Source organism: Phalacrocorax aristotelis, chromosome 4, assembly GCF_949628215.1.
Source record: "Phalacrocorax aristotelis chromosome 4, bGulAri2.1, whole genome shotgun sequence".
In the NCBI taxonomy this organism is placed as follows: Eukaryota; Metazoa; Chordata; class Aves; order Suliformes; family Phalacrocoracidae; genus Phalacrocorax; species Phalacrocorax aristotelis.
Genome location: NC_134279.1, coordinates 75,201,130 through 75,273,218, shown reverse-complemented (window position 1 = coordinate 75,273,218; position 72,089 = coordinate 75,201,130). Strand labels below are relative to the sequence as shown.

At 42.1% G+C, this 72,089-nt stretch overlaps 1 protein-coding gene across 2 annotated transcripts; it reads right to left on the bottom strand.

The window, feature by feature from the left end:
- Positions 1-27,170: 27,170 nt before the first annotated feature.
- LETM1 (leucine zipper and EF-hand containing transmembrane protein 1) lies at positions 27,171-61,198 on the bottom strand. 2 transcript variants are annotated; one of them, XM_075092060.1, is made up of 14 exons: positions 60,958-61,198; positions 56,490-56,547; positions 53,449-53,905; positions 48,493-48,636; positions 47,349-47,486; positions 44,158-44,361; positions 43,659-43,778; positions 42,922-43,053; positions 42,134-42,313; positions 41,347-41,502; positions 35,396-35,530; positions 34,634-34,824; positions 32,506-32,662; positions 27,171-31,115 (listed from the first exon to the last, which is right to left on the bottom strand). In XM_075092060.1, exons 1-14 carry the CDS (start codon positions 61,034-61,036, stop codon positions 30,966-30,968), a joined length of 2,301 nt encoding a protein of 766 aa, XP_074948161.1. In that variant the 5' UTR covers positions 61,037-61,198; the 3' UTR covers positions 27,171-30,965. The 2 variants fall into 2 exon arrangements, with proteins under 2 accessions (XP_074948161.1, XP_074948162.1); XM_075092061.1 differs by having other exon boundaries at positions 32,506-32,644.
- Positions 61,199-72,089: the final 10,891 nt, after the last annotated feature.

The window sequence follows — 72,089 nt, the reverse complement described above, 5'->3', positions numbered from 1 at the left end:
GGGAACCACAGGCAACCAGGTTCAAAAGCACACACTGGAATCCAGACAATTTTGTAGCAGACAATGTTCCTGGACTCCATCAGCAACATCTTCAGATTTGGTCACTTTAAAAAAAAAACAAAACAAAACAAAACAAACAACTAACTCCATGAACACTACTTTCATATACATATGTGCACACACAAAAACACTTCTTAGCTTTACAGGGCGAGTATCAAAATGTAACACTAAATTATCTGACATCTTTATTGCTTAGAATGACAGATTCAAACAAAGCTAACCCTTTAATTATGTTTATATAATGCAATTTGGCATAAGTCATAAAGCACCCCTTTGGCAATGCCAGATTAAATATTTTACATTTGCTTGGGCAGCACATTACAAGATTGAAAGCGGTATTTTTGCCTAATGCGGAAGAGCAGTGACTGCAGTAGTGTGGATGGGAACAAGGCTCAGCACAGAGGCTTTCCCGTGCAGGGATCTCTGCCACGGGAGTCACTCTGGGCTTGCAGGGACCCCAACCTCACACCCCGCTTGCAGAGCTCCATTTCACATCCTCTCACCAGGACATCGGTACCACTGGTGTTTGCCAAGAGCAAAACAAAGGGCCATGCTGATGCCAATGGCACCAGAGGTGCCTCCGTTACCATGAGCAACATTTCCTGGGGCAGTCACCTTTCTGCCCACTGGGGCTTCTCCAATTCCTCCTTTTATGTACAAAAGTGGGGGGTTTCACACTTTATGCCACAAAAATTTTGGCTAATGGGCTTTGAGAAGGTTCATACCTGAGATTTCAGGGAGAGGATGAAGCATCTTGAGCTATTCTGCAACAGGAAAGGGAAAAGAGAACAGTCTCAATGTCCAGATTCTCAGGGCCCATCTTTCCCATTGCACCTAAGCATCTTCCCAAGAAAAGGGAGCTCCCCACACCAGGTGTGGTGTCTGGGTTCCCCTGTAGGAAACTCCAAGGGTCCCACCTCCAAGCTCTGTATCCCCACTCTTCACTGGACTAGAAATGTTAGTGATGCTCCTTGCCTACTTCAAAGGGATGCCAAAGAATAAACATGGCCTTTACTCCCAGAACAGGGTCCATGAAGCCACCCTTCCACTGTTAGCACATCAGGTAAGTAGATGTAGTTGAAGTTAGAACAAAGCCCCTCAAGATCCAGGATAGCCATTTCACTGGCCACCATAGACTTGTTGCCTTTCCCAAGGGTCTGCACTTTCCACAAGTCATCACTACCACCACCCCGGGGACCTCAGCCCTCTGAGATACATCTGCTTAAACTGATGATAACTGCCTGCTCCACCGCTCCCAAGGACCAGGCTTGTCCAGCCTAACCACATGGGTCCTCCAGAGAGGTTTCTCTGGCCAGGTTCTGCTGCCACAATTGCATGGTAGCACAAAATTACATTCATAAGCAAATGCAACACAGTAGGATCTAGCCAGTCCAGGAAGAATGTGGTTGCCCTCGGTAGATGTTGATTTGTATTACAACCTGTTCCATGTTCTCCTACTAACTTTCTTCCATCCTATACAATTCAATAGGTTCTTTACTTAGTACCAGTAGGAGCTTGAGGCCATGTATCTACATGTTAAAACACTGTAAAACTCCAAAATTTAACAGTGTGTTCAAATTTGCATGGAAGACAGACCTTCATATACCAAACATGGATGTTGCCTGGCCTGCACATCATTGCCACACAAGGCCTCTGCCCTGCTGCAAGATGTCAGGCAGCAGGCACCCTGCTTTGCTTAGCCCATGAGCCCACACTTCACCGCCCCATCACTCCAGTGTAGCCCGTTAACCACACCCACGCACCTTAAGTTTCCTTTCATCTCTTACTTTTGTCTTACCAATAGGTTGTGGCTGAGATGGTATTACTTCCCATTTCCCAAGTTTGCCTGTCTGACCCTCGTGTGTCAGCTTTGACCCACACGGTACTGCTTGGCCTCTGTCTTCTACCATACACCTTGCTCCTACGGTCCTGTAGTCAAAATGAAGACTTAGCTTCACATCATTGCCTCTGTAGGTAAAAGCAGAAAGGAGGCAAGACAACAGTCTTACACTTTCTTATAGGAAATCCACCAACCCTTTCAAAACTCCAGAGATGCAAAAAGTTGGGAGGGAAAGATTTTTTCACCCGGCCTCCATCTCAATCTCATATAGTGTTAAAACTTCTTAACGTAAAAGCATAAAGTCACACCTGTAGAAAATGGCCCAGGTGCTTTTGTTTGGGGATTTGGGGCTGGGTTTGGTTGGGGTTTTTTTTTGTTTTAGGGTTTTTTGTTTGTTTGTTTTTAAGCTTTGAGGGTCTTTCCTTGCCTTGCCATCTATGCAGCATGAGATTCTGTCAACCATGGTAAGATCTGCATTTTTCTGAAGCTGCCACCAGTATGTTAAAAAAACCCAGATGCTGGGCTGCTGGGGAAGACGGGGAAAAAACAAAGCCAAAACAAAAATGTGCAGGTGTTCAGCCTGCAAAGGGCTGTCTGCACACAGGGAGAGGGAAAGCCACATTCACAGTCTGCCTGAGCACCCAGCATAAACTTAGTGTAGCCCCACCACTTTGCTTAAATTCAGACTTTACTGTCCAGAGCTGTCAGACTTTCACACACTCACACACACTTTGTCTGGTGTATTCATTGCACAGCACAAAGTAGGCAGCAGTTTGAATTGCTCATTGTGCATGTCAATTTGGATGCTGCAAGCGGTACCTAAGTCCCTCTTCACTGTCACAATAAAGTGATGGCTGTAGAGACATCATGAATGAATGAGGATAGAGCACAGACAACAGGAACTTGAACTTCTTCAGTAACACCTGGAGCCAAATGGTGAGGATTTTGCATCAAAATTTAAAAAAAAGATTCAAGTGGTCCCCAAAACAATGCACAATATACAATTCAGCGCAGAACAGCGACTAATGGAATGAGAAGAGACCTTCAGAGCATCAAGCAGAGCCATGGTTTACAAATTCTGGAATATGCCACATTTGCATCAAAGTGTTTTAATTACAGAATGAATAAATCTACCCAAACAAAATTTCCTTGCGTTCTTCAAAGGCAGACTTGACTGTTTTGTCAAAGCACTTTCCCTTTTTGCCTTCATATAAATTATTACGTGCAAAAAAAAAAGTCAATTAAAAGAGAATATGAGTTATGAAATATTTCCCTGTGCATAGGCATACAGGCTTGCAAATCTCATTGAAATTCTGTTGAGTTGCACTGCCCACACAACTTGCAATCTTAGCAAAAGCCACACAAAAGGTTTTCCTCCCCATTGTTTACATGAGCTTTTTGGAAACGGGGCATATATTGCTATGCAGAAAGGGAAACAGAGACAGGAGTGAAATGTAGTTTGTTGAGCTAATAAAACAGCAAGCCTTCCATTTGTTTCTTTAGTCCTATAGAGCCATTTCTGTTTAAGACTTACGCACTCCACTGTTAGCGGAGCTGGTGACAAGCATTTTTGCTGCAGATTGTTAAAGCATGTGGGCTAGTCTAGTTTTAACTACAAGAACATTTCCCAGCCATTATTAACAGTAGCGGCTTAATTAATGATTTAAAAGGTTGATATATAACAACAAAGGGACAGAAAGCCCTAAAGAGACTGGCTGTACCATCAACTAACTAGCTAAATTCATCTACAGACTAGAGCAACCCTAGAAAAACATGAAATTAATCTGAATTCAGGGGTTTCTGATGTTTGCAATGAGCTTGGCCGAAAGCAATCTAATTATTTTCATATTCCTTTACATAAAGTTACCAGTACTGCCTAATTACATGAGTAATAACAGACAACAAAGCCTCCTTCTCACACATTCAGAACTGTGGAAACACTCTTTCATGCAGCAAGGAACGGTACATATAGAATAATTAAGACGGACATCAATGAAAGCAAGAAGGGGCATGAGCTTAAGGAAATCTGCCAAACCATTGGGGCTTCTGGCAGAACAACCTGAACGTCTGTGATCTACCGTTCAAATATGGGCGTCAAATGTCTTAGCGAAGACACCCCTTGCAGGTCCGCAGTCACACGAGACCACTGGACAGCAGCTGCCTCCTGCTGCCCTTACAGGTTAGTTTGCCCACTTCAGCTCTGAGACAGCAACAGCAGAGAAACTGAAAAGAGATAAGACAAATTCTGGAGCAAATAGCCCTGAAAAAAAAAAAAGCTATCAGAGATGCCCATCCTCATGTCCCAGGAATTGTGGTTGCTCCAGGTCCTCCCTCTCTCCATCTCCAGAGGGGCTCAAAGACCATTTCTGAAGACACAGGCAGATACAGATGGGAAGAAAAGTTCAAGTGTCCAAGAGTTTCCTGTTTTCCCCCTACCCCCAAATATTCAGATGAAATGAATGAGGAGAAAATCCAACTTTGCCTTATATGTACCCTTAGACCATCATGGCTGCAACAGCTTAATGCTGCTCCATACATTTGCAATGCCAATACCAAGCCTTTTCACTACTCTAAAACCTATCGAAGGCAAAGGATCACGTTGTGCTCAGCAAAGAGGGCTGTGGGTCAGCTCCAAAATGCTTCTTTTACCTCTTGGAAACTCCAGTTTATTCCCTCACTACGGAGGGAGAAAGGACGAACTGTTCAACCTAGATCTTCAGTCGATTTCAATAGGATTGTGATCATTTATAATAGAGTATGATGCCACCAACAGGTGAACTAGTGTTTTTCTTCATTTACACTAGACAGGGATGAGATTCCCCATCAGCAGGTGAACCATCAGGGTGTGGAAGAGGCCTCTTCAATAACCACATGACTTTAGTGTGTTTTACTTGTGAACCTCACGTTTACACCAGAGCAACCAGAGGAGGTATGGTCCTCTGCAAAACCTCATCTTTACATGGTCATGTGTGTTGGGGGGGGTTGGGTAAAGCATCCTGGAAGGTTTTCAGCAGAAAAACTGAGCAAAGATCCTTTCTACAAGAAGAAAGATCCTTTCCACAGGAGCACGGCTCTGAGCACAGCCCCAAACAAGTGGAAAGTGCATTAAAGTCTGCAGCTGAGCTAGCGAAGGTCATTGGAGGTAACTGGGCAACATCTTTCTGGCGATGCAATCCCTTTCCTAAGCACTGACACACCACCGCGCTCTTCCAATCCAGCCTCAGCAGAAACACCTCCTGTGGAGCAGTACTCAGAGCTGGGTGTTTGAACCAACTCACTTTTTTTTCCCACCCCCACCCCCCCCCCCTTCTTTTTTGCTCAGTCCTTGACTCGGAGTCAGACCACCCTTCCCATGCTTCCTCCTTGCACATTCGCATGGCGTTCCCAGACGGTTTGGTCCACGGCAATCTCAGGTGGGTGGTCACCCCGCCACTGTGGCAGCGGTTTGCTCCAGCGCCTTCAGCTATGCGAGCCACTCGCCCGCAGCGTGCGCAGCTCTGGCAGCTCAGTGGCTATCAGGGAATCTGCAAACCAGAGCGATTAACTGTACGGACTCTCCAGGGAAAGCGCTTCTGGCACACGCACGCTTACGCAGCTGGAATTAAAATCAGGTTTCGTTTCCCTCTCTGTGTCACACAGAGTAAATCATAATTTGCCTCAGAAGCAAGAAGCCTGGGACAGCAGCTTCCCCAGCAATGAGCCATAGTGACAGAAATACATACCTAGCAGTAGTGAAAGATCTTCTTTCATCTACAGTCTGTTTTAACCTGACCCTTCTTCCCCCACCCCTGCGTGTTTTCTGCTTATAACAATTAATTGCTTCATAGCTGAAGGCAAGGTTTAATCCTGCAAGCATACATTCACATGTACAGTGATGTGATCAGTGAGGTTTGTGGGATTAAGTCCTTGGGTCCACCAAAAGTTTTCACAGGATTATAATTAAAATCAGACATGCAGCTACATGAGTGTTTAGAGGTAAGCCCATGTGCTTGCAATTTGTTGCAGTTTTTAAAATCAGAAAAATTGTTCAGCATCAAATTAATGTGAGCTGCTTGGGCAGACATGCACAGAATAGAGCTGATTAGAAAAATCACTTTTTAGGGATCCACCTGTTGATTCTTTACCTCGTCCCTCCTCAACCCCCAAATCCTTTCTGAAGAAGTGAGTTTGCTCCATCAGGCTTTACCTTACTGTTCCTCCTGGGTTAAGCCCTTCCTGCCACCCGCCACCACCTTCTTTAGCCCTGAACATTAAGTTTCAGCCAAAGATGCTAAACTTTTCATCTCACTGCTTTCTTCCCTTGTAGCCCAAATGGCAAATAAGCATAAACTTGCTTGTTTAACATTTTGTTAATAAAGTTAAGGTTCTGCTTATTATACACTTGTTCACCTGAGCCCCTCCTATTAACCCAGAAATTGGAAAGAGAAGATCTTTACATTATCCCCAAGATGACCTGCCTGGTACAATGTTTGCTATGGCTCTGGAAACAGTTCCTTGCCCTCTACTGAGAACATACGTCTCCCACACTTTTTTCAGCCTTGTCCTGCTCCCTCTACAACTCACTTGAAACCCCAACCTGAAGCTGCTCACGAATAACCGCAAGTCACAGACCAAACAACAAGCAGGCACAGCAGTAGCAAACACACAGGAGGAACCCCCACGAGCAAACTGCAGATTTTCATGCCAAGACCATGAAGGAAACAATTTAGAAAAGATGTGTTGCTCAAGTAGCTCCTTTTGCTAAACTTCTTCAGTCAGACACTTTCCCTTATCGCCCACTGCTGCTGCATCTCCAGCAGCTGCTTCTCATCCACTCCCCAGGTCTGCCACCAAATCCATCTTTCACATCTTAAATTTCCCACATCACCATCACAACTCCTGTACTTACAAGAATCTGGCAGTGCCAACCCACGCTCTCTCTGGCCAGCTGCCTGATGCTGGTGCAAACTCCCACGTGCTTTTGATCCCCATTTTCAGCTGCTTTAGAGCCTTTCTAATTAAGGGCTGCACTGCAGAAGCAAACAGCCCTGACAATACCCCTCAGGGCTCTGGGGTTTGGAGCTGAGCTATCTCCAGGTGTGCCCAGTTGCAATTGCTGGATGAATAAGACATTTCAGCTGGCTAGTCCCCCAGCCTCTCTGCTGCTGAGAGCTGTAGCCCTGTTGAACACTACCTGACACCAGGCTATTGCCCTGGGCTTTCCTCCAGCTCCACAGCAGGAACCAGATCGTTGGGGTTGTACTGCACTGTAACCTTGGCTTTGGACCATCACATGTAAGCCACGGATTATGCAGCCCTTGTCCTGGTTCCATTCACAGTGTCTAAAAAATAACTAGCTGCACCAAATTATGCAAGATCTACACTAATTGATCAGCTACTGCAAGAGGTGACTGCCAGGTGAGACAGACTGAATAAAAGGCACCTCAGCTGCACTGTGATCTTACAGCATCAGTGAAATCTTCTAAAAATACTGGGAATATACCTGCATCCTCCCCTTGCAGGGTCTGTGATGGCCCCTGTCCTCTGACTTCTGGGCTTTGAGCCAGCAGGACAGAAATGCAGCTCTCACGCTCTGTGCAAGATTCTCCACGCCTTTTACACCTATGTAGAAATTAACCTGAGCCTGTGTGCACAGTGTCCTGCTGATGGACTGAAGCTATCATGGGTATAAGGAAAAACCTCACTTCATTGTACAGATTTTGCCCCCTTCTGATGGTACCACTCATCAGCCTGTTTCCTGGGCTACAGCTAAAATCTTTAAATCACAGAAGGAGCAGACTAAGTTTGATTTAACAGCAAGCAGCTTGCTTAATGAAACAGAGTGCCAAACAGGGAAATATTATTAAATCCCTTTATTAGAAGCATAATACTGATTAAAGCAAGGGTAATGAAAAGGAAAAACACTTATTTAATGTTTCTCCATCAGTCTGAAAATCAGACTTATTGTTCTAGACACTTTTAGAAATATTTGCTCCCTTCACATCATGCATGCTGCTTTTTGAATGAAAATGAATTCGGATAATAAGTATTTAAGCCTTTACACAGAAGGTTTCGTTCCAAAACCACAAAATAGCCTCAAATACTACCCCTCCAGTTATGCACAGTTCAAAAATTTTGCTTTCTTAAAACTGGAATTATTAATTTCTGCACTGAGTGGCAGCTGCTCACGTGGCTCTTTCTAAGTGAGAATTTATGCTTGGTCCAGGCAGAGCAAAGGAGCCTGGAATTAACCTCTTGCTCTCTGCTACTGGTAATTACCTTTGCCACAGTATAGAGCACACCAAGCGCAGGACATCCTGGCAAGGCCCTGCCATCAGCGGCAATGGAATAAATCAAGATGTGACAGCTTGAAGGGACAAATAAATCACTGGGGGAGAGAAGACATGAGGAAGGATAAGAGCTATAAGCAATGCAAGCAGATGGGTACATGGCCAACACCAACTGTGCTGGAGCTGTTTTGGTTGGCATCAGTTGAACATCTGGAGTTGAGCTGGGTTTGTGGTACGATCTATGCTTTGGAGACAGGAAAAATGAGACACAGAGATGTTAAGCTTGAGTTTTCCCAAAGCTTCAGGGGAGCAAGGCACCCTCTCCTTGCACAGGGTCCTATCACCCTGTGGTTCCCGTGGAGAGTTAGTACCAGAGCTAGAGACAGCATAAAGGCATCCCAGATCCTCCTCTTCTGACTTTGGCATAGGTTATTTATTTCATCTTTACTATTCAAATATACCAGAGGTACTTCTACAGGAGCAATTTCTTTTTGAATTTCTGTTGTTCTTTTAGAACGGCAAAAAGAAATCTGTGTTAAGATGCATGACAGGTATTAATAATGAGATGTCCTAACAGAAACTTCTTTCTTGGAAAGTAATATGCAAAAGGAGGCTTTCTTCTTAAAACTATACATCAGAGCTGGGAAACCAGAGGAAATTTTTTTAAAGGAAGAGAGAATGAGCAGCAGAGAGGGATTTGGCTGTTGAGGGTATCTCACGACAGTAGGTGGCAAAGATGCCTCAGTGCCCTGTGTGATATTTTGGGGAGATGTGGTCAGAAGGAAAGCAAAATGAATGCAGCATCTTCCCAGAAATCATCTCCCAAGGTTTTATCTTTAATCTCTTTCCCTCTTTTTTCCTATATTGAGGAAACCCTGACATCAGCAAAGCAGCCTGCGCTGATGCCCAAGTGTGTAACCACAGCCTGGCTCAGCTTGGCAGAAGCGATAGCAAACACCTCATTTCCTACAGGAGCCTGAGCAGGCTCCCAGCTTCTGTTACTTCTTCGCTGCTGCTGTGCCACAGACGCTGTGCAAGGAAATATCTGCTGTGGGCTGTGGGTTCCTCTGGCAGGGAGGGTGCAAGTGTAAAGCCACTATATTTTAGCAGGAAAGGGCAACTGCCAGCCAGTTTTGTAGTTTGGGAAGGGAAATCTGTTCTTTGCTGAAAAAAAAAGTGAACATACACAAATAAGCTTGCTCAGCAACTCTCCTCTTATCCCATGAGGGAATTAACTGGCTAACCTTTACCATCAGGATGTTTGTTTCTGGTTTGGTTTCTCATCATGAATTTGAAGACCAGGACACCCTTACATGTGGTGAACAGCAAATACCAAAGATCATTACAAAGGCAGAACCCACATAATGGTGGGGGCAAGGAGGGAAGAGGAAACACAGCAACAACTGAGTGAAGAGAGACCATTAAACACCTGGAGGACAACAGAGCCAGGACCCATCAGGAGGCCAACAGGCAGCCAATGTCATTCAAACTGAAAAAAAAAGGACATACAGAATTTTGTGCAAGATTCTTACTTTGGTTTTGTCCCACAGCACTATTGAGGTCAATGGCTTCTAAAGTCCTACAGAACATCCAGTGTTTTGGTCAGTATTAGGTCTCTGGAAGTTTTTGTTAAAAAGGAATGGGAGGAGATGGTAGGGGAGAAATTATTTCAAATGTATGTAAGGAGATGCTTCCAGCTGATCTGAAAGTGATAAACCCCAACAACACCCATAGCAAACCCCCATAGGCATTTCTCTGGGATTCCTCAACACCAGAAATTACTTCACTGCCCTCTAGACTGGAGGGACAGTAGATCACCAGTAAAAGTCAGACTGTGCTGAAAGGCTGGTGTAAATCTAAACCCACCTTTTGATGAGTGAAAAAAACATTAGAATCATAGGATCACAGAATCATAGAATCATTTAGGTTGCAAAATACCTTTACAATCATCAAGTCCAACCATTAACTTAACACTGCCAAGTCCACCACTAAACCATGTTCCAAAGTGCCATGTCTACACATCTTTTAAATACCTCCAGGGATGGTGACTCAACCACTTCCCTGGGCAGCCTGTTCCAGTGCTTGACAATGCTTTCAGGAAATAAATTGTTCCTAATATCCAATCTAAACCTTCCCTGATGCAACCTGGGGCCAATTCCTCTTGTCCTATCGCCTGTCACTTGGAAGAAGCCACCAACATCCATGTCACTACAAGCTCCCTTCAGGTGGTTGTAGAGAGCGATAAGGTCTCCCCTCAGCCTCCTCTTCTCCAGGCTAAACAACACCAGATCCCTCAGCACCTCCTCAGAAGACTTGTGCTCTAGACCCTTCACCACTTTCATTGCCCTTCTCTGGACACTCTCCAGCACCTCCATGTCTGTCTTGTAGTGAGGGGCCCAAAACTGAACACAGTACTCGAGGTGCTGCCTCACCAGTGCCAAGTACAGGGGCACGATCACCTCCCTGCTCCTGCTGGCCACACTATTCGTGATGCAAGCCAGGATGCTGTTGGCCTTCTTGGCCACCTGGGCACACTGCTGGCTCATGTTCAGCCGGCTGTCAGCCAACCCCCCCAGGGCCTTTTCTACCAGGGCCTTTTCCTCCAGGCAGCTCTCCAGCCACTCCTCCGCAAGCCTGTAGCGTTGCATGGGGTTGTTGTGACCCAAGTGCAGGACCCGGCACTTGGCCTTGTTGAACCATGTACAAATGGCCTTGGCCCATCGATCCAGCCTGTCCAGGTCCCTCTGCAGGGCCTTCCTACCCTCAAGAAGATCAACACTCCTGCCCAAGTTGGTGTCCTTTGTAAACTTACTGAGGGTGCACTCAATCCCCTTGTCCAGATCACTGCTGAAGATATTAAACAGAACTGACCCCAGTGCTGAACCTGGGGAGCACCACTTGTGGCCAGCCGCCAATTGAATTTAACTCCATTCGCCACAACTGTTTGGGCTCAGCCATCCAATCAGTTTTTCCCAGCAAAGAGCACACCCATCCAAGCCATGAGCAGCCAATTAATCCAGGAGAATGCTGTGGGAAATGGTGTCAGAAGCTTTACTAAAGCCTAGGTAGACGTCATCCACAGCCTTTCCCTCATCCACTAAGCGGGTCACCTTGTGGTAGAAGGAGATCAGGTTAGTCAAGTGGGACCTGCCTCTCAATAACCCATGCTGACTGGGCCTGATCACTTGTATCTCCTGTATGTGCCACATGATGGCACTCAGGATGATCTGCTCCATAAAATTCCCCAGCACTGAGGTCAGCCTGACAGGCCTGTAGCTCCCCAGATCCTCCTTCTGACCATTCTTGGAGATGGGTGTCACATTTGCTAACCTCCAGTCAACTGGGACCCACCCCCCTCTGGTTAGCCAGGGCTGCTGATCCAAGACTGAAAGTGGCTTGGTGAGCACTGCTGCCAGCTCCCTCAATACCCTTGCGTGGAGCCCATCTGTCCCCATACACTTGTGTGTGTCTAAGTGCTGTAGCAGGTCACTAACCATTTCCCCTTGGATTATGGGGTGTTCATTCTGCTCCCATCCCTGTCTTCCAGCCCAGGGCGCTGGGTACCCTAAGAACAACTGGCCTGACTATTAAAGACTGAGGCAAAGAAGGCATTAAGTACCTCAGCCTTTTCCTCATCCTTTGTCACTATGTTTCCCCCTGCATCCTATAAAGGATGGAGGTTCCCCTCAGCCCTCCTTTTGTTGATGAAGTCTTCACAGAAACATTTTTTATTGTCTTTTATGGCAGTAGCCAGGTTAAGTTCTAGTTGGGATTTAGCCCTTCTAATTTTCTTCCAGCATAACCTCATGGCACCCTTGCAGTCCTCCTGGGTTGCCTGCCCCTTCTTCCAAAGCTCATAAAGCCTCCTTTTTTGCCTGAGATCCAGCCAAAGCTCTCTGTTCAGCCAGGCTGGTCATCTTCTCCACTGGCTCATCTTTTGGCACATGGGGACAGCCTGCTCCTGCGGCTTTACTATTTCCTTCTTCAGGAATGCCCAGCCTTCCTGGACTCCTTTGCCATTCAGGGCTGCCCACCAAGGGGCTCTGTCAGCCAGGCTGCAGAACAGGCCAAAGCCTGCCCTCTAGAAGTCCAAGGCAGCAGGTCTGTTGACCCCCTTCCTCACTTCTCCAAGAATCAAACTCTATCATTTAATGATCGCTGTGCCCAAGACAGCCTCCAACCATCACACCTCCCACCAGTCCTCCTCTGTTTGCAAACAACAGGTCCATCGGGATGCCTTCCCTAGCTGGCTCACTCACCAGCTGTGGCAGGAAGTTATCTTCCACACACTCCAGGGACCTCCCAGTCTGTTTCCTCCTTGCTGGATTCTATTTCCAGTAGACAATGGTCCTAAGTTGTAGGGGAATAGACAGGGATCGGCGACCGGAAGATCACGGGCTGTGACGGAAAGATAGACTCCTCCCCATAGGAGTGGCAGGAACAGGAAGCGCAAGAGCTGTATAAGCGTGTGACGCAGCCAAATAAACGGACATTTTGTATCCATCATATTGATGTCTGTGCATCACTGTCCCCAGGGTGGGTAGAGCCCTGTGTCCCGGAGATGCGGCCCAAGATAAGTTCTCCCGTAGAAGCGTACAGCAACACTAAGTTGAAGTTCCCCAAGGGAACAAGGGCTAGCGATGGTGAGACTTCTCCCAGCTGCTTACAGAATGTTTCATCTGCCTCTTCATCGTGGTTGGGTGGTCTATAACAGACTCCCACCATGATATCTGCCTTGTTGGCCTTCCCCTTGATTCTTACCATTAAACACTCAAACCTACTGTCACTATCATTAAGCTCTAGGCAATTAAAACCCTCGCTAACACAGAGGGCTACCCACTGCCTCTCCTTCTTTGCCTATCCCTTCTGAAGAGCATATAGCAGCACAGCAGTTGGGCCACTCATCCCACCATGTTTTCATCATTGCAACTATACCATAGTTTTCCAGCTCCGTCTGTTTGTTGCCTGTGCTGCGTGCATTGGTGTAGATGCACTTCAGGCAGGCTATTCATCCCACTGCCCGTTTGGGGGCAGAAGCCCTAATTCCCAAGTGACTGTTCTCAGGTGCTTCCATGATTTCTAGCACATCAATAATCCTTGAGTCTTTGCTGTCACGTGGATCTCCATCCCGTCTCCACTGAGACGGCAGACTGAAGGACCTCGTTAGCACACTATCCCTCAAACACTGGTGTGTCACCCCCAGGCTTATCTCTAGTGAGCCTGGTTTTATCCCTTTCCCCCTTCAAATTGCTTCATCTGAGATCCTCAAAGGTTCAGGTTTTATTACTTCTCTTTTCTTTGGGGGCTGCTGAGGGTTTTTCACATTTAACTGCTTTGAAGAACCCATCCCTGAGGACCAGAATCCCCCTGGAAGCTGATAGCAGCTAAGAACATAAGAGCCAAACTCATGAAATGCTTCAGAAATTTTTATACTTGCCATGAGGGACACAAATACTTGCACTTTGATGAATACACTGGTCATTTATTATGGATAAAAGGGGCATGCGGAGGTAAAGAAAGAAGTCCATGCTGTAGACAGGGAAATCTGCCACACCGACCTGCTACGCTGCTCCAGGAAAACATTTCTTACACTCCCTCCAACTCACATTTGTTTTTGTGGAACCAAAATCCTGCCAGACTCCAGCTTTCTTTGCCCTTCCCCCCAGTTGTTGTTTTTTTTTTTTGATAGAATTACAAAATGATGGGGTTAATAGAGTGCAGAGCAGCTGCAATCCATTTGGATTTCACTGAAGGACTTGATACCGTCTCCTGAAATCTTATGCTCCAAATTAACTCAAGTTGGCTCGGGCAGGAAAACACTGTCATGCCGGTTGAAAGCTGCCTGAGAGGACAGTAAACATGGGGTAATGACACACAGCGATGCTCTCCCTGGGGAACTCAGGGGTAGAGAGCTGCCTGCTGCAGTTTAACCTCATCAGCCACCCAGGGAAAAAAGGAGAATCCAAGGAGCACTGACAAAAAGTCACAGATGCAGTTAAAATAAAAGGGGGTTGCATCCATTTGGGCAGAGGGATAAAATCCACGAGGTTGAGATAGTTAAGAAACGTTGATAAAACAAGTCAGGTTTCCAGTGGGAAGGGAGGGGGAGAAGGGGCAAGGAGCCCTGCATACCTGTTTGGAGATAGATGAGTGCACAACGTTTAATGGAGAAGAAAAATCCAGGAGATGGTGGTGTTTGTAGAGACCTTGCTTGCTTGCTTGCTCAAAGGCAAGCACACTAACAACGTTATTGGATCCATCAGCCTGCAGCCACACAGCTGTCCGTAAAGCCAGGGCTGCGTGTGTTGGGTGCGTTCCCACCCGAGCTGCAGCGGGGATTCAGGGCTGGCCGACACAGGGAACATGACCAGAACAGCTATTGCAGAACAAGCTATTCCACAACCACTGCTCTGGAACAGCTCCCTGCTCAGACCGCTGCCTTCCACAATAAGAGTAATTTTGCAGTGGAATAATTAATGCTCTCTTCCAGAGCAAAATTATTTTGGCATATGGAAAATACTCCAGAATTGCTCTGGAATACACTCCCTCAATAGGGTTCAGATAAGCAACAGCTCCAGAGCAGCTCTTGCAAGATAGATTATTCTGGACGATCTTACCTGGTAGACAAGCCCCCGAATCAAATACTCTTGATCCATAGACAGAAAATCCATATGGTGACCAGGGAAAGGAGTTTGATAGCTGATGCTATCAGGAGTTTGCTGCCCCTGTCGGCATCAAAATCTGCTGAATGCCTGTCCCACCCCTCCTGAAATCTAGGGGAATTTTGCTGCTTTGATAGGAGAGGATTTGATCATGGCCAGCTGCAATGTTTTTAAGGAAAAATTACTTTTATATTAAAATTTTAAAAATTGTTTTAATGTTTACTTGGGGGTTTCTTTTTCCATTTAATTTCAATACAATGAGAGTTTCAGCTTTGGAAGGGAAGGAAATTTGGCCAGAAAGATCACTGAGAACATTTTCAGAAAATTTAGGGGAGGGGACACATTTAAAGAAATATGGCCAGGGAAAGGTACCTTACATTTTCTAAGCATTGTTGATAATTATGTTCTTTGACAGCCCTGCTTCTTCACATGCACAGTTTCAAAATTCTCCAGGCAGAAAATAAAACTACGAGAACTTCCCTAACATCTCCTGCCCAGTGCTCTCCGGCCACATGCAAGGAGCAGTACCTTCGTGGTATTTCAGTTTTATAGCATCCCATGTGAAACTCTTCATCCTCCTCTTCCCTGTCTTCTAAAAGAAAACCACTTCTGCTCTGGAGAAGCTGGTATCTTTTCCCACTCCTGCTTTAAAAGATTCACCCAGTGCAGTGATGGGCATTTCCTGAAGCACCTGGGTGGCTGGGGAAGCAGATTGTTCAAAGTGCTTTAAAAACTGGTCTGGTTGTTCAGCTGCTGGTGTTCTTTCAGTAATTCAGATTTTGCACCCAGAGCCCACAAGAACAAACTGACTCTCAGCTCCATCAGCTCCCCAGAGTGGGCTGCATGTCCTGGGGGGCGTTTGGGCACCTGGTGCAGGAGACTGCTCTCACCAGTACCTCAAAGCCTGGGCTCAAGCTTGATTGAATTCACTGTAGGGGTGATTCCAGTTTCTCCTTCCAAATCCAGAAGCCTCCTTCCCCATTCTGCCTATACCAAGGTTAGGAATTTGGGCGAGGCAGAGCGGGCAATGAAGCGGGTGCAGGGCAGGTAGAGCACCCCTGCATGCAGCAGAGTGGCAATCCTTCACAGGTGAGTCCCCTGTGCTGCACAATGCCCTGACTCATGACTGCTATTCACCGTCGCTCAGGCCTCAATACACGGACATCTCCAGAGTGGAAAAAGCAACCTTAAAAAAAGCCTGGTTGCTAGTGTAATGCAGACTCCATAAACAGCCAGTCACTGGGGTGTGAGATTCAGCCTTCCCTGCCTAATATGAAGCAGATGTCTTCTATTAATGAACTAATTGCTAATTAGTAACCACTTCATTTCTCTTCCATCAGTTTTCTTCTCTAGTTCAGGCACAGAGAGGGCAGGCTGTGTAAATAAGCCAGTCCCCATAGAAATGTATTGCACATAGAGCAACTTAAAGGCAGTGAGGTAGGAGGTGAGCAAGACAGAGCCCCTTACCAGATGGGACACTTTTGGGGATGTGGGACACTTCATTTGCCACCTTGCATGTCTGTTGACTTGCCAAGTTGCTTAACCCTCCTTTATTTTGATAGCAAACCCTTGCTTATGCTTTCTCTGTTCACATCATAAACACTAAATAAGGGGTGCTTCTCCAATTTCAGTGCTTAGCAGAAAGGGGCTGTGATATTTCCTACCATCCTGGGATGTAGGTAACAGGGAAAACGTTATAGCAGTTTCTCCTTGCTTGCTTGCAATGAAGCAGAGCTGAGCACTGTCAAATCACAGCCAAATTCCCATGCCCGACACAAACCCATACAAAGACGATGTGAATGGGCTTTGAAAGGGAATGAAGGCAAAGCCAGACCTTACGCTCTGAGCCACAAGGACTCAGAGCATTTAAGCTCTGATTAAGGTGATGTGGCATACAACATCAGGACTTTTGTTAGCATAATTTTATCACTAAAACCAGAATTGCACCCCTCCTTGGAGCCAGGTTTGCAAAACTTCAAAAGCATAGATCACTGAGGCTTTACTCCATTGTCCCATCACCTATGGGACAGTGCGTAGGGTATCATGACAGTAGCACATGAGTGACTCAGCACAGTGACTGAGCACCATGTGAGTGTCCCAGACACTGAGCAGCATTACTCCTGAAAGCTGGATGGGCTGTGTCCTCTGTCCACACAGATTTCCCACAGGAAACCATATTTGCCCCCAGAGCCAACTGTTTGAGTTGCATCACACTGAGCTGACACAGATACAACCCTGTGACTTTGGATCCAGGTGGCAAATACTCCACTCATGGTCCAGAGATAAAAAATTATTCATGGTAAACCTCCCATTTTCCTGGTGGGGGTTGCAGTAGATCTGGGACAACCTCAAAGCAAGAGGCTGCAGCCCTCTGATCTGCTTTTGGTGCAGCATCCTCATCCCTTTGCTCCTGAGATGCTTGAGCAGGAGAGGAGAGCACCCAGCAGCTGGGACACACCACCCAGGACCCCTGAACTTGGGACCTCTGAGTTCCAGTCCAAAATGTTACATCCCAGTTCAATCGAGAGAGATTATTTCCCTCTGAGCTCTGCATTCAAAAATATGATGATGCTTATGCATTATTTATAGAAAAGGGATGACATTCTAATTCTGCCTGGGTCCCAGCCACCACATTGCATCTTTCTAATGGTTTCCCAATAGAGATAGATTCCTGCTCTGGCTGCCTGACTCTCCTTTCCCCCTGATATAAGGGATCTTAAAAGCTCAGAAAGTTATAGCCATGCTAATTTTGTAATACACTGGAACTCTCCTTTTGCATCGTCCTAAGGGGGACTTACTCTAACTTGGTTCTTGGAAATAATTTCTCCCCTCATAAAACACCCCCAATTGTAAACCTTCCAGTGAACTCCTTACATTAAGGCACTTAAAGCTTTGTTTTAGTAATCATCATAATAAACAACTCCAGTCTTTACAGAGTTTTTCATCCCCAAGGATGCCAGGGTCCTTTCAACCGCTGCGCACCAACTACGGACAGGGATGAATTCATCGCCCTGTGAAAAGGCAGCTGCTCCCAGGGCTGCAGCTGGCTGTGCCAAGCAGGGCTGTGCAGGAGAGGCACTCATACGAGGCGTGAGCAGCATCTTTGCAGCTCAGCTGGTACAGTCGCCCTGCTGCAATGCTCAAACCTGGCCAAAACAGGAATAATGCATGTCCTCCACTTCTGCAGCATCATGAAATTAAAGCCCAGTAGGCAGTTACCAAGAAACATGCTATTAACTGAGGGATTTATTAAGTAATAACTAACATTATTGATTGCACCATGATAGGGGAGAGGCAATGGACACAAGTTGCAACACAGGAAATTATATTTAAACACAGGGGAAAAAAATTCACTCCAAAGGTGGTCAAATATCACAAAGAGGTTGTCCAGAGGGGTTGTGGCACCTCCATCCTGGGACTGAGTCCTTGAATTCAGCTGGATGAAGCCGTGAGCAACCCGATCTGGTTGGGACCTGCTTTGCGCAGGGCAATGGATGAGAGACGTCCTGCAGTTCCATCCCAAATTCGCCTGTGCCTGGTGCAATAACTTAAAGCATGAGCGGTGTTGGTTTAAATTAACACATCAACTGCTGAGTTGCAGCAGCTGTCACAGCTGTTAGTTACAGGCCTAGCAACCTCCAGCCGACACCAGAAACTGCAATGCCTCAAGTTGTGCTAGTGAGAGTCTGCAGAAACCCCACTGTTCTGGTAATTTCACTGAAAATTAAGTTGATTGCTCTCGTCTCGCCCCGCCAGCTGCAGAGAAGAACAGAGCACCGGGCCCTGTGCAGCAAACGTTTCCGAATTTGGGTGTTCCCTGCCTTCAGTCCCGCAGTTTCTAGATTAAAGCCATGCAATGCCATTAACTGTTTCTCACAGCAACCAACCACTCATTATTCTCATTTATCTGGACACTCTCCAGTTCATCAGTATTAGTGGTGAAGAGCAATACCCAAACCTGGCTTCAATATACTGTACTTCAGACCTCATCGACACCCGGTGTAGCCACCTCCCTTATCTCATATACAGCTTTCCTATGAAGCTGGCCCAGAAAGCTCTTACGAGGCAGACAAACGGCGTCACGCTGTCCCACTTGGATTAGAGTCTCCCATAGCTTCCAGATGTTTCTCCGTCGTGCTGCAGCCCCACCAGCTGCTGCCTCCTCCTTAGGAATTTGTGCTCTGGATCACACCTTCTTGCTTACATCTTTGCTGAAATTTGTCTTGCTGACGGCAGGTTTGTGGTTAACTCCTTCTGAAAAGCAATTCCCCCCCCCCCCCCCCCCCAAGGAGTTGTGCATCCTATGCAAGGGACGACAACTAGACCTTGGTTGCAAGACAGCAAGATAAGGAGACTCCACCACTGCCTGGGCATTTATTTCAATAGTTAACTTCCAGCTAACCCCTTTTCAACTCACGTTAGGTTTCTATATGGGCAAGGCTACAGCATGATGTAAAAGACTTGGTAGCTAGACAGCAGCTATAGGCAAAGTCATCGCATAAACCGAATCTTCTGGGGCTGGGAGCCAGAGATTGTGGAAGTCAATATGGAAGATATCATGGTACTTTTTGTTGATATCATTACATTTTATATTCTGTTTCATTACATTCTGAAAATACTTTTTAACCCACTGCTCTCACGGCGATCTGCAGTCACCTGATTGCCTTGTGACGCTGATCCCTAAGGAATCCTCATCTGGATTCAGGCTCTGCCTGGGCTTAGAAATGGATGGTTTGGGGTTTTAATCTGTTTTTTTATAACCCTTAGAAACCATAGGGAAACAAACAACTGAACAGTCCCTACAGCTGTGGAGCACGTTTTAGCAAACAGTAGCTCTGTACTGCCGAGGCAGCATTTTAATCACTGCTGTAAGGGCAGGGAGAACTGGGGCAAAGAGTGCAGATACCTATAGATCGAACAAAAACCCCGTAACCCATTGACTTTGGATAAAGGTCTGGTGTGTTCCAGCTCTGCTGCACAGCAGCTTCTAGACTGCAGCAACCAGCACTGTTAAATAAGTTGAAAAAAAATCTATACTGCTAGAGTTCACATCTAGAAAACACGTAAGGCAGAAAACTTGTAATTCAAAGGTGAATTGAAGAACAACTTTTTGTTTAAAGTTTTACCCCATGTAGTGTAAATAATGAACGGGTCATTTACAACTTGTAAGTCCAGTATGTACAAAAATCACATAAACTTTTCAACTTATAACATTTCATGGTGATAGGAATGCCATTATTCTCATCATCAGAGCAACTGAACGCATACCACTGCTTAACAGAAACAGGGAGGAAAAAAAACTTCCCACCAGATAGTAATGAAAAGAAAGTTAATTATAGGACTTTAAAAAAAAAAAAAAAGTAGTTGGACATCAGCCAGAAAGATTTCTGTTTAGACCTGGTTAGATCTTCATAAGGGAAGCATTATTTTTTTGGATGCAGAGGCTCAAGTCTATTTTTAGAGCGCGTCATAGTCGATGAGTTTAGTACTTTCACATTTGAACCAACAGTCTATTAATATTTTTTTTTCAGACCTTCTATAACACCACATGGTAGTTTGCTCACTTAATAATAATTGCGTAAATTGTCACCAATTCCATGCCTGGCATTGAAACTGGTTTTACCCTGAATAACCTCTTGGATTTGACAAGTGAGCCTCATCTATCCCACATCGTGCATTAACCATGTGACCTCACTGTTTCCATTTCAACCCTCCTTGCTCAGCGGTGTGTTCTGCGTTGCGTTCGTGGTGGTCCTTACGCTGGAGGGGAGGACTGCGTGCGGAGGGGCTCAACAGGCTGCAGGAACCAGCAGAATGTCATGAAGTGGTACAAAGAAAAATGCAAAGCCCTGCTGCTGGGATAAATAACCCCATGCACTGGTACAGGGTGGTCACTGACCAGCTGGACAGCGTCTTTGCAGAAAAGGTCCCGGTGGAGAAGTTGAGCATGAGCCAGCAATGAGCTCTTGCAACAAGGAAGACCAACAGCATCCTGGGCTGCATTAGGAAGGACATTGCCTGCAAGTTGAGGGAGATGGTCCTTTCCCTCTGCTCAGCACTGGTTAGACACACCTTGAATCCTGGGTCCAGGTCTGGGCTCCTCAGCACAAGACAGACATGAACATACAGGAGCGGATCCAGCAGAGGCCACCAGGACAGCCAGGGGCTGGAGCACATAGTGTGTGAGGAGAGTCTGAGCCAGCAGAGCCTGGAGAAGCAAAAGCTGCAGGGGGACCTTATCGGTGTCTGCCACTGCCTAGTGAGAAGGTGCAGAGAAGATGGAGCCAAACTCTTCCCAGGGGTGCACAGCAATAGGGCAAGAGGCAGCAGGCACTAGCTGCAGCATAGGACATACCCACAAGATTTTAGGAAAAAATTATCACCATGAAGGTGGTCAGACACAGGGCCCAGGGATTTGTGTGATCTCCATCTCTAGAGCCAAGCAAAACACAACTGAACAAGGCTGGGAGCAACCTTATCTAAATTTGGCCCTGCTCTGAGCAGAAGGTCGGATGACCCTGGAGGTCCCTTCCAGTCTGTGTTATTCTGATTCTCTGATTCATACCTTTTCACCAACCTACATTTTTTTAAAACATGCCTGAGTCATTTGAAGCATCGCATCCAAAACGCTGAATCACATGTGCGTAACGCTCTCTAAACTGACCTAGCATTTGATCCTAAAAATGTCTCATACCAAAGAAATGAGAGTGAACTTTCGGTTTTTGTTAACTAAGTGTTTATAGCACTGAGTAATACATTCATTAAGCCCTTGAGACAAGAACCGAATCTGCCTTTGTTTGCACAGGAGAGCACACCAGCACCACCGCTTTTATAGGGACGGGAAAATGCTGGGCTCTGTGGGAAGATGCAAACCCAGATTAGCAATTTAAACCATCACAGAAGGACCGTATCTTCACAGGCGTTTGGATGTCGCCTCTAGATGTGGCGTCAAACAGAATGCTCTGCAGCCAAGGACGGCAAAAAACCCACAAGGCACATCTGAACACCTTGACTGCGGTGTCAATGCTGGGGCGTTAATAAGAAAATGCTACACGTGACCAGCCCGGAGGGAAGGGCTCTGGGTAGGGCAGGACACAGGTCACTAATAGAGACAGGCGGGAAAGTTTGGGAGGAGCTGCGCCGCTCCAGAGTTACCCACGTTAATGCGGCCCATAAGCAGCCCCACAAAGAAAACATTGTCAGGGGCTTTTCCACCAAGCCAAGAGAAGTCCAATGAATAGAAACCGGAGTTAGACAAATTCACTAGAGGCAGTTTGGGGTTTCGTTGCTTGATTTTGCAAGGGTGGGGAGTTAATTTATTTTTCTGTTTTTAAAGATTCTTTCTCCTCTCCCTTCCTCCGCAAGAAAAATCCCCCAAACCACAGAGTGATAGCAACGAATAAGTACAAGAGCTCACCAAAGGATTGTGGTGGATGTTTTTTCGCTGTCAAATTTTAAAGCAAGACCGGAGAATTTCCTAGAAATGACACCGTATTTTAAAGAGGGATTCATTCGGGAAGTCCAGCGGCTGGTTATAACAGGCCACCTGACTGGATAGTAAAGGTTTACTCTGGTTTGCTTTGCAAGCATTATCATGTTGACAAGCAGCGAGGCGCTGCCACCCGGGAAGGGGGAGCACGGAGCGCAGAAGCGGCCACACGTCACCTTGCGCTAACGGCACCCTCAGAGGAAGAAAAGGAAGACCGGAGCACCAAGAGGCCGCGGGGCAGCGCCTGCGAGCGCAGGACACGAAGCGGGGCGGAGCGGCGCGCCGGGACACCCGGGCAGCGGCTGGAGGCGGGGGCGTAGGGCGCGCTCCCCGCCGAGGCGCGCGGCGGGCGGCGCACGCCACCTAGCGAGGCGGCACCGCGCGCCGCCGGGGGCGCGCCCGGGCTGGGGCTGGAGGCGCGCGTCAGCGGGGGCAGGTCTCCGTGGGGGGCTGGGGCTTGGTTCTTCGCGTGTGCGCGCCTGTGGGTTGGGGTTTTTTGGTCGCCTTTTTTTTTTTTATTTTATTTTTGGGGGGGGGGGGGGACGGAGGGGCGGGGGGATGTGTGTGCGTGTCTTGTTCTGCAGCCCGGATATCGTTCCTGGCGGGGGAAACCCTCGGGTAATGCTGGTCCCTGTGCTCGAACAGGCAAATTCACTCTCCCTCTAGTCTAAGCACTCTCAGCCACTATGTCGCTACATATTTAAAAAGTTTTAAAAGGCTTTATCTGCTTTCCTTGAAGTCCCCGAGTTTCACCGAGGACTTCAGTAAGAGTATCAAGCCTGCTGGTACAATACATTTCTTTTGGCTGAGGATCTCTTCATACGGACACAATTAAAACAAGTACTGTACGTAGTACCCTGCTCACTCGAGGGCAAGTTACAGGGAAGAAAGCACAACCAAAACGCTAACGCCACCAGATCTCCCCACAGCTATTTGCATTCACCGCTACAGATCCTATATGAGCCTGGGTAGTTGAACTATTTTCCAGGCCAGATTTTTCTTGATCACAAAGGTATTAGGAGGTGCAAATCAGGTTTTTTCTGTTAATGCTTCCTCCCCCGTCATTTATTTGAAGAGGTTTTTTGGGTTGACATCAGCCAATTCTTGAGTTTGCAAGTCCAAAACCTAGATACCCAAAAGGCTCTCATTTCCAGAGTGAGTACAAAGGATTTTCTGGGGAAAAAAATGACCCAGGTTGTTTAGGTACACCTCAAATTAAATCATACTGAGTCACTAAGGGACCCCAGTGTTAGTTTAATCACAGATTGTGGATGGGTTACTCTGATTGCAGAATGTAGGTCTAAAAATAGGGATGTGTGTGCCTCCGCTCAATGTCACTCTTGATTTTGAAGGCTCATCCTAAGAGCATATTTGCCCCTGAAATGCTGTGACTTACAGAAGGGCATACACTGATCCCTCTGCTAAGAGCACACAGGATTCAAAGGGAAGGATAAAAGCCTTCTGCTTTTCTGAGCACTGATTGCAGAGACTGCAGAGGGACCACGGTGGAGCTGCTGTAATTACGATAGAGGAAGAGCGGTGCTTGATGGGGGCCACTAATGACTGAGTTTACAGACCAAGCACTGAAAACCATCTAGTGAGGAGACATTCATTGGAAAGATTGATGGTCGCTATATTTCAACTCTACTTCCACCAGTGCAAAGCAAGGTACTGAGAAACTAAAGTGTAACAAGGACTCCATAAATCTTTCCTACTTAGTCCTGCATATTAAGTAAGGGATAGAGAAAAGCGGAAGGTTGAGGGATAGGAAGGATGGAGAAGAAAAACCTGCTGGTTTGCTTACTACCTTGGGATATATTACCTGATTAAATCTGGGAGGAAAGAATCTTACAAGTCTGGAGTAGAGATCCCTGGGCTTTCTGCATAACAGGTTGTTAATTCCCATCTTAATTTAGTAAGACTCTTAAGACCTTTTTTTTGTTGTTGCTGCTCGTCTCCCAGTTGCCCTTCAGCTCCTTGCAGAAGGTCTCCTTAGGATGGAGTCTGAAGATCTTGCTTAACCAAGGATCTGAAAACGTGGTTAGAAAATAGTAGGAAGGAACTTGGATGGCTCTTGGGCTGGAGCTAAGACAAAAGGAGGGGGAGGGAGAATCCGCAGCCGCTCCCAACACGCACAGGAGACCTGACATCTTGAACTGCTGGCTGCAGCATTCACTGAGACATAAATCAGGCCATTCATGAAGGGTTCTGCTCTGCCAATATACATAAAGAGAAATACTAGACGGAAAGAGGCAAATCTGAATTAGATCCATCTCTTGCATAGCAGAAATCCTTTACGCCAGTTAGATGAGAGAAACTGATGTTTGAAAACCACAGAAGGTTTGGCAAGGGTAAAATGTTACATGCTAATGAGCCCCCAAAGAATTTTGACCTGTGAAGGATATTTAACTACTGAGAAAGATTTATATCCAATAATACACAAAAATGGAAGTGAGCACAGAGTACGGGGAATTAGAAACACACTACAAACATCCTCCTGTTCACATCAGAGTTGAGAAATAATTCAAGAAAATATCAGAAACACTATTCAGTATGTAAGTAGTGAGAAAAGTAAGATTCTTCAGCCAGAGAAACTGTTTGGTATGGTCTGTCACTGTCTGCGTTCAGTATTTATAAGCCTTATCACTACAAAATACTGTACCAGATCCTTGCACGGAGACACTCTGCTCTGGAGAACTTGTCATCTGTCAAGGAGGTTTTATGTTACAGTGGCACAAGAGCCAAGCAATGCATTATTGAAAGAACAGGCATTAACTGAACACAGATTTCCAAAGCTTCAGGTCAATAAAACCACCACAGGCCTACCCCTCCCTCCCCCACCACTATGCGTACACATTCACCCTTTAAATGACAGTTGACCAAAATAGTTTGAAAAAAGCCTTCCTTTTATACTAATAATTTTAAGACCGTGACTTTATGAAGTCAGAGGCTTTCCCAGCCGGCTTTCTGGCACACCTGCATTACCAGCCTGGTGCAACAGAAGATTCCGTCCAGTGAAGTTACAGCCGTATCTCCATTATCTATTATTTCTAATTAGTGAAGCTGCTCACCTTTCCATCTGTGTATATTTGCGGACAATGCACAAATTCACATCTCTAATGATTATCCTCATCTGTCACAAGGGAAGCATAAGAAGAAAACCTCTTCTATTCCTGAGAGTGATCAAACACTGGCACAGATTGCGGAGAGGTCCGTCCAGAGAGGATGCGGAGAGGTGGCAAAGTCTCTGTCCTTGGAGATACTCAAACCCTGATGGGACACGGCCTTGGGAAACCACCTCTGAGCCTCAGCTTTTCGGAGACTTGAATTTGGCTTGTGCCTACCACGTACGCACCGACCAGACTGGCCACATGCTCTGCTCGCTCATGGACACCACTTTGCTTCCTCCCTACATCAAGGGAAGAGAGTCCTCTGTCCAGTCCAAAACCCCATTTCTTCTTCAGATTGTGACAGTAACTAGACATAATTGTTATAAACGTATAACAAAGATTTAGAAAAGAGTATAATTTCATTGATATAAGCAATTTATCTCAGCAAAGACAACACTGGATCCACAAGTCAGTCTTTCTTGGGCATTCAGGACACAGGTAACTATGATCAAGCGCACTTGCCAACGTCCATGTTTAATTTACAAACTCAGAGCCACAATTTCTCTGCTAGTCTGTTTTACCACACTGCTGCACAACAGTCCTATTTGCCCTAAGTCAGTCTGTCATTAAAGGAAATTTTCAAAGCAAAAGCTTAAAAGGAACATCTCCTGCCACTTTTTAAGCCATTTATTTGATATTTGGCTTTAAGCAAAAAAAGGGAAAAGCTCCAACCCAAGCCACCTTATTATTTTAAAAGCTTCTCAAGGCAGGAGGTTGTTTTCAGGCATCTGTTGAAATACTTTCACACTAGAAATGAGATTCAATATTTGCATGTTCCCAAACCCTATTCGAAAGCAGGCAGGAGACTGCTTTTGTCATCGCAGGCCTGTGCAACAGCACCTCCGCACCTTTTGGGTCTAGAACGTCTTTGCTGTGCATTTCTGCAAGCACCGACCACAGCTGGCCCCAGACGGGCGCTGGAGCTCCCGGAACAGCAGCAATACAAATTACGTTTGGGGTATATCAGTTATTTCCAAGGGACCAGACGTGCACGGGACACCTTGCTGGCTCAGGCTCCCTCTGCCTTCCCACCCAGGCTGCCAAGACAGAGGGAGGAGACAAGACAGCTTTTAATTAATTTAAAATATTTAAAAATTTTTTAAAAAAGCATATTGTTGGATATGCCCAAGACTTAAAAGTCTGTACGCTGAGATGAACTCTGTGACAAATATTAGCATTACAGAGGAATACATATAATTTTGCAAAATCAGGAGCGAGAGGCACAGCATGGTATAAAATAATCAATCTCTGGAACCATTTCAGGTGTGCTTTCGCCCCCAACTTAGACAAAGACCAAACACTGATCCTTCCTAAAGAGACTTATTTCTATTTGGAATAGATCTCAGCCTTTCCATTAGTTCCTTACAGTAAGGAGTGTGCTGCTCCCCACTTTCACACCTAAAATAAAATAGTTCGGAAGAGTGGTTCAGCACAATTCACTATACCGGGGACGCAGTCCACATTTGTCAAGAGAATTTCTGCAAGAATTCACACACCCCCACATTCCACCACCCCCCAGTTTGAAGATTTGTCCTTCACTTGCCTTCTTCTACCTCAAACGTTTCAATTCTAATACTCAGCTCATCACTGTCCAGCTCTGCGACTGGCATCTCATCTGAACAGCAAGTAAATTAACACCAAATAAGCAAAAGCAACCCAAAAACTAATGGAGAGACTGGGTTTCAAAATGATACATTTATTATAACTAAACAAAGGACACAAGCTCAAATTAACTTAAAAATTTTATACTGCATTATGGCAAACACAGGACCAGTACGCTCAGAGCACAGACAAATGATTTCAACTTAAATTTATCACACAGGCTGAAATTCTTCAACCGAAAAGCAAAACCTGGATTACACACAAAGAACAAAATATGGAATTATTCTTTTAATTAAATACACCAAATAACTGATATAAACAATTTAAAAGTATTTAAATACATGCTGAAGTAGCTAAAGTTTAAATGATTAGCAAGGTATGGAGATAGAAAGTTACAAGAAGTATTTTGGAGCTGTATAAAAGATCATCTTCCCCCAGTGAAGCGTAAGGTACTACCCTGTGAAGAGAATACTCTCTACCTGCATGCAGTCCCGCTGACAAACTACCTTTTAAATTAGCTTTCTGGTACTTAACTTGCAGGCAGATCTCCTCTCACGGCACGCAGCCAGTGACGAAAATCTCAGCAAAAACCGTCTTTTGAGCTAACATGAAATGGAAAGAACTTTTTCAATAAAATAGGCCCTACAAACCTGCTTTTTTGAAGGGGAAAAAGAAATGACATCCTACTTCACTTCTCGTCACTGTTGCTAAATTGATTTTTTAAAAGCTTTTAATATGTTTGACATTATTTCCCCTGAATAGTTTATAATCAAAATCTGATCTTACTTGAATCTGAAACAATCCCAACAACGGTCTTACTAATTACCTAACTCTGAGCTTAGAGGCTTTGCCTGTGTAAGTCACAAGGTCACCAAAATCTCACACATCCTTTAATTATTTAAACAAATATTTACATCTCCTGATTAAATATTCATTCAGGAATAAGTTCTGACCAGCTACTGTACACCCCGAACTCAACCTTTCTCTGAAAGTACAGCGGCTTCTGCCTCTTTTGGTCAACACGAAAGACAACAGAGCACGTTGTCTGCAGCTAGTCCTCAAGCCACGGGTTTGCTGGCGTCGCCTGCATCGCCTGGACAGAGCTGCTCAGGAAGGTTCAAGACCGGGTAAATGGGACTCACCGAGGGCTTCCTAACCTTTTTAAGCTTGCAGAACACGTGTTGTCCCATGGGTTTGCTTACTTTCAATATCAGAAGGAAAATATTCCCCGTGAAAATACGTCACTATGGTTGATGCATATGTCCTTTAAACGCTTTAGGGAAAACTGACGTTTGTGATTGACATTTAAATGTATTTTATGTAACCTGTTAAAATTTCACCATACGCCAAATTTCAAACAAGTCCAAAAGTTAAAAATGTTCAATAAATGTATCACAATTATTTTAATCAGGAAATTCTTCATTTAAAAAAAAAAATCAACTATTTTTGGCTCCTTTCTTATATAATCCACAGAAAATTTAAGTGAACAGTAAACACCAAAAAAGAACAGCAGCAGTGTCTTAAACTCCAAATAGTAAAATGAGATAATTTACTGTAATGACAGTTAAAGCTCTGTAAAACTTTAATCAATAAATCTTTGAAAACAGCTTTTTCTGCTACTTCCCCGTTTTAAACTTTCATGCATTCAAATGCATAAAATTCTTAGGTTTTCAATATTTCATGAAAAGTAGCAGGTAATTTTGGAGTATCTTTATCATGTTTCAGGAATGTCAAGTAAGATTGTTACATATTGTTTTTGAATTGAAGATACGCAACTGCAAAATTTAGCATACTTCAAAGCCCATTAATTCCAATTGTAAAAGATGCAATGTAAAATTAGTCTTTAAACTATTTTTGTGGAATTAGGTTTACTTTTGCATTTTCATCTAATATAAGTTTTGGCCTAAAAAAGCACCTAGTGAAGTCCAATCTTCAAAATCTTCGAACTGACTTTCATGCTGAAATCTCCAAGTTAATCTCGATTTACAAGGAGGAGAACAGTCCCCTTGTTCAGGGGCACATTAACTACTAAGGTCCTACTGATCTGAAATTTCAGCTTTGTCACAGCAATTTTACACTTCAGATACAATTACAGTAATTCTCAGGAGGCTCTTACTGACTGTAAGCAGCTTTCTTTGCAAACTGTACAGAATATGAACTCAATACTTGAACTAAACACCGACCCTTTTTCTAGAATTAGTTGTACTGTACACCTTGCTTTGGAAGCAACCGAATACAATGGTCCATCATGCAAGCCATGAGACTGTCAAAACTCTTTTTTTGTTCCACTAACTTCAAATAAGTTTTTACAAATAATTTAGCCAATCTAGATAAACACTGCACATGGAATTATGCTGAAATACACCTGGGAGTCAACATTTTCTATGAAAATATGCAACTATGGCTAAAAGCATTAAGTACTAACTGCCCACCTCAATATCACTGTGCACAGTGCCATTGTAAGATGTGCTCTCTATAGTGTACATGAAAATCAAGAATGTTAATGTATTTTATAATAGTGGGTGCAAAATTAAAATAAAATTTGAAAAACAAAACAAAACAAAAACAAAACAAAACACAACCCTGATGGTTCAAGTCACACTATGTGTGTTTCATAACAGATCTTAAAGAGTGGAAAATTTAGGCTACCAGGAATTATGGAACATCCTAGAGTTGGTATTTTAAACTTAAAAATTTACTACTAAGGAAAGAAATTAATGAATAAACCTTGACCTACTGTCAGTATGTAATCACACAGTTAAAGACAGTAACTATAAGCAATTAATTAGAAAGCCAATGATGTAATCCAAGCACTGGCAATACCAGATGTGACTTGTTGATTGCACAGTAAGCAAGGCCATGAGATGAAAGTATTTATGTACTTTGACTATACCTGGTTAGTGACTTTATACCTGAGATGAAAATTGAGAGGTAAGGGAACTACTTACGTTGTAAATAATTATCAGATGCAAAACAACTAACGTGCAAAGATAACTGCATTTTAAGAAAATATGCGAAAGAGATCACAACTGGCATTTTCCCCTTATGATTATTTTCGTTTTGCTATTTAGACAAACACTTTAGCTCACTTTACTGTGTGACAGATTGTATTCTGAAACTATTTTAAAGGCTCCTGTGATTCCAATGCTTTAGTAATTCATGGAATTTTGAGTAGAAGCGACATCCTCTACTGCCTAGACTTAAGAAATTTAAGGCACCCATAAGAAGCAAACTTCATGGGAAGTTTCCATTCTAGGGAAAAATAAATCTCATTTTCCCTTCACCAGAAAAAAAAAATAAATCATGAATTCATAAAAGTGATTAGAATACCACATTCTCTGTCAGTGAGGCAACAGCTTAGTGACATTTAGCTTAAATAAAACTCAATTGAAAGAGCTACTACGGAAGCTACAGAATCTTCACTTACAGGTTACAAAATACATAATACTGTGACAGAAGGGAGAGTTTGTATTAAATTCTGAAAAAGCTAAAAGGTAGAAGCAGAGCAAGGTTGGGCCCCATGTAATGATGAAAGAAAATAAATGAGAAACATTTTTCCATAAATACACTTAATTTTTGCAGGAAACTTGCAAGTTTAATGGATCACTGTACCACAACGAGTGCAAATACATGATTTTGTGGGCAGGAGCACTGCTAGAGAAGCATACTTTGTTTTCGTCTGTATGGAATGGCAGTAAATCACTTTGATGAACAGAAATTTCATTCCATATGTCAGAAAACATATCTACAATTTTCTACTAGAATCAGCTCAAAACACTTCCCATTATCACAAAGCCAAGTAATATGTAGCCATTAGACACAAAGATATACAAGATTTTGGTTACAACTGGGAGTAGCTTCAGATTCTGAAACTTAATTCTTCGCTTCTGCAGCTTCTTTATCATGTTTTTCCTTTGCTTTCTCTTTTTCTTCCAGTTTTTCTTCTTTCTGAAGCAGTGCCATGATCTCAGCAACCTGACTGGTGCCAATATCAATATCTTCCTTGTCAATCAATTCTACTACCTACATGAACATAAAATGAAATTGAGACAGCACGGAGTTTTTACATTATCGAGGCGTTTTCATATCTTAAGTTTTGTTAAGAAAAAAGAAGTAATCCGTTCTCTCATGCTCACAAAAAACAAGAGTTTTTCTTACACAAAACACAAATTCAAACCACAACCAGGGCCTCAAACATGTCCAGAGTATTAAAAAAAGCTAAAACGTAAAGCAAATGACCTAGAACTTTTGATCTCAACACACAAAGACTCACATTTTGAAGCATTATTAAAACAGACGCATTTATTATATCTGTTCCAATGAAAAGCTCAGGTTCATTACCTGCTGAAATAGTATTTAAGACAATACTTATTTTATAGGCTTAATTTCATCAAAAAGACCTACTGTACTAAATAGGCACAAATCTACAAAAACTTAGAAGTAGAGGGGGGTAGGCATTTCAGAAAGCAAAATGAAAAAACAATTTAGCAGGTGATTCCAAATTCCTTCATGTAGCTTTTTGGACAAATGTATTCTTGGCATAGCTCCTCAAGTTCCTAGAATTATTCTGCATTATATGCAGAATTCAGAAGTACATTTTGCTTGTGCTGCTAAATGTACAACGGCTGTTTAGAGCAACAGGGAAGATAATCACCACTGGGACAGCTTCACTAGAGAGGAAAAATGTGTTTCAAAAGGCTGATACTGTATTTTCCAGTTGACCATAGTTTAAGCACTATTTCTGTATTGAGAAGGAAAATTACTTGCAAAGAAGTAAGCTTCGGGACATCTCTAAATTTACCAAGTAAAAAGGAAACATGAAAATGAAGGAGAAATGCAGGGAGAACCTAAGATATTCTGCAAAATGAGAAAACAGGACAAATCGGGCAAAGAACACGGGTCATTTACAAGGGGCCTAAAGGACAACTGATGGTCTGGTGTCTTTCAAGCACAGGAAATACAGATCTCAATGAAACATCTAAGGTATAACAAGTAGGCAAGAGAAGCTATTATCTTCTGTTAACATAAAGTATTATCCATTTGTATAATGTCAAGAATTTGGCTAATAGTGGTATTCCTAAAGTTATTCTAATGCTCCTTCCCATCTTCCCCCCCATTTATAAGTGGCACAACAAAACGACCATATTTTATAGAACCTGACACAGGAAAACCTACAGCTTTAAAGGTAATGTGGGTAACAGACACTGGATAAAGATTCTGGGTTTTTTTCTCAAAAAATAGCTATATAAATTCTGAAGATGCTAATATGTATGGTAAGATCTATTTAAAATACATTACTTGATGCCTGTGAGAGTTTTGGTAAAGACTCTTGCAAAAGACTGCAATAGTCAAAACAAGTCCAACGTTTGAAAGATGGCTAGCCTTATTTTCTTCAAGGGGCCCACAGACTTACCTTAACAACATTATCTATATCAATTTTGCCATCCTTGTTTTCATCTAGTGCCTCTGCAATCCTCGTTAGCTTCTCCTCTGGAATCTTCTGGATTTGTTTCATCGCATTAATTAGCTCAGCAATACTGATGAGATTCTCCCTGAAGACGAAGCACAATCTGTACATGGCAAGCAGTTACTCCAAAGGAGTAAAGTTGACAAAAGGCAGTACTGAAAGTCACTACACTACTGGTAATTTGTAAAAACATTAACTATTTATTTATAATCCTGATCAGAAAAAAAGGCAAAGATGAGTTACTGATCAGCAAGCAGATTTCAAATTAATCTTTTTCTTACCATCGAATCTCATGCTTTTGGTTTCCACATGCTTTACTACACAAATACAGGTATTCAGTAGCATCTGAAGTAAAGTTTAGCACAGTTTCTGTGCTTCCCACACTGTGTATCTAATTGCCCTTTGCCCACCTCATCCCATTTACTGAAGAGGCAGTGCTCTTCACCTGTCATCCGTTCAGATTTAGAGAGGCTGGCCTACACAAAATTAATGAAAGTCACAGGAAAACAAAAGCTGAGAACTAATCACTTTAGCAATTTAGCTGTTTCATTAAAATAGGCTTCATTTGCTCATATCAAGAAACAGACTTTGTAGAAGACTAAACTTGACATCGTGAATAGCAGGTTTCAAACGTGTCCACTGCCTGCTCACTGATCTCATGAAGCTAAAGCTGTTTGTCCTTTGCAACCTAAAGCCTCTGCTTGCCTATGTAGTTCTGTTAGTTTGAAGAACCATCTTCCAGCACAGGTCAAGCTGAAATGCAAGAGACAGTGAACCCAAGAAATATTAAACAGAAGGGCTTTATCACTATAGTCCCAGCTCCATACCTGGCCCTAATCTCTGGGCACAGACTGACTTCTATTCAAGAAGCATTTCTCAAGCTGCCACTAAACGTTCTGGACTTGTAGCATTTCTATGACTCTTGATGGCTTGGTAATGACTGCACCAACTTGAAGGTTAAAAAACAAGCCTTGGACAACTAGGCAATATTTAATCTAATAATTTTCAGTCATCCACAATCACCTGTAAAATTATCCACAAACCACCCATTACATTCAGTACAAGCAGATTCTATGTTGTATTTTTAACTTACAAATTTAGGTGGTTTTGATCAACAACAACAACTCTATAGTGCCATTCATGTGGCCGCCTTGATCTTATTACACAAAATTTGAAACAAATGACTGTTTGCCCTGGGGACTGGGCAACAAAAGCAGTATCCTTTTTTGTGTTTAGGTTATGCTCTACGGGAGCTGGGAAGCTCTCTTAATGAATCACACAAAATGGTGCGAGCATAAACTATATTAACACTGCATTCATAATCACAAACTGCGGGAATTACAGTCACAGGTTTTGGGTATTTCAGTGCCTGTAATATGCAACATGTGACCGTTCAACATAAGATTGCCTGAATGACTCTCCAGTAACATTAAGGCCTGGATAAGTGTTGATAAATGAATTTTGTAATGAAACTATCAGGCAAGACCCTTCTTTGAAAATCTGCAAGTGTGTTAAAGTTGAAGTGAAGCAAATTTTCAGAAAGGGACCACATAAAATTATCTCCTTACTTCCATTAGACCAGTCCCCCATTTCTGTCCAGAGACAGAATACACTTTATTGCAATTTTTTTCCCCACTGACACCTTCACTACTGAAGGACAAACAAACATGAATATGCTTACCATGCTGTTGCACACCTTTTCTATCAATGACACAGGGCAAACCTACTGCATGAGGAGCATGGCTAAAGGCATGATTTCACCTGTATCATCATTAGCGTTACAGGTGTGAACAAGATGCTAAGAAACTAACTGACACTTTGACTTTCAGAACCCCCTCAGGACTAACATCTGGGAAATTATATCCGCTTTTTTCCTTCCTCATTTCAATCATATTTAACATACCTTAGAAGACAGAAGATCTGCAGCACAATTTTATTAATTTTATTTTTAAATTAAATTATCTTAATGTTCTGAACAACTTCTTTGCTAATTCTTTTCTAGTCACACATCAAAACAAAAGCAAGACTGAAGACGAGGAGTCAGCGACACATTCAGTACCCTCAAATCACTTACCCAGCAGGAGGTCTATCACCAACATCAAGCTTTACATCCACTGTCTTTTGACTTGTCTCTAATTCATTAATAATTTTGTCTATCTGACCAATCATTCGGTTCACCCTCTTGGTCAATCTCTTGCTTGCCTTTGACTCTTCCACTACCTCTTCCTGGCCAGTTTTAGAGAGCTCTTTTATCTCTTGCAAATCCTAAAAGAAACGATTGTGAGAGAAAAGCTATTGTCGGTGTGAATTCTCAACAACAGACACTACTGACTTTGACTAGCATTTCAAGACAGGAGCCATTTGTGAATGGAATGCAGATGTATAGACATAAAAATCCAAACTGGAATTATGACAAATTCTAACATTGCTGCCTTTTTTATTCACCCCTTAAATGTTATTTTCCACATCTTTCGTAAGATTGGATAAGATTAATTTTACTTAACTTGAAGTATCTGTAATACTGTCATCTATGCTTGATAAGAACGAACTGTAGCATACAGCAGTTAGTCAGCACCTGTTAGTCTAGACACCCTGGGAATAAGAGCAGGGACAGGATTCTCATCTGGTGGGAACATTACTCCAATGATTTTAACTGGGCTTTAAACACGTTATACAAATGAGGCTCTGTATTGTGCCATACAAAGTTCACTCAGCTACCAACTACAGGCTAATAGATATCCAAGCATGATAATCTTAAAATGTGTGGATAATTTATGCTAAAACTAAATGTGAACAGAAATAAAAAACCAAAGAACTTTCATGCCCAATTCTTCACCTCACTGTACTCCTGGATATCGCCCTTCAATTCCTCGAGCTCCTCCTTTTCCTTCGTTAGAGATTTCTTCTGTTCCTGCAGCTTGGTGCAAGCATCACTCAGCATGTCAATCTCCTCCTTAGTGATTTCCTCACCCTGTAACAGAAAATATATATAAATTAGCTAAAGACACATTTGTGATTATCCTCAAAGTTTTTGGGTCTTCTACCAGAAAAGACAGACTCAAGATTCTTTTTCCATATTCGGAGTCAATATTATCACAGCCATTTGAGGCCAACAGAAAGATCTGTATTTTGAGGCTAAAGCAAAGATCTTAAATACTAAGGCAATTAGTTTTCTATGGTATGTATTTTTTAAGTGCACCAGTAGTATGTTCAGCTAATATGATTCATTATGTGGGTTTTGGCTATTTAAAACTCTGTACCTAATTGTCTCATTTAAGGATGTTTTCCTTCCTTCTTTGCTGGGTGAAAAATCCAAACAACTGAGAAATGATTCACTATGTAAAGGAAAGATATAAAATAAAATAAAACAAAAATATCAATCTGCAAAGTTCGGGAAGTTGACCTGCAGCAAAGTTATTTTCAGCTACCTTTGTGAGAATGAGGATGAACATCCATAGTTTGTGAAGTATACCTGTCTCTTGAAAAGCTGAGACTAAGAATCTAACCCCCAAATGAACACTTAAAAAATAAGACTTCAAGATGATTCATTAAAAATGCTAACACCCCATAATACCAGCTACAGTTAGCAAATGAGTCTTACCCAGACACCAGCTTTTATTCTGAATGGCTAAACTCTGAACAGCCACGTAAGGAGAGTACAGAAAGATACATGCAAAAAGGATGCCAGAAACACAGAGCAGAAGGATGATACACATCCAAAAAACAACTACAGAACAGTTCACAAACTAAGCATCCAGCCCTTTCATCAACTCAGAAAAGGTTTCAGTGTACTGTTAGTATCTAGGCATCAACCTCGCTTCTGATTTTAATATCTATAGTTCACCTTAGAAAAAAAAAGAGCAAGCAACTTTCAGTTTGAAAACCAATTCCCCTGCCTCAAATAAAATCAGTAATCTTCAAGAAGCTGTCAGTCTTACATCCTCCAAGAGGCACGAATGTATTCCACAGTGTTCAAAATATTTGGAAGTATCTTTAGAGGCAGGCCACACTGTAACCTTGGCTAAGAAATGCCATGCTAACTTTACTTCTTGTTTTCTCTTATCATTTAGGGCTGTTGACAAAGTCCTACTTGTGGCCCAGTATCATACATTCTCACGTCACTGGTGGCGTGGCAGGCAGCAATGAAAATGCTATGCCAGATACGGCAGCATAAGCTAAGCAGCAACATCACACATCCTTGCCACTTCCAAACAAGATCACCCCAGCCCTACTTGCCTCCCTCCCACGGCATTCCTCATGGCTGCACTATCATGCACCCAGCTACGCAGTCAGAGTCAGCTAACTCATCACACAACAATGTACGCTTTCATTGTGGATTACTTCCTTTTTTAAATTACTGTTAAGACCTTCCTGGCAGCATTCTAAAGTAAACAATGTCATAATAACAGCAGTTAGGTAATGATGCTGTCCAGGAATACGGAAAATATTTTTCTACTTAAAACATTCATTTTAACTTAACATTGTTATTCTGCAAAGTAACACTGGGACTGAGAAAAATCCTGCATCAAACTTCACAGACAAAAATAAAATGCTCAGCTACAAATAAAACTCAAGGTACAACTGAAATGTGGAAAGGAAGCATACAAAAGGTGCAAGCAGGGACAGGTGACCCAGGAAGAATAAAGAGACACTGTACCAGCATGCATGGATGAGTTCAGGAAAGCCAAAGCCTACCTGGAGTTAAATCTGATAAAGGATGTGAAGGGCAACAAGATGGTCTTCTATAGAACCATAGAATCATTTAGGTTGGAAAATACCTTTAGGATCATCAAGTCCAACCATTAGCCTAGCACTGCCAAGTCCACCACTAAACCATGTTCTGAAGCATCATGTCTACATGTCTTGCAAATACCTCCTGGGATGGTGACTCAAACACACCACTGGGCAGCCTGTTCCAATGACTGACAACACTTTCATGAAAGAAATTGTTCCTAATATCCAATCTAAACCTTCCCTGATGCAACCTGGGGCTGTTTCCTGTCATCATATCACTTGTTACTTGGGAGAAGAGAGACCAACACCCACCTATGGTGGTTGTAGAAGACTCTTCTCAGGTGGTTGTATAGAGCGATAAGGTCTCCCCTCAGCCTCCTCTTCTCCAGGCTAAACAACACCAGATCCCTCAGCACCTCCTCAGAAGACTTGTGCTCTAGACCCTTCACCACTTTCATTGCCCTTCTCTGGACACGCTCCAGCACCTCCATGTCTGTCTTGTAGTGAGGGGCCCAAAACTGAACACAGTACTCGAGGTGCTGCCTCACCAGTGCCAAGTACAGGGGCACGATCACCTCCCTGCTCCTGCTGGCCACACTATTCGTGATGCAAGCCAGGATGCTGTTGGCCTTCTTGGCCACCTGGGCACACCGCTGGCTCATGTTCAGCCGGCTGTCAGCCAACCCCCCCAGGGCCTTTTCTACCAGGGCCTTTTCCTCCAGGCAGCTCTCCAGCCACTCCTCCGCAAGCCTGTAGCGTTGCGTGGGGTTGTTGTGACCCAAGTGCAGGACCCGGCACTTGGCCTTGTTGAACCATATACAAATGGCCTTGGCCCATTGATCCAGCCTGTCCAGGTCCCTCTGCAGAGCCTTCCTACCCTCAAGTAGATCAACACTCCTGCCCAAGTTGGTGTCCTCTGTAAACTTACTGAGGGCGCACTCAATCCCCTTGTCCAGATCACTGCTGAAGATACTAAACAAGACTGGCCCCAACACTGAGCCCCGGTGAACACCACTCATGACTGGCTGCCAACCTGATTTAATTCCATTCACCACAACTATCTGGGCCCAGCCATCCTGCCAGTTTTTTCCTGCAACCACCCCCATCCTCCCTGGTTAGCCAGGGCTGCTGATCCAAGACTGAAAGTGGCTTGGTGAGCACTGCTGCCAGCTCCCTCAATACCCTTGCGTGGAGCCCATCTGGCCCCATACACTTGTGTGTGTCTAAGTGCTGTAGCAGGTCACTAACCATTTCCCCTTGGATTATGGGGTGTTCATTCTGCTCCCATCCCTGTCTTCCAGCCCAGGGCGCTGGGTACCCTAAGAACAACTGGCCTGACTATTAAAGACTGAGGCAAAGAAGGCATTAAGTACCTCAGCCTTTTCCTCATCCTTTGTCACTATGTTTCCCCCTGCATCCTATAAAGGATGGAGGTTCCCCTCAGCCCTCCTTTTGTTCATGAAGTCTTCACAGAAACATTTTTTATTGTCTTTTATGGCAGTAGCCAGGTTAAGTTCTAGTTGGGATTTAGCCCTTCTAATTTTCTTCCAGCATAACCTCATGGCACCCTTGCAGTCCTCCTGGGTTGCCTGCCCCTTCTTCCAAAGCTCATAAAGCCTCCTTTTTTGCCTGAGATCCAGCCCAAAGCTCTCTGTTCAGCCAGGCTGGTCATCTTCTCCACTGGCTCATCTTTTGGCACATGGGGACAGCCTGCTCCTGCGGCTTTACTATTTCCTTCTTCAGGAATGCCCAGCCTTCCTGGACTCCTTTGCCATTCAGGGCTGCCCACCAAGGGGCTCTGTCAGCCAGGCTGCAGAACAGGCCAAAGCCTGCCCTCTAGAAGTCCAAGGCAGCAGGTCTGTTGACCCCCTTCCTCACTTCTCCAAGAATCAAACTCTATCATTTAATGATCGCTGTGCCCAAGACAGCCTCCAACCATCACACCTCCCACCAGTCCTCCTCTGTTTGCAAACAACAGGTCCATCGGGATGCCTTCCCTAGCTGGCTCACTCACCAGCTGTGGCAGGAAGTTATCTTCCACACACTGGACTGCATTTCCAGTAGATGTCTGGTAAGGTGAGGAAAAGGGCTAGCAATTGTGAGACTTCTCCCAGCTGCTTACAGAATGTTTCATCTGCCTCTTCATCCTGGATGGGTGGTCTATAACAGCCTTCCACCATGGTGGACGAAAAGCTGGACACGAGCCAACAATGTGCACTTGCAGCCCAGAAAGCCAACCCTATCCTGGGCAGCATCAAAAGCGCGTGGCCAGCAGGTCAAGGGAGGTGATTCTGCCCCTCTACTCCTCTCTGGTGAGACCCCACATGCTGCGCTGTGTCCAGCTCTGGAGCCCTCAGCACAGGAAGGACATGGACCTGTTGGAGCAGGTCCAGAGGAGGGCACAGAAATGATCTGAGGGATGGAGCACCTGTCCTAGGAGGACAGGCTGAGAGAGTTGGGGTTGTTCAGCCTGGAGAAGAGAAGCCTGCGGGGAGATCTTATTGCGGCCTTTCAGAACTTAAAGGGGGACTATAGGAAGGATGGGAGCACCCTGTTTAGCAAGGCCTGTTGTGACATGACAAGGAGTATGGTTTTCAACTAAAGAAGCATAGATTTAGACTGGATACAACAAAAAAAATTTTTTACAATGAGGGTGGTGAAACACTGGAAGAGGTTGCACAGAGAGGTTGGGGGGGCCCATCCACAGAAACATTCAAGTTCAGGCTGGACAGGACTCTGAGTAAACTGATCCAGTTGAAGATGTCCCTGCTCACTGCAGGGGGGTTGGGCTATGGCCTTTGACCTCTATGACCTCTAAAGGTCCCTTCCAACCTAAACCATTCTATGATTCTATGATATCTTCCTTGTTGGCCTTTCCCCCATTCCTACCCATAAACACTCAACCCTATTATACTTATTATTAAGCTCTAGACAGTCCAAACACTCCCTAACATACAGGGCTACAAGTACATTGGGAGCAAAAAGATGACAAGAAAATGTGGGCCTGCTGCTGAATGGGACAAGGAACCTGGTGCAAAAGAGCATGGAAAAGGCAGAGTTAGTCAATGTCCTCCTTAGTCTTTACTAATAAGACTGGCCTTCAGGAATCCCAGATCTCTTGAGACCAATTGGGAAGTCTGGAGCAAGGAAGATCTATCATCAGTGGTGGAGGATCAGGTTAGAGAACATTTAAACAAACTGAACACACAAGTCCATGAGGTTTAATAGGATACGACCGCAAGTGCTGACGGAGTTGTTTAATGTCATTAAGAGGCCACTCTTCATTATCTTTGAAAGGACATGGTCATCAGGGAAGATTCCCAAGGACTGGAAAGAAAGCAGATGTCACTCCTACCTTCAATAAGGGCAAGGATGAGAATCTGGGGACCTACAGGCCAGTGAGGTCTGTAGCATCAGCAAATGATTAAAAACAGCATGCTCTAACTGTGACAAGCATATTCTGGTGACAAAGCAGCACACTAGTACTAGAATGTAACCTGTTACTTTAATGGGACTATAAATTATGTTCAACATCATACTAAAGAAATAGTGAAAGGGTACACTAAGAAGTTTTTATAGCATACACACACTGCCCGTATCAATTTAGAAGAGGAAGTCGATACAAATCTAGTACAGTGTGGTCCAGTCCTAGTTCCTTCCTTAATCCTTTGGTTTTAGCCACACCCTTCAGAAGAAGGTAACACTCACCGTTACCTACTCTTGCCCTCTCCGTCCTTGTATGTTAACTACACACAGGTTAAACAGGCACAGATCCATTACATCTACAGCCAGTGCAAATGCCCCGCAAAATAGGTGTATTAGTTTCAATAACAGAGATAGATAAAGGAGATCGCTCAGAGATGTTTTGTGCTGACCTGAATTTCTGCATTGGTGGTTAAGAATTTGCAATCTACTACTTAGCTGTTTTTAACTGAAAGAATGCAGTGAGAGGGTTAAAACTGACGGACAGCCAGGCAACTTATCATGGCTCTTACATGGATGTTTTGAATCTTTACATTAAGACGTATTAAAACATACAGTTATCTGGATTACCTTAAGGCCTTCCAATACTGGTGCTGTATCTTTCAGTGTCTCCGAGTGCATTGCCATATCTGCCCTTGCCATTTCTTGTTCAGTATCCACAGCCATCTGACTTTTTTTAACTTGCAGAGCAATGGCTTCAAGATCTACTGCTGATTCTGCCTCTTTCTAAATTCAAAAGACCCATGAAGTTTTAATTAAACAAAAGATAACATTATCTGTATTAGCATCAGTAAAGAATGACTTCTCAAAATAGACAGAGTTGCCAAAGTGGACACAGACATTTTTATGAGAAGACAATGTTAAAAAACTGCAACATAGTGAGTGGTTTCACCCTAAAATACCCACTTGCACTTAATGAACTATGCCTGTGAGCTCCTAAGGCTTAATTCACTACTAAAGCAGGCCAACAGCTTTTATAGTCAAGTATTATACAATGACATTATCAGGTTAATGATGAACAGAAAGAGCCAAAAGATAAGAACATTTAAAGTACGGGGTGGGGGAAATCAAAAAACAAACAAAACCACCATCTTTGTTAGGGAAATAAAAGGCTTCTCCTGTTACTCTCATTAAGGGGGAAGAGAAGTCAAAGATACATAATACTGAGACAATCTCTTTTGTTTCACAGTGAACCCTTCTGTGTTGCAGTCTGTTTTAATATTCTCCCACATCTTCCATACTTGGATTTAAAGGCCTATTTCTTGCAGGCAACACCCAGAGCAGAGGCAATAACTCATAACATGCTAGTTTTTATAGCACTGACGTTTATTTCTCAATAGCTGAGAGCAGAACTTACCATGGCTGCAACTTGAAGGGTTTCTTTGGCTTTCTCTGAAGCTTCAGACAATCTTTCCATCTCTTTTTCTTCATTCTCTTTTCTGATGGCTTCCTCTTCCTGAAGTGTTGCTTCCAGCCGTGCTTTGTTATCTACTTTTTCACCTTCAACTTCTGCCACTTTGACTTGAGCCTCTTTGGCCTAAAAATAATGTAAGAAGTCTGCTAAAGTCTGTATGTGTGCATATATATATATGGATGTCTACATAATGTGAGAAATTTATATACCCTTATTGTGATAGGTAGTACAGGTATGCTAATTAATATAGTTAAAACCCCCAAGAGTTCTGAGAAATGCAAAAATAGGGTAAAAGAATGATTCTGTTTCAAGAGTGAGAACTTTCTACCCTGACATCGTACACATTCTTCATTCTCTTTCTCTCAAGACTACCAACAATCTACTCAGATAATTTTTCTCTCTACACCACATCAACATTTTCATGTATTAATGTCTTTATATTGTCCAGAGCGTAGATTGTTTTTTATATAAGTAAAAAGTGTATTCTAAGTCTTCTTATGCTATTACTGTCTACCATCATGCAATGAAATATTGCTTTTTATTTGCTTTGTTCTCAAACCCCTCTACACGTAAGCCAGTTTCTTCCGTGTTTGAAGGTCACTCAAATAAACCTATCCATGGTTTAGCTTTTCAAGGAAAAGAAAGGAACCAAGAAGAACATCTACTTCTCTGAATAGATTTTCAGTGATGACACTGGAAGCTGATTACAGACTATGTACATCAATACTTACAACACTCTCTGGTAGTGTCTGAAGTGTTGTTTTGAGCTGATCAGCTGGAGAAAGGGTATCTGGAAGATACATGGCTCTGGATAAAATAAGCAACGAAGTAGGGATTTCCTGGTTCAGGTGCAGATCTAGCCACTATAAATGCAATACATAGAAAACAGATCTTCAACTTTTGGATATTTTTTTTTTCCACAGATGAAGTCAAGCATACACAAAAAAGTAAATACTGATTTTTTTTTTTACCACTACTTATCAGTCAATATCCTAGCACAGGAACTACAGGCTATAAGCAGCTAAGAATTATAGCAATTGCATTGAAATATACGAAGAAGTATTTCAAGAAGTATGAAATTAATACGGAAGTGTTTTGTTTCACATGCGTATTCCTCTAAACTAGGCAACACCAAAAGAGAAAGAACTGATCTACTTGGAGGAAAGTTTTTCACAGAGTAATACAAATAATTAAGAAGACAAACTGCCAAAATTGCAAAAATACTTTGGATATGTTTAAGTCTAAGTATCTGTTTGCATCACCAAAACATCACAGCCCATTCAAAAGCTAGAAACCCACTGCTACTACATACTTACACAGTACACATGACAAAAGCTTATTAAGGAGAAAGTCTGTTTCAGCCAAGCCTTCAATGAGAACAGAAGCAAAATGACTTCTCAGAATCACAACAAAAATCAGAGCTAGCGACTGAAGGTAGGTCTGTGTATTCAGTCTTGCAAAAACCTACCTGTTTAAGCTGTTCCTTGAGACGCTCCTCTGTCACACCAAGAGCTCTCATACCTCGGGCACGACAAGCTGCCTGCAGTTCTTTAACAGTCAGGCTATCAACTCCTTCTTCAGCAATCAGCTGCACAAAGTGGAAAATAAACTTTCTTCAGTTTTGAGCTGTTACGCATTAATCACCAGCAATGCACACCTGGAAGTCCATATTTTCACAATGGCCACTAGAGGCTGCTGTGATAACACAAAATAGCCTCCACTTTTTGAACAGTACTGTAGTCTTAACAGCTCTATTATAGTAGTGTCAATCTCCCTCTAAGTTAATATTTCTATCAGCTCCCTTACAAACTATAGTTTCAAAGAAATTATTTTCTTTGTAACACAATTACTTTCATTACAACTAATGGTAGAAAGGCCAATGCCTAGAAATACACACATATATCCACCCACACTTATTAATCTTGTATGTAAAAATCAGTAGCCAGTGCCTATTTAGAATGACTCACTTTGTCATCTGCTTTTATGCTTCTCAACCTCATAGTCAGCTGGAAGCGGAGAAAGTTATTTGTCCCAATTGACTGAAGTTCCAACAATTTACAAAGTGCCACCAATTGAGGCCTGGTTAGATTGTCTAGAGTCAGCTCATCTTCAAACAATTTAGAGAACCTTAAGATCTCCTCATTACTGGGCCTTTCACCGGTTTCCCTGATCTGTAAGAAAAACCAAACACATACAAAACTTTTCAGAGCAAATGTTATTGTTAGGTATTATTTTGAACAATAAAACAATTCTCCTTATTTGTCAAGTATTTTGCATCAATTTTGGGATAGGAAATAGGACACAAGGAAGCCATGAAAGAAATGTAAAAAACCCAAATTTCTTTACTACAAAAGGCAAAAAAGTTGGCGGTGTTGACAGTTTCCAACAACATGGAAGATAAAACTAACAAAAACCAAGAATTAGGTGCACCTGTATACTAATAAGCAGGTCTATCTGAGCTGGCACTGCCCTAAGATACCTCAAAAAAAAAAAAAATCTGAGTGAATAAGTAGTTGCTACAGAAGTCACACTGGCAAGTATTCTTTCTGGTACCACACTTACTAAACATAAAAGCACATTAAAAGCATCACCCTGTAAAGATAAAGTGAGAAGTACATCCAACAGCAAACATTTTGCAACATTTGTGTCCCTATGAAACACAGGTTTGGACACAGAGCTACCTACATTCTCTCCACAACCACGTTTGTTACAACACTGTTTTGCTTCCAGTTCCTAGCTGTTTTGCAGCACCTCAGTGCAAATGCACTTGAGGTTATTCCAAAGTATAAACCACTATGTGGGAAAGGACTCTGCATCCTTCTTCATGGCAGGTTCTATGTAACTGCTTCTACAAAGGCAAAGTTAAGCTTTTAAGTTATTTGTTGCCAAATGGCACTTCACAGTAATTAAATCCAAATACTGAAAGCAGAAATAACAGTTCAAAGAAGTAGAAAGAAAAATCATTCCCATGTCTCATCAGGTGATAGTAAAACATCATCACCTGTATAAATGATGATTTTTCTATTTTAAGTATACCATCAAGTGCTTATTACTGATATTACCGAATCCAAAATCTACAGAACAATTAAGTACTCCCAGTCAATTAACACCTTCAGTGTAAAAAGTATGCAGATATCCAAAAACCACTCTTCCCAATCCCTCTACCTTTTTTTAAGCCCTGTAAAGAAAACGTACACTAAGGGACATCAAGTATAGCCTGAAAAACTAACATTACTTATACAGCCTGACTTATTATGCCTGTTTTACATGCCAACTCAAATCTTTTAGTGAACAGCTAGTGAGTAAAGGAAAAGATTAAAATTTGGAAGACAAGATAGTCTTAAGTCCATTAACCTCCAGGATACTTGTGCAGCAGAGAAACCAACACAGAAAAAGAAAGGTCAAAGGCCTTGTTGTTCCACTTCACCAGCTCCTTCACTCAAGCGGCCAAAAATGGAACTTCAAAAATCTAGAAGGTATTTTCATCCTTGTTTAAAGCCAAGTTTTGGCAGAGCCAAGCACATGTTTCTTGAGAGTACAAACTGAAACTTTCCAGTACATCACAGCTACAAAGAAACACAGATAAATTCTGGAATTCTGCAGCAAAACATGTTAAGTCTGTAATCAATGGTTCTTGCAGCATCAAATACTTCACTGCAGAAGAAGCCATAAAAGAACAGCAAAAAGATGGGAAATATTTAAGCTGCTTCTTGCTCCGACATTTATTATCTAGTACAGTGAAATGAGATCAATAAAGTTTGTCTCCATGGCACAAGTGAGAAATATATAGCTGTAAAAAGCACACCCACACGTAAGAAATGCAGGGTTTGAAACTTCTTTTTAGTCATCAGAGGAACTTGGGACTTCCTCCAGCAAATGTGGAGTGATACATCATTTATTTCCACAGAAAGTAACCGCCAAATGTAAATTCGTTCTTTCAGAAGAAAATGAAATGTTCCAAACATGAAGCAGGGCAGCAGCATGTTCCCAGAGTCTGCAGCATCACTGCTTCAGCTACTGACTGCTATAACTAACAATTTAAAATTTTCTGCAGATGAAAAAGAACAGAAACACATGATTGCACAGAAGCTTCAAAGTACATGGACTTGGCAAAACTTGCCAATATCATTATCTGAAGTAACCTACGCGGCACTATGAACATGATCTTATTACCCCACCCTTTAAAACTTTATTCTCAGCACTGACAAGCAGGAAAAGCTCGAGCTAGCTGGCAGGACTTGTACAGTTCAGGTGTGAAATCCCCAGTCTTATGTGCCTTTTTCTGTGCAAATACATAATGTCCCCGAAGTTGGGGACTACACTGTCACTTTCAACAAAGCACCTGGTGATGGTTGTTGGCTCAATTTCTTACTCAGCAGCCCCACAATTAACAGAAATCAGAAGTGTCAGCAGACAGAGATAAATCATATACTGAGAAGACACAAGAAGGTATTTTCCATCTCTCCAGGGAATACCTTACCCTTACCTACATCTTGGTGAAAGGAAACACTGTCAAACCTAAAGGCCATCAACGCAGGAGGCAGATATCCGACATTTAGCCTCTGCGTCAGCAACTGCTTGTGAATACAAAAATTTTGTACCAAACACAGCACTCACAACCTAGCAAAACCCCCAGATCATACCACATTCTAGTCAGTACCTGAAAGGATTTCAGCGGTATAGCAGCCACACATCTAAAAACTGTTTTTATACGCAGATTTGACAAAACAGAAAATTTTACTTTCCACCCCACTAAGTTTTAATCAGCTAATTAGGAAAGAACTTCTTTCTCCCACTTTTTTACACCCAATGTTCAAAAAAAGGTCAAAAACTACACGAGTAGTCACGGAGTGCATAATCTTTTTGATGTTAGAATTAACTTATTAACAAAATAAGAGAACGAGAAGCAAATGAGCAGAAATATACTTCTTCTAGAATTGGAGAGTAAAAGTACCAGCTAGAATACCAAAGCTAAGAACAGTAAAACTTCAGCACACTGAAATATTATTTGTAAGAAAAATCTATCCTAAAAAACCATTACATCCTGCTCCTTCAAATCCAGCAGAATAAAGATATCTGATGATTACCATAGACCAAACAAAACACCAAGCTATTTTTCTGGTAGGAAGAGAAAATACTTTTTTTTTTTTATTTTTACCTTTTGAAAGAATGTTGAAAAATCTTTTGTAACATTTCCTTTGGCTGCTTTATTTTTTAAGGCCATCTCCTCAATCGTGTCTTGAAGGAATTTAGCCAATTCAAGCTTTACTCTCAATTCTTTCTTCAATCTTTCCTCCTGTTAAAAAAATATTTGGTTTTATAAGTTCTTTCCAGAAATAAGCGCACTAAATACCGCTTCTTCTGCCCTCAGACAAGTTATGCGGAGTACTTCTGAACTTCTGCTGTAACACACACATCACAAGAGAAGATTCACTCTTACCAAAGATCCCCAAAGCACACTGAAAAATAGGTTCATTAGTTCAAAGCTCCATGAAGCATGAGATGCAATGCCAACAGACTGAAGTGCAGCATGAGTGGCCTCACCTGCTAAAACTAACATGCACCCTCTGAATTAGTAACAAAAAAATACAAAATAACCAATTTTGTTTGGGTAGTTCCCAACTCTCATATCCAGCACATAAATCCTACACTACATCTCACCCAAAGAGGAATTTATCAAAGAACTAGAAATTAATGTGGTTACTTACATCTAAGATTGATTATATCTGTGACTGACTGGGAGCTTGCTATGTACAAACCTCATGTACGTATCTTGTGCTCTGAAAGTGAACACTTTTTAGGGCTTTTTGGTTTGTTTTTACAAATCTCTGAACAATTGCCAGAAAACTTAACTTAAAACAAAAAAAGTTTGAACAAAACAATGTACCAGAAGCTTTTTAAATATTTAGTGTACCTACAAAAAAGCTTGCATCAAGAATAAGGACTACAAATGTTAAAACAAAGTCTGCCCATTCCAATACAAACTAGAATAAGAGAATTTCAGAGCTTTCATTTCTGCTTTGTAAGGGTCAGAAAATGGAGATAAGGATAGCGAAAATGACAAGAGAAGTTTACACCCCTTATAGCTAGAGCACCTGCACATATAAAAAGGTAAATCAGGGTGGCACTGTTTCATTATTAGATGTTGACAGCAAGATTATCAAAACAATATAAAGACAAAAGCATTCCCCATATAGCAAAGAAAAATTCTGATTTTTAGAATTTTCCTTATTTATTTCTTTACCAAAGAAAGTTCTAAATTTTTTTAAACGTTACTGGATTATAAATTCAGACCTGCTTACCTTTTTAGACTTTGTCTCAAATGTAGAGGGAAGCATATTAGGGAACAACTTCAGAGCTACTGGAAGCAAAAATTCCATAAATGGGACAACAAGAAAAACTAGGAAAGGGACCAAGCGGAAGAGATCGGCGCATATTCGAAGAAACTAGAAGGGGGAAAAAGAAAAAAGAAAATTATTGACAAGTAAAATTTTATATATTTAAAAAATACTTGATATGATCATCCACATAATCACTTAAGCACACATATATATATTTGCTACAAAGGAAATTTAAAGTAACACAGAAAAAGGATATGACAAAGTCAGTTTTGAGTATCTTTTTCTTCAAGTTGCTATATACTACAGAGTGCTAGAGTTTCACCAGTTTTCAACACTATAGAAAGTATTTCAAAAGCCTCACTGTGTCTCAATAGGATTATTGAACAAGTATCTCATTTAAACCTCTTAAAAGCACCTGAAAACAGGAGGTGGTCATTTGTTGTCGTTAAAGCTGCTTAACTTCTTTTATTCATCTTTATTTGTGCTCCACCACTTCTTACATGCATGAGCTACTATGGACTAAGTAATCAAGAATAAAATGAAAGATCCCACCCCCTCTGCCTTATAACAATTGTAATGTACATTTAAATCCAGGGTAATGAGCCCAGCTTGGTGGATTCCTTTTTTTTAAATCACTGCTTTTCTAGAGCAGTAATCCTCTGAAGCAGGCTGATACATTAGTTACTGAATTTTGAACTGCATAAAATAAATGTCCAATTTCTGTCCACCCACAAATGTATATATTAGGCTGTACAGTCTGCAATCAAATCTTTCAGTACTCATTGGAAGCTTAATAACTTGGTTTATATTGGGGAGTGCAGATCTTTCTTCACTCTACCTCATTTTACAAAGCAAATAACTGTTAATGGCAGTAATGTCAGTTCCTAAATCAGAGACTGAAGGTCAGACGTACACTACAGTACACTACTCCCACAGCACTGTCATTCAACATCATGATTTGATAAACACAGCTATGGCTGGCAAACACTGGCAACATAAATGCTATTACACAAGTAAGTGCATGCTTCCCCTCCCATCTCCTCCCCGGAGCTCATGCCAATCCAGGGGAACAGCAGCAACAGCCAGTACAGATTGCATCTTGCTAGGACTCCTTTGCTCGAATACAGAACCAGTAGAACTTTAACCATAATCTTCTTAGCATAAAACCAGCCAAAATATTAAATATAGTTTGAGGAATGCAAAACCTCCACAGATCCAAATTCTGCTTTTTTTTTTTTTTTTTTTGTATATAAAACCCTCTCAGTTTCTAGGAAGGGATGCTTTGGTCCATTGTTTAAAGGCTCAAAGATGTTTTCATTCATTACAACAATAGAAGATAAATGACTACCAGAGAATTCAAAAAGATGTAAGAAAGTTTGGAAGGAAATTTTAAGTCAGAAAAACAAGTATATTTTCCCTAAAAAACACTCAAAAATTTCTATGGAGTGCAATACAGAGTTCTTATTTCTACCTGCTATCTATTTTTAGACAGCGCATGCACGTATTCATACAAGACAAAATCTATATCTAAGGAAGCAGTTTTACAGCCTGGTTAAGCTAACCTAATGCTAACCTGAGATAACGTATAGAGTCACGAATCCCATTGTGACTGCTAGTGTGCAAGGTACGCCATTGATCCAGCTAAAACTAACCCATAAATACATACACAGAGAAGCAAAAAAGGATGAGTACAAACCAAAAGTGCGGGGGGACGGTGTTGGAAAACCTGATTTGAGCACTGAGCAGGACTGGCTTTTTTCACAGAAGCACTGTCCTGGATCAGCTTACAAAAATCATGAAACTGCACCCTCTGCTAACTCAAGGAGAACAACTTTGCACGGGAGCTTAATACAATGGTGCATGATTAGACACACATTACTTGGCAGCAGAGCATGAAAAACTTGTGACTACTCTCTCTGCTGCTACAGTTCATGTATTCCGCTTTTCGCTCCTCTGCAGCACTTTAGGGTCTGTAAAGCTGATACACTTGCCACAAACTCCACAGTGTTTGCCATCTCACTTCCATGTCCTGAACAGTCCTGCTGTAGGAAGAAGCACTAGAGCAATCAGTTTCTAACAGCCAGTATCATATTTAGCATGTTTTACTTCCTCCTGCCTTCTCTCCTAAGTGTAGACATGCGATCCTGTTAAATCCAAGCCCTAGCAGCAATTGTGCGAGCAGAATTTTGGAACCGACTTCTGGTTTACATAAGCAATAGCTGCCTTGCATTAGCTGTGCTGCAATTGCTTGTTAATGTGGTTAGATTACTCGGATATCTTTCCATTATTGCCGCCAAAGAGGAAGGAAAGGGCAGGCAGAAATAACTCATTTGTCAGTCTGCGTGAAGATAAGATTTCTCTAGGACTGTCAGTTCATATGCCATTTAATACATTTAAAGCAGTATGTACTTAAAAGAAAATTTTTTTTTAAAGTTCAGGAGCAACTTCTGCAAAGAAGTTGTAGCTAATCTGGCATCAAAGTTTTAAGACTTCTTTAAATTAGTCAGTACACTACAATTTCAGGCTGAACTGATTAAAAAAATTAACTGTGTCAAAACAAACTTAAATAAGATTTTAAAAAGCACATGTGAAGAGTTTTGTTCAGCTGTAGGCTGGTTTGCTTTTCACTGACCCTAGGTTCTAAGCCTACAGTGACTCCGTTCAAGAGACAGGACGTCCTCTAACTCCCTATAAAGAAAACACAAAACCTAGACCGAGAAAATAACATTACTGTAGTTCTTAAAACTACATCCTCCATGCTGGATTGCATACATACAGACACACACACCCCCAATTAGGTAAGAGACAGGCTACATCAATGGAAACACTAATTTATACCTGCACAATAAATTTCTCTTTTGTTTAAAATAAGGTAATTGGTACTGAAATTGCATATCTGCACAAAAAAAAAAAAGCATTCAGGACGGTCAAATGCCAGACCACTACATAAGTATGAGAAAGACAGCTCTATCATCACTAGATGACGAAACTAAAGGGTAATCAAATAAATAAACCCATCTGTTGATGGAATAATGCATGAGTGTCCAAAGATAACCCATTACTTCCTAAAGATTCATGCCTTCTACAATACAGTCCTGATCTTTCAGCAGAAATATTTCCATGATCTCCATACTGTTGTTTGTATAATTTCTCAGAATGTGAAACAGGCAGGAAAACCAATGATTCCAGTCTTACCCTCTGGAGGATTTCTGATTCTGTTTTAAAGCATGAATTAATTTGTCTCACTTGGTTTTCCCAGTTTTTCAAAGCTCTCAGTAAGCCAGCACAAGCCAGAACCACTACTTCAAGCAGGCCTGCAGTCCTCATTCCCCCCCTATCCTCAGTTACTCTTTCCTGGCACTACATAATCCCCTCTCTTATGTCAGCACAGACTGTTATATTTATTGCTGAGCAATGTTTCGGCTGCATCAGCTGCCAAACATACTCTCGCACCAGCATAAAGAAGTGGGCAAAAATAAGTAGCATGGAGATGCTAAGACCACACACCATCACCCAGTGCTGCTGTAGAAAGAGTCCAAATGTAAGCACAGATGAAACCTGCTACATGTGCACTTAATTTTTGCTATTTGTCTAACCTTGCACATTTAGGAAAAGAACTTTTGCATGCTGCATTAAGATATGATGGGTTTTAATTACACATTAAAATGTTCATTTCTGTACGAAATTTTATTGGAAATTAAAACCATGAGGAAATATTAATATTTTTGATCATGTAACCAAATTTTTGAAGGCAGAGATGTGAACCTAACACATTGTGTGTACAGTGTGCAAACTGCAAAGAACCAGACATGATTGCAAGCAGCACTTTTCACTGCTGCTGCCAGAGTACATACAACTTGTCACTCTCCAACATTTCTTCCAGCACATTTTTTCCTTAGCAGCAGCTGAAATGCCTCTTTTTTTCCCCTTCCAGAGACGGGAATACGGACCTGAATATTTTATCTGTATAAACTACTTAAACACCTTGTCTTTAAAAAGAGTAAAATGAAAACTATTAAATCAGCATGTTTGATATTTTGCTAATGCACTGTTAAAGTTGAATACTAATGCATTCTTAAAAAAAACAAAAACATTTTTAATCTATACCAGTTTTAAAACAGCTTATTATTATGCAGTCTTTCCATATATGAACTCACATCAGATGTTTTTAAATATTCATATCTTTTAGTTCTAGTTGAATAAGCATATTTACTTCATAGACAAACTGAAATTACTATTTAAACGTATGTATATTACCATAATTTGAAAGCACCCTCATTTTGCACTCCAGATTTCATCTTTATCCCCTCTTCCCTTTTCTTTAAAATTATCAGTTGCATTTTTACATGCCATAAAGAGAAACAAAAGTATAAAACAAAAACTTTCCTCAGATTATCTTCTTTTGATTAAAGTTATCTCACAAATATATTTATAACTGAGAGAGTAGTAATATCTGGTTATCAATCATACATTTCAGCCTGCAGATTTTCTTCCGTTTAAAAAAAAAATTTTAAAAAAAACACAACAGAATTAGCACAAACCCAACCTTTACTGGAAGTGTCTTCCCTCTGTTTTCCCAGCTGGAGTGAAAAAGCAGAGAAAGTGACCATGTACACACACGCAGCACATGGATGGGAACTTGAGAACAAACCACAACTTTTGTCCACAAGACAAAATAGAAGAAACCTCTGCTGTTCCAGCTAGAAAATACCAAAATTATCGTTAATAATGGGGAACAAAACTAAAATGTTTTGGAGTCAAATCCAAAATTTTTAGTGTCCACATTGGGAGGAGGAGGGAAAGACACCCAGCTATTTTAATTCTAGGAACAGAAGAAACCAGAAAGAACCAATTCAGTTCAAATAAAATGGAGCAATCCCTGAGAATACTCAAATGGAATTGGTATTTACTCGGTACCTGTCTCCGTTCACGACGAGACAAAGTGTTTCCATGAAGTACTCGCCAGAGCATCCTTGCAGCTATTTTTGTGTCAATCCACAGTAATCGAAAACCATGGTAATAGTGCTTCAGTTCGTCCACAATCCTCTGTCCAAGAGATTTTTTTACAACTTCTACTTCTGTTGGACTATACACAGGACCGCCTTCTTCCAACTTCTTGTTTTTGTCCTTTAAGGACTTCAGTGACTTTTCAACTATGGAGTCATCTTGCAGGGGACATGAAGAATGCCACCATCTCACTGGAAGGTACTGGGGACCTAAAACACCCATGGTTGCTAGTGGCGTCCATGAGCCAGAAGAGCTCGCAAGAGTAAAGTGTATTTGTTCAGATCCTTTAGTCCAACAACAGTAGCGATCTTTTGTGGAGTATGCGTAAACAGGAGGGACACTAGTGCAATATTTAAAGTGGACAGTCCTTCAGAAGAAAAAGGCATTCAAGAATTAGCAATAGATCATAAGCTATGTAATATATTTATATATATATTTGTATAGCTATATAAATTTATGTGTTTATAAAATGCATCATTTGAGAAATATGTGCTGCATAGTTAAGAAAAAAACCCAAACCTGTGACTCTCAAGATCACGATGTCTATACCTGAAAAGAACCTTTCACTGTACTTCGTGACAAAAAATAACCTGCAGGGAATTTTCCATTGAACAACTCTGAAAAGGTAGCTTATTTTACTCCAGTTACATAAAGAGTAGCAACCAGAAGGGCCTTCCATTTAGAAACCTACATTTGAAAAACACCCATGTAAATCCACAATTAACATAAAGCCCATCTATTACTTCTCCTGTCTGAACAAAATACTTGAGAAAACAATACAAGTTGTAGACTTGGGATAGGTCCTGAGTTAGAAGAAGATAATTAGTACAAAGAGAAAGCCAATTTCATTAAAGTTCATCTTTTACTGTCTCCATGCATCTAGTTTTCCTTTTTCAGCAGGAACTTTACGCACAAGCTTCCATCAAGTGAGCTGGGGCACACAGAACCAACACTCTTCTACCTTATTCAGAATTTTGTTCTTTTTCTTCAATTAAATGTAAATTGAAGTTAGAAGGGCAGCATTGCTGAAACATCCCAAACACTCATTATACACAGAGAAGAACTACTCGTTATAATAGGATCGTACATATTTTTATAAAAGTATAAGACAAACTTAAGATAGTAGATAAAATATTTTATATAAATTGGTTCCATTAGGCCCTTGTACTACCAGAACAAAATCAGAACATGTATTTGTCTTCAGTCAATGAACAGAAAATAGGTGCAAGTGGCTCTACAGTTCTGAGTAACACTTTAAGGAGGAGAAAAAGAAAAGTTTATTGAACACTTGTAAGTATTAGCCTCACTCAATTTTAAGTCAGATGTACTTTATAAACTTAATTACCACATACATCCAATGAATTTTAAATTACTTTAACGGTTTTATCCCTTTGATGTTATTCAAATACAGCTTTGTACAAAAAAAAAGACGAAATTATTAGTTTTTAAAGACACATGATTATGTTCTAGCTTAAACTAAAATTTTAAACATCTGACCTTTTACTGGTCAAATGACTGCTGAAACATACACAGCTGCACAAAACATTTTCTTGATTATCTAGAAAACTACACACTTGCACAGATATTAACTCATGAGAATTATGGTTCCTTTAAGAAAATAAAGTACTTATTCAAAACCAGATTAAAATACTTGCATAAATCAACCTATCCTGACTCTATTTCCCAAAAGCAGAGCTCCAGGCCTACAGACCAAGTTCCACCTACATACATCTACATTCCTTTGCATGCAGAGAGGAAGGAAACTCTGCCAGCAGAGCTGGTTCTGAATCTGCAGGGAAAAAAAATTCACAAGAAATGTGCCCCTTTGAACCAGCAGGATGTCAGACATAGAATTCCTATCCAAAGCTGTCTTCAGTACTTGTATCATTAGAGTGCCTTGCTTTTGGATCTGAGTCACATGGGGTGCGAGCACTAGTCTGTTTTATTTTAAACGGCAACGTTATATTAACAGCAGGTTATGGTAAAAAAAAACCCAAACAAACAACTACTCAAAAGGATAACAAGAATTTCTGTCCCAATACTCTGCTGCTCATTTAACAGACTTAAAACTGTAAGTTTCCATTTTTCCAAGAGGAAGGCCCCATATAACAAACTACTGAAAGCCAAACACAGATTTTAAAATGGTTTATGTATTAAATAAATATTTATGTATTAAAAAACCTCTTATAACTAGTTATACAGTAAGTGATATAGATCTAACATGACTAAAAAAGAAAGGAATTACTTTGTTCCATATCAGCTGGTTGTGTCTAGAGACACATCCTTATGTTAAAATGGAAACTTAGGAAATTGAAGAGCAGTCACTGTTTCCTGTGCAGTTAAACTGTAAATAAACTAAAGAGTACATATTTTAACATATTTAAGGAAAGGCATCAGAAAATTCATATCCACAAGTATGCCTTGTGAGCCAAGTCAGGAACACAGAATGGATTCTGCCAACATCCAACTCCTTAAGTTCTATCACAGCAGACAGCGGCTGGATTCGTTTTCAGAAGATGACACCATCTCCTAGGAGAGCCTCACCCAAGGCTGTAACATAGAGTAAACCACTTTGGTTTAATAACAACTGTCAATTATGTTTTTCAAACCAGCTTTGACTGAACGTTTACTCTATGGAACTCCACGAAGTATGCAAGAAGCTCATGATATCCCATGATGTCACCTGGAATCACTCAAGTACAGGATTAATATTCTATTGCTTTCACATCGTAAGTGAAACAAAAAGGGAGGAAGTGGGTGAAAAAAGGAAGATCTCACTTTCCTTCTCCCACACACAGCCAAGCAGGTTCCTCTGATGTGTCAATAACACAAGCTGAAGCTAATATTTTCACACTTTGTCTAGAAGATTTAAACCTACATTCTATGATAGTATACTAACTGATGGCTTTGTACAGTTCTGAGTTTAGGAAAAAAAGTTCATATTTACTCACATTTTGTTTGCCAGCCTCAGGGATGTACAGCTAAGACACGCCCGATCTCCCAAATTACCTAGAAAAATATGAATAATTAGCATTAATTCTGAAATTCAGTAAGGCATTTATCCATACAGCGAATCGTACACAAATAGGTGATTTAAAAGACCAACCTTAACTTAGGAACGGCTACTACTGAAAGCACAAAAAAGATGCTTAATAACAACTGGACTTCCTTGTGATGTGCTGTTTGTAAGCACATTCACACTTTGGATGACTGTGCCTCACAAACACCCATGACTGAAATTTTTTTTTGCTTTGACAATAACCATGTGAAGTACTGAAGCCCGAATACCTCATCCTATTCTAACACAAGTCAAGGCACATGCCTTGTTCTTATTTCTCTCACTCTATAATCCCATTTTACAGGATAAAAGGCTGACAACTCTGTAAGCGTTCAAGCAAACTGTCCATGCATAGAGTCGAACTCTGTGGACACGTGAGGTACTGCTTGCACTTGTTCAATTGCTTGAATACATGTTTCCAAGGCCCCCAGACAAGCAACTACATTGCAGGAAAACTTCACTCCATGACAACAAAATATTAGAAGAGCCAAATGGAGCACTTGGCAAGTGTGTAGGATCAAAATCACGGGGGGGTGGGTTTTTTAGGTTGCGGGTTTTTTAGGTTGTGGGTTTTTTTGGTTTGGGTTGGGTTTTTTTGTGGGTTTTTGTTTTTTTCTTAGACAGGACAACAAACGAAGTGTGAGTGTGAACCTAAACACACTCCACTAGGGAGGTGGAACCACAACACTGTTTCAAGACATTGCTGTCCATTTTGATTAGCACCATATAAAAATAGCTCTACCCCTGGACCTCACTGCAAAGGATACAAATCGTCCTGAAGGCCAAGAGACTGATCCAAGATGTAGGAAAGGTTAGCTTTCCAGCCCACAGCGTGTTCTCCAAAATGAATTTTATTTGAAACATTAATTCAGAATCAGTCCTAATAATAACTAATAAAGTCCACAAGGGGGACTGACACCTATACAGTCATCCTCTATCCAGGTACAGAGACAAGCACCATCAAATGATAAGTTAAACTCAGTTCACATGCTTCAGAAAAGGGCCATGCTTGAAAGCCTTCCAACCACCCAATACTATGGGAGCACCATCAACTACATAAAATGCTACCTAGTGGCTGTACACAGTCTACAATCACTGAAAATCATCCCCAAGCCCACTCAAAAAGAATCAATCTCCCTAAAAAAGAGTGAAAAAAGTTTGTATTGATACCTAACTGTAACCACCAAACTGCTAGCTAATACCAACTGCAGAAAGACTCCTGGACAGAAGAAAGGAAGAGCACACGAGCAAGTCTGCAAATGCCTCTACTGGTTTTGGCCAACCTTTTCAGAATTTACTGTAACCAAAATAAAAATTAAAGACTGAAGTAGTTATGCTATGGTTTGTTTCACCCATCTGGAACCTACTATTTCTGGTCAATCCTAAGAGACAGCTGGGTATAAAGGTCATTTTAGAGGTTAGTGATCAACTTTTCCATCATCAAAGCTAAGATGTAACCTAAGCTAAGATATAGCCTATGACAGAACCTGAAAGAGACAGTTGTACCTGAGAAAACACAGCACTCAAAGCTGATCACCAAAAGTCTTCTCCAAAAACCTGAATTATTAGAGGAAAAGAGATACCTCCAAAATCATGGGGGGCAATCAGAAGGTATGGAAAGGGGGAGGAAGGGAAAAAAAGATAAGTTAACTTATCAAAGAAAAATCTCAGTAATCAAGTCATGTCCCATGCTAAATGGGCTTTGATGTCATTACAGCAAAAGCTATGGCACTGTGAAGTCAAAGGAAAAGCATTTGCCCGTCTCAAGCTATATCAAACTCTTATCAAACACTCGCTGCCACAGCAAGTAGAGCCAGGGGCAAAACTCTCCTTCTGGATAAAAAAAAAAATCAAAGCCCTGAGAATCTGTGAAGGCATTCTCACACTCTCCAATATTTACAGAAAAATCAGTAGCTGAATTTCTTGACCCAAGAGTCAAGCCACCTTAGAAGGATAGCCCTGACTTTAAGGAAAAGCTGAGCAAAGCAGAGAAGTACTTAGTGTCTTGTGGGGTAGGTCACAGCATGGTAATCTGTTCTTCTCACCTGAGTGCCAGGAAGCACACAAACCCTGTGTGCCAAAAATGAGAGTCCTACCAGTAGAAGACATTACCTGCTACGGACAGGTGCCCCTAGGACAAAGAAGGATGATCTGGGGATCAAAACTGGCTTGGAGTTTCTTAGCTAAAACTCCATAACAGCAGGACACTTTCACTTTGCTTATCTTTATTATTTTTCCAGCCAGACTCATTAATGCTAAGGAAGGGGCCAAAGAACAAAATTCCAAGGTTATCATAAGAAAACATGCTGACTCAAACACTTCTTGTCATCCAGCCATTCAGGCTGTGAATGGGCACACAGAAACATCATTTCACCAAAAGATTCTGTAAATAACTGTTAACTTCAACTGTTGTCTGAATTTACAATAGACACTCTTTATGTTTTGCAGTGTCTGTTTTAACGATGTATCCAAGAGCAAGCCACCCCTGAAATAAAATACTTTCTTTGGAAAGGAGCAAACTCCATATTCCTTGATTCTAGGATAATACAGACATCCAGAAGTGTCTGAACAAGGTGAATGTAGCTTACCATACTCAGCACTGTTCATTTAAGAAACCTCCTTTAGGATTACCTGGTTTGGAAGTAAGAAAGGTGGTAGTGCCAGAAAAGCTATATATTAACATATTCCTCATGGAAAAGAGGTAATGAGAAGCTTTATTTTTAAATTTAATGAAACTTCAAAACCAAAATTTTAAATGTAGACTAGCTGTGTACTGTTAATATGTTTAGATTTCTTTAAAAAGAAAAGGCTAACATGAAGTAAGTCCCTACAGAAGTATAAGCTTGCAGTACTTAACAGCTTGATCTTTACGGGAAGAACATTTAGGATTCTTAGAAGCACTTAGCTTTAAATTAATCTTAGACTACTTACACGTAAAGTAAAGAAGATGAGCTAAGTAAAGCAAAACACTGTACAAAAAATTACACCATAGAATAATGTGTTAATAATAGATTAACACTGCAATTAAAAGCATTAATTATATCATAAGCATCACAGCACACAAGTTATTTGATTCCATCACAGTATTTCAGCAAATGATAATTTTCATGTGGGGTGGGATTATAACATGCAAAACTGTAGCAATAATTAGCATTTCTTCTTATGCTGTGCCACAAGAAGAATCAAAGCTCCCATCTAATTCGAAGGTGTGTTTCTTCCCTGTTTTATATAAACTGGATGGCTAAGACACCCCAGATTTTTGTTCAGGTCACTGAACTCAACCTAAATAAGTACCTTTACAACAGTAGCTAAAAAAACATCAGCTAGAACAAGCTGCCACAATTGAGTTAATACTGGCAACCAAGAAGACAGCTTGTTTATCAAAATGAACAAGCATCCATATGGTTGATCAGGTTTGCCAGAACCTGAATGTGCAGATACCCTGCTCTCACTGACAGCACTTCAGTGACAAATCAGGGCTCAATGTCAGTGACAAACCGCTGCCTGTGAAGCTTTCACTCACTCCTCGCTGCCATTCCAACTCACGGATGTAAAAAGCAACCACAGGACTCATGTACGTCACAAGTTATCAGCTGTCTCATGTCATTAAACCCCGCCGCCCAAAGATATTTAAACCGCCAAGTTATCTTGATTATTAATGGAAACAGTTTCACACACTGCATTTCCTTTTTATTTTCTCAAGCTTCCAAAGCCACCTGGAAAGAAGCAAATTCACATTTCCTTCCTAATATTGCCTAGGAAAATAACCTCATGTACTTTCTCAAAGGGTACTGAGAAGCATATAACTAGTGACAATGCTTCACGGCCAAGCTATTCTGAGAACAAGGCAGGCAGGACTGAAACGTGCTAACTTACTCCTGTACTTTAATAAAAAGCACCGGTTTTTTCTTCCTAAACCAGCTGGCATTTAAGAGACGCGTGTGCCCTGACTGCCTTTAGCGGAAGCCGCCCCCTCAGGGAAGCAGAGGCGAGGAGACGAGCCGCCCCCCGGCCGCAGCAGCCGGGAGGAGCAGCGGGAGGCGGCCGAGGGGAAGCGCCGTGCCCACCCCGGCGTTGCTGACGCCGGCTCCGGAGGACGCAACGGCGGGGACTCAGCCGGGGCCCCGCCGCGGCTCTTCCCTCCCACAACGACCTCTCCGCCCACACCGGGAGCCCCCAGACGGCGCCGCCGCCGCCCTCCCTCCCTTCCCCCTCCCCGCTGGGCCTCCGGCGCCGCCGGCAGCACAGGCCTCACGGGCCGGGCGGCGGCGCAGCCGCACCGCACCCCAGGGCCGGGCTGGGCCAGGCCGTCCTTCCCTCCCCGCCGCCGGAGCCGCCTGACGGCCCGCGGGGAGCCTCACCCGGCCGGGGCTGGCGGCGCAGCGCTCGGGGCAGGCGGCAGGCCCGCCGGCCGCAGGTCTGTAGCAGCATGGACGCCATCTTGGCGCTCTCGCGCGGCTGGGCGGCGGCAGCGGGCTAGCGGTGAGGGGCTGATGGCCTGCTCATGTCCCGCCGCCCGGGCCCCGCGCCGCGATCCCCACACGCCCAGGAGCGCCGAGCCACGACCGCCGGCTGCCTTTGCATAGCACCGCCCCGCGCAGCGGGGCACGCCGGGAAGTGTAGTCCTCGGGGGGCGCACGGTAAGCCGCCCGCGGGAGCGGGGCGCGCAGCATGCCGGGACCTGTAGTCCGAGATGGAGCATAGTGACGAGATGGAGGGGCTGGGGAGGCGTGGTGCATGCTGGGAGATGTAGTCCTTCCTCGGGCACGCCGACCGCACAAGCGTTTCCCTTCTACGGCAGCCGGAGGAGGAGGGTGGCGGGTGGGCAGGTTCCCAGGGTCCAGAGGCAGCGTGGGGCTTGTTTACCCAAGGGGACCGTGGAAAGGGCGCGCGGCGGGGCCGTGGCGAATCCCCGCGCTACCGGGAAGGTCACGCAGGCCTTGTGCGCTGAGGGAGCGCTGCCCAGGGGGAGGGCGCTGGGACCGCACGAAGCCGTCCTGGCGTTTGAGGCCAGTGCGGCCAACGAGCACGTAACCGCAGCCCTAGGCACAGTACACCGGCCCCAAACCGAGTGTGCAACGACGTCCTCTCGCGTTTGGGGCCAAAATCCGGCATTTGTGCTGGTGCTAAGTACTGCTGAGCAGCGGTTGTTTTGCTGCATGTGCCGGTATTGCTAGTGGATCTCGGGATGTGACAGAAAAAATATCTTTCTTGTGGAGCTAAGATATTTTTGATAATAGTAGGTAAAGTAGTGCATTGACAAATGTGCTTCGATAGTGCTGGTTAATAGTTCGGCTGCAGGTAGCACATTATTCTTCAAATATCAGTCTACTCCTGAGCAGCGTTAGGATCTTTAATCAAATATTTCTGTACTCGGTTAATACAGTATTAAATAGTGTCATTAATTTGGCTTAGTTTTTAATTGTATAGACAGCTGCAGGGAATAACCAGGATCAAACTGCGGAAATTATAATTTACTCTGAGAACAGGGAAATTTTAAAAAACTACGGATATGAGGTTTGGGTGTTAATGCCTTCCTTTTTGTTCTAAAAAGTGGGGGAAAGCTGCTGGAACTGCCTTTCAACAAGATGGCTGACACCCTCTGACAACAAGATGGCTGCCTCAAGGACAGGGCTCAAAAGTGGCAAGGATACCGTGGTTTCATACCTCCTGTATTTCACAGGTTATTTATAATGCCAGGCATTTGTTCACCTATACACCCACCTAAGCCCCCAAAATAATAGGTGCTATTTAACTTTATATGTAAAGGGTAGCAGAAGCTTCAGGTTTGACCCAAAACGTGACTGAAACAGTGTCTCATAGCAGGAAAAAGCAAATGTGGCTGCAGTCATCCTTCCATGCTTGAGACTTGGCAAATGCCGGAAATTAATTAGTAACATTTTAAAGTTCTTTTATGTATTTAAAGAAATCCTCAAGGCTTCTCCAAAGCATGAAAAATTCAGATTAAATTTATACTACTTATAATTTTAATTCAAAAGCATAGAGGAAGATGGACTATTCAATTGACCAGATCTTAAAAAAAAATCAAGTCACGCTTTTCTCACATCTTTCAACTGTGTTGGCTACAGAAACACTAGTGTTGTTTAAATATAGTGATTATTTAAAATTAATTTGTATTATTCTTTAGGTACTTATTATTAGAGCTACTTTTAAAATGTTAGGCTTCCAAATGCATTGCAAGATTTTTAGCCAGCTGTGTTTGCTTTATGAGTATTTAAATATGTCGTGCATTTAAACAGTTAAAATTATTTTAAAGTTGCAACTTAACAATAGCGCTTTATGTTAATATGGCAGTCTTAAAAAGAGCAAACAACAACAACAAAAAACATCTTCCCAGTCTCCACATTTCTCTCACTAGACTGGGTTTGTAGCCTTCTCTTGTTATTCTTTTTTCTTTCTGGTTGGCTGATAACAAAACCAAATTAAATGGGGCAACTAATGGCAGTTCCTCTAACAAAGGTGCTTAATTATGTAGAAACATTATATGAAGCCTATACAAGAAGAATAATATACTCTGAAGTCATTAAACTATTGACAAGAGATTTCAGACAGCAAACAGATGATTACAGAGGTCTCAATACGTTAATGCAGACAAGTAACCAGTCTTCCAATAGTTTCATTAAATTCATTAGTATTCAGGGTGGCAGACAATGTAGATGCATGAGCCTTTTCAGAGCTGAATCCGTTATGTTTTTGTACAGTCTTTTGTTCCAGATTTGTTTATACCTGGAAGTTTCATGGTGTTCTACCATATATGAAAAGGAATGATAATACACTCTGTGAATATTTCCTAAATGGAAACAGTTTCCAAATACTAATTGATTTCGTGCATTTACCAAGCACTGTGAAATAGTGCTTGAGAAAAGATGAAGCATTAATAATTTTCAAGTAGTTGTACAAATTGCTCCGACGTGAAAAGGCCTAGTGACTGTAGGTGATACGCGGACCTTCCACAGAAAGTCAGTCTTTGTTTTAAAGAAAAACATCCAGACCAACAGCCTATGAGTTCACAAAGAAAACACTTATCCCCAGGATAAAACATTATATACATAGTTACTAGGGGTTTATTTGTAAAAAAACTTAAAGCTGCAACGGCCATTTTAGACCTGGTTCTTAAAGCGACCATGTTGTTTGGAAAAATTGTCAGCCATCTTGTTGAAAAAATGTGTTTTCTGGCAGCAATAGGTTGAGAGACTAAAAGAAGAAATACAAACCCTTCTTTCTAGATGGATTTAATAAGGATCTGATAATTATTAAATGTAATATTTAAACAAAATAGAGATTATTATTTAGTATTAGACATCACATTTTTTCCTGACTGTTAATTAGAAGCAAAAGCAAGGTGAGAGTTGTCTAAACAATTCCAAAACAAGTTCCAAATACGAGGAAATTGTGATGCCTGTTACAGGCGGTGGGAATGTATTTTACTGATACATGAGCACAGGCCAGTGATATGAAAAAAGCAAGAATGTTTTACTTGTATAAAAGAGGAATGTACATAAGACCTATAAAAGCGCAGAATATGCCTATGTCTGTGCATTACTTGCATAGACATGAAAAAGGAGCAGATGAACCTATGATTCGTGTTGAGGAAGTTGAGAGAGCTGCCTAGAAATTGGGGGGCAGATGTCAATGTGATCAGGGAGCAAAGCTGTATATGCAGAATTCTCTTTCAGAAAATCTCTACTTCACAGCACAACATATTTCCCATGGTAAATAGTTATATGAAATTCTCATCTGCTCTTGTCCCTTTCTCCTTCCCTCTTCACCATCGAACGAGCTCTGGTGATTGGTAGGCAGATGCATACAGGGGACAGGATTCCTTTGTGGCTTGCCAAAAATACCTGCATGGTGGGAGGGGGCACCCCTCCATGTTCACCATGGTTGTCACCCCTTCCCTGAGGACATGTCCCAGGAAGCACTTCCTAGATCCTCTTGATTTTTTTGGAGGATGGATAACAGGACCCCCACTCCAACTTCAGACACGTGGTTCAGTTGCCCTATAGCTTGTGACAGGGCCTGTGTAGCAATACCAAATCTGTGACACTCCAGCCAGAATAGGCATGGCCTCAGTTCCTCGGTACACCCAGATGAGAAGCCGAGCTGGCAGCAGAGGCAGCAAGGGACTGGGGAGATAAGACTCGGTGGGTGGAGGGGAAGGAGGAGCAGTGCTTAGTGCTCTGGGCTGTAAGCGGGAGGAGGTGGGAGCAAAATTAGCATTTGATGAGATGGGAGACAGGTTTGCCATTTCTCTGCTGCAACATCACGTTTGTGTACACAGTGTGATTCTGTAAGCTAACGTAGTGGTACAGGTCCATCTACAGTATTTAAAAGTAGGATTACGCTTTTAGTCTGTGGAATCTGTTTCCATGGCAATCCCCAGGTTGTCTCCTTGAATAGATTTAACAATATGGGATTAACCTCATCTTTATTCACCACTGTTCAGTGTAAATCTGAAGAGAGAAAAAAAAAAAGACATTACTGTGTAGCAAGTTGCATTAAGTTTCCAGTCGAGGGAGAAAACCTACAGATCATTAGTAGTTCTTTAAAAAAATACTCCAGTTCATCATCACAGATTTTTAGGAGAGGCTCCCAGGATACTGAAGCCTGTTGCTCTGTAAATGTTAGACCTGAAGGTAAAAGTTCAAGTGGTTGCTGGATTACAGACTTGCTCTGTATCTACGTGCAGGTCACAAGTTCACTCCTGTCTGTAAGGTGCCAAAACCAAGTGTGGCTACACATTAGCAACAGCACAGAGGCAATGGGCCTTGGGTGCCTTTGAATGCATTGAAAGGCTACGCAGAGATTTCTGTGCTGTAAACAGTCATTCCAGATCCAAGGATAATTACCTGCTCTAATTCTAGTAAAAATCTGGTATTTTGAGAGATTGTATAGGCTCAACCCAAATTAGCAATACAGAATAACATATTAGGTTGTCATTAATTAAATTTGACATGCAGGCAGTCAAGGAGAACACAGCTGTGAGTGTACCAACAGATAATTTTGAAAATCTTTTCAAATTGAGGAAAAAGTAGCAGTTTTTGCAGTTCATAGTGAAAATCACACAGGTTCTAGTTTTAACCAGCAGATGGAGCTTATGTGAAACAAACAAGCGGAAAAGATGCATAATCATTGCACAAAGCAGTGTTTTGGGGCGCTGCTGTCTACAGGACTGGAGCAGGACACAGGGAAAAAGCTAGAAGGTTCTGGCCAAGGAGGAGCAAGCAGAGGAGGGAGGGCAGGCAGTGTTCAGTCTATAGGCATAGCAAAAAGGGGAAAATGAGTAAACTGATTCAGACCTTGATAAATACGGTGGAAAAAGAGGAACGAAAGGAGTCTCTGGTGTTAAAAATGCACCTGTTAATTCCAGCTGATATGAGAAGGCCTGAGATTTTGCTGCAAAATTACCTATGCCTCCAAATGCATCCATTTGTTTTGATGAATGATGGGCTTTAAAAATATATATTTAGAGTTATTTTTTGCCTCCAAGTTTTTTCCAGTCTGTAAGGTTTGCAAGTTCCTGTCTGCAGTTAGAAACACAGAAAGCCGACAATCTACGCGTCTCAGAGTTAGGTCTTTAAGAAAACACCAAATGTTGTGTTATTGTCAATAAAAGCCCTAAATCTGCTACCTCTGCTTTCATAAAGCCATCAAGAAGCAAGACAAGCAGCACATGCCGCAAGGGAAGCCCTCCCCCCAGCCCATCCCGGATTTTGTAGACCTGATCCTGCACTCTTTATATATCTCCAAATTCCTGGTGAAGTCAACCAGTATTACACAAGTGCTGGAAAAATAGGAGGTCCCTGCAAACCACAGATACCTTTCAGCTTGTGTCCATTAAAGAAACAGCAGGTCAGCATACCGTTTTAGAAGAATCTTTACCTTTGTAATCTAAAAAGGAGAAAAATGGGCTACTTCCAAGGGCCATTCTAGTGGCAATAACATAACTTTCTTTAGCAATTTGGCAAGGCTGAGGCTGCTTGTGACAGGCACTGGTTTAGAAGAGAGAGGATTACAGCCAGCACATGCACACAGCTGTATAACTTGGTAGCAGGCAAAATGCTACATACTCCCATTGTCCCTCAGGCGTATTTGGGTTTTGTCTGCCTCTAAGGAGGGAAGAAGAACTAAGCATTTCTGTTAAAAGAACAAATAAGAAAGATATTGAAGATGGATAGGTTGATTTGCTGAAGCCTGATGCTTAAAATTCTTGTGCAGAATTTAGCCCTCTTGGGCCTCGGCTGTTGTTACCTTGTCCTTGCTGATGATCTTATCACTCCTGGCCCATATTTTTCCCTAACAATTGGCCTGAATGACCCTACCAGAATATGTCTTTCCAGCCTTTGAATCGATGCCTCTTGTTTACCTTTCAGATTTAAACTTTCTACCTTACATAATCCAGACCAAGCCTGTAACACAGATCTCACACTTTTTTATCCTGTTCTCCTTGACCTGACTAACACTCCCATCTTCCGCGCTGCTGTACAATGACCTCCCCATTCCAGCATGCAAGCCCATGGCCCCTCCTTTATTCAAGTCAAAGAGCTGCTTTTCTCAAGAGGCCTCCCCACGGAGATAATGAAAAGCAGATTAAGAGATTTAAAAAAGGAGTTGGTTCCTTTGGAATGGTCAGTGTGCTTTCCCTTTCTACAACCGTCCTCTATACTGTAAATTTTCTAAATCAGTGTTTGTCTGGATGTCTGTGCCTTGACCTCAGCAGGACCTAAGCTGTTGGGCCCCAATCCTACACATGCATATGCATGCCATGTCCCTTTGCTATCAGTAACATTCACAAACACAGAGTGGTAAAGGAACCAGCAGTTATGTATTTGCAAAATCAAATCCTGATGCTTGCCAGATAATATCACAAAAGTGTGGGAAGGGGCTAAAATGTAAGACTTTTATCTTTGTTCTTGTGACACAGAAAGAATGGCAACCTCCAAGGCAAGTGAAGCGGCAGCTCTGTTGTCAGCACTTGGTTTGGACTGATTTGCAGGTGTATGAGAGTCCTGAGGGGAAATACCTGGTAAAATGTGATGTGAAGCTATAGAAAAATAACAAAGAGCCATCATCACAAGTACATCCCAGTGGTGCTTTGCCAGTATCCTGCCTTTTTCTTATGCGGCTGAATTTCAGGCATCAGAAACAGAAGACGCTTTGTCTGGGCTTTCCCATGTAATCAGCAACCTCTCTCCTGCCTGTCTTAGGCCTCTATTCACTTTATTACTATTATAGTATCCCCTAGAGACAGACTTAGGAGGCATTCACCCCCAAACGTCCTGTTACCTTAAAGCAATTAGTTATTTTCTCAGTAATGCATTACATGCTTTAATCCTCGTTATGTGAATGTATAACGTGTGGCTAGCAAGTTGTATGTGTATATAAGAAAATACAAAGATGACATAAAAGAGCTTTAATCTTGGATTTGATCAGTATCCAGTGGAATTAAAGTCCTCCAAAGGAGGCACTCTCATCTGAAAACAACTTCAGGAGGGAACTTTGTGTACGAACTGAAGCGTTAGCTGTGGGTTGCAAATATCTAGCTGTCCATCAGCTGGATAGAGTGAGAGGAACTCACTGGGACTAATTGGAGCAGCAGGTAAAAGTAAGCCATCCAGACCGCTCATCAGTCAGGGTGACAAGCCCCCCAGTCATTCCAATATGACATATATCAATCGTTTTCTTTTTTAATCACTAATCCAACAGCTGAAAGAGGAAATACGTCCAACAGATATCAACAAAAACACTTCATATCCCTTTGGCTCAGCCAGCAGTGCTTTCCTGTCGTGCCAAGGGAACAACATCCTCCCCTTTCCGAGGCCTCTCCTCCCAAGGAACAGACATCTAACTCTCCCTGAGCGGGAAGCCTCTTTCAGCGTGCCAGCTGGGAATCAGGGCCCTGGGCTCAGTCCCAGCACCTGTGCCTAGTTTTCTTACAGAGCACGGCCAGCTGCTCTTCCAGGTCCGCAAATGTCCTCTATACCCTAGTTCTTTTCATTTCTATGCACTGCTTTCGATAAGCAATGCAAATGTGTTGCTTATCTTTGGATTTTTGCAAATACACTATTTTACATTTACCTTAACTGGTTTGTGTTAGGGATCATATTGGGGTACAGACAGAGCCATGGCATGTTTTTGGTAATCCTTAAACCAGTGTTGTTGAACCAGTAGTGCTCAGAAGCCCTGTACTATTTTTGAGGGAATGTGAAGGTGAGCAGGACATAACTGCAGGCCACTTTGGAAACTAGTCACAGGGAGTTTGGGAGGAAGAAGTGTGTTTGATGGCTGGTGTCTGTTAGCGAACTTTTCTGGCATTAAGCATGGTAGCAGAGAGTGTAGTTGACCCTGAGGGTTCACAGGCATTAGATAATTGCTTTGGCTGTGACTTGGTTCACAGCATGTTAGACTAGTCATTTCTATCTGTGACACCGAACTATCAACTGCAAACTTCCTGTGTGGAAATAATTATGCATCTTTTTCGAGTCTGCATTATGTACTTATTTATCCAGCAGTTCTTATGCAGAGAGGCAAGGTTAGAGTTAAGAGGAGACTGCTGTCACTGCTAATAGCTTGACTCTGAAAAGCCCTCATATCATTCAAAAGTCCTAGTATAAACAGGAGCCAGACTGGGGGCTTGCATTCTGTACTGCAACAGGAAGGGGATACATAGAGGTCTGGAAAATAATGAAAGTGGGAGGCAAGTGAATAGAAGATGGTTATTATCAATGCTCATAATACCATATTAATTCAATCATTTTGTCAGGGAGCAGGGTTTAAAAAGGAACAGAAGGAAATACATTTTCATATGAACTCATCGCCACAGGATATTCTAAACCCCTAAAACATAAATAAATAGGTTCAAAAAGAAAATAGACAAACTCAAGGGAGCTAGGCTTAATGAAGTCTCTGACACGTGTTCATCTAGATGCAATGTCTGGTTCAGAAGTTAGGAAGTCCCTAAACTACTGATTTTCAGAAGGAATGACACAAGCGGGTAAGACCTGGTGGGTAAGAGCTCGTTTTCCTATGCCATTTCCAATTCTAAGCATCCATTACTACTTCCTTTCTTGGTTTCCCTTGAGGAATGGACATGCCTGAGCCTGCTTTGAATTTTAAAAGCCTTTTCCATTCTGCAAATAGAGGTGAGAATAAGGGACCATAAATGATTACCCATGGGCAGCTAATGAAAACCATAGGATGTGAGATCTGAATTGGACTGAAGGAGGTGTCAGAGACGACTGAAGGGTCATTATTGGTGGGTCTCAAGCCTCTTGACTTGAGGCATGCACGGCTCACCCCATGCTGGGGGGCTGTGGCAGTTCAGTTAGGCCCAGACAAGCACAACACTGTTTCTGCCATCCTTACAACTCCAGGTGTTGCTGCCAGCAGCAAAAGAACAAACAGATCAATAGAGATGGGGATTTTTTGAAGAAAAGTGTAATGAAAGCCAGGTCAGTAAGGGAAAGGATTTCAATCCAGTTGGTAACTTACGCAGAACTTTGCAGCACAAACCTCTACCAGGTAGGGAACTTGCATCTTTGGCTTTCTTACCACAGTGTTTCCTCTTTGGACTTCACAAATTCCAACTTCTGCCATAATCCCTCTGGCAACAAGTTACAGTCTATCTCCCTCTAGTGGGTAATTACCCATAAAAGCCAGGAGGAAGCATGCGTTAAAAATTTGCCTTGCACTTACTTTCCATTATCTTCTTTAGCTTGCTTTCTTCTTTCTTCTGTGATCTTCCTCACAAATACATTCAGTGTTTTCTTGATACCCTCTAAACATCATGTCTGCTCTTCCTCCATTCTTGTGCTATGTGAGGAGTTGGGCTGTTTGAGGGTTTTCTATTTCACTTTGATGTAAGTAGAAATGAAAGTAAAGAAGCTGCCCAAGAATGAATTTACAATGAAATTTCTAGAGATTAGTGGTGTTTGCAGAGGTGCATGTGTGCAACCCCCAATACCCTGGAGGCTTAGAAATCTGGGAAAAATAAAACTCTTAAGACCTACTTTAAAGGGGTTCCTGAGGTTTGTAATGGATTTTTTTCTATCTCAAGTCAGTCAAAAGAAATTTACAGTTGGGTCTTCTTATCCTTATAGTTGATTTATTTGGGTGGAAAATCTTCTGCATTCTGCTTAGTAGTTTGTTCACTTTGCATTTGTTGTTCTATTACCAAAAAATATTAACAGCAAAATACATAAGCCAGCTGTGTTACATCTAAAGTTAGCTAACAGCAACAGTTAACTACCAAAGAGTATTCCCAGAGTAGAGCTGACATTAATTGAGAAAGATAGTGCTCTCAAATATGTCGAGACAAGATGCTATAGAAATTGATTTAACCAGACCATGCCTTTTGTCTATGGAACTGAATTTCTCTCCTTTGTAGAGCCTATAGGCTAGATACTGTTGCTGTTACTCCATTGAGATTAATGGAAATATATTAGGGATGAATCTCTAAGGTGTTTCCTTTCTCTGACTGCTCTGATTTTTTTGCCTGGTGAAGCAGATTTCAAAAAAACAAGATGAACAAGCCAATATTATCCAAATGAAAAATGACAGGTCTGGTTGAAAGAAATGTTTAGGTCAGGCGTTGCTAATAATATATTTCTCAAGTGATAGCAGGCTTCGTATTAATCATTATCTTAAAACTTTGAGTTGTCTAAATAAACCAACAGGAAAGACATTTTGCTCCAGTACAAGTATTTTTGAGATTCCTTGAGGCACCGATCTTTTCCTCAATTTACTGTCATAATGGTGTTCCTCAAAAGTCACTAATTAGTATCCCAACAGTGTCTTTACTATGGCAAACTTGACTATCACAAGGAGAATGAATGAAATGAAGATAAACTGGAATTTAACTGAAACAAAGTAAGATCATGGATTATTTCTTCTGAGCAAATTGTGCTCCTACTAGCACCTATGCAATCCATATATTTACATTATTTTGATAAAACAGCATCATACAAAAATAATTTTGCTCTACAGCGTATCAGGATTATCAACAGAGTCATTTTACTTACATAGGTAAAAAAATGTAGCCTTTGCTCTCTTCATAACTGAGATGTCAACATAACTAATTTCATTTCACTATAATAAAGATGAAATGAATTCCAATCCTTCTCCTGCATCAGTAACAACATATTTTTATTCAGCTGAGACATTTCATAAACCTGCTGAAGGTAAGAATTGCAGGCGGCGCTGAGACAGGATGTGAAGGCAGGGAGAAGGTACTACAGAAGAAATTTACAGATTTTTGTCTCCAGAGCTTTCCTTGCATTGATGTACAGGAAAAAAAGAATCCAGTGACTACCAGCTTTCAAGACCAGCTTGTAAAGCTGACAGTAAGAAAATGTTCTTTTGCTTCCAAATTGAGTACATTTGTTCTAGAATTTATTAAGGCACTGTAAACAAAGAAACTTACAGTGCCACATCCTGTTCTTTATTTAGGTTGGATGAGGGCTTCATTTGGCAT

What these genes read in the sequence shown, in the direction of transcription:
- LETM1 (XM_075092060.1), bottom strand. Translation starts at nt 61,036, where the DNA reads ATGGCGTCCATGCTGCTACAGACCTGCGGCCGGCGGGCCTGCCGCCTG. An exon ending in TTTCAACATTCTTTCAAAAG is followed by an intron (nt 44,362 to 47,348) that starts GTAAAAATAAAA and finishes TTTTTCTTACAG; the next exon opens with ATCAGGGAAACCGGTGAAAG. An exon ending in ATATCCAGGAGTACAGTGAG is followed by an intron (nt 34,825 to 35,395) that starts GTGAAGAATTGG and finishes CGTTTCTTTTAG; the next exon opens with GATTTGCAAGAGATAAAAGA.